The following is a 70,874-nucleotide window of genomic DNA, read 5'->3' on the forward strand; positions in this document are numbered from 1 at the left end:
CCTCTCTTCTGCTAACTAGTTCAACAACTGCTAGTACATGTAGCCAGTTAGCGCTTGTAAGCTGGAACAACAACAGCGCTAAAGATTTTGCTTAACAAGGCTGCACATGCAGTCCTTCTACTGTCCTTAGCCGGCGTACTAGCTAGACTGATTTGTGAGCTTATATTATTACCAAGCATCAAAGTGAAGACCAGTGTTAGCAGTTTAAGCTAGCTTCTTCACAGAGACAGAAAAAGTGTGAGCAGCTAGATAGTTGAATAAAAATGACTAAAGCATTGTTGTTAATATAGCTATGAGCCCAACCCTGTCTCCTAAAAAGTACGTTCCCACAGAACTAAACTGCATTCTCAATTACGTTTAGCTAGAAACGTATTTGCTCCCACGTTACGTTTGTTATGAACGTATCTTAAATACGTTTATTTTCTACATATCTTTGCCATTTATTGTCTTGCTTATAATAATGATAATAGTCATTTATAAATATCATTTAGTAAAAGTACTTATACTATACTGTAGGGGTGTAACGGTTCACAGAAGTCACGGTTCGGTTCATACCTCGGTTTGGGGGTCACTGTTCGGTACGTGTTTATTTGTAACAGTAGTGCAAGTTGTGGTATGAAAATAAGGAACTCTAACATTTGGAATCATTAACTGTATTACACAGTTAAAAACAAACCACAAACAGTACCACTCAGATGGCCATATTATCTATAATGGCTGATGTCAAACAAAAAGGTTAAATAAGCTGAACAACTAAAAAGAATGTCTTGAAAATATTAAAATAAATAATAAGAAAGTGTTTGAATCACAATCAATAAAAGGCAATACAGAACTGTATAACATCTCCTGATGTCAAAATATAAAATAAATACAATGATAAATATAAAACAAAATGTGTACCTTTAGGAGCAATGTCTAACATGTGTAATTAACTTGTGAGTGTGTGAGGCCATTATGCCTAAATAAAGGTACTCAAGCTTTACTCTATTTTCAAGTTGTTCTTCAGAAAGATGAGTTTGTCCACGTTGTCAGCAGTGAGGGCAGATCTGTTGGCGGTAACTATGTCACCTGCCGTCGAGGAAACCCTCTCGCTGGGGACTGAGACTGACTCGGATGTGACTGAGCATGTTTGACGTGTTACCACTAGCATACCGCACCGCTGTCGAACAACGCCGACACACCGTCCTCGTCCGATCCACAACTCGCACCCCATCATTGTTGTAGTCCACAGGGAACCCGACATGTTCCCACACAGCTGATTTAAAAGAAGCAGGTGGGTCTTCTAGCTCCTGTGTGTTGTGTGAACTCGCCGTAGCTACTAACTTTTCTTCTTCATGTATTGTGTTTGTTTTGTTGTGTTTTGTTCTTGTTCTTCATTTGTTATTTACGGGCGGCTGGCTTTTAGGAACCGCAACGGTACGGGACGAATACGGATACCATTACACCCCTACTATACTGTAAAAATGGTGAATAACAAACAAAAGTACTGCATTGAGAAAAGTTCTGGAACAGGAACATGTACTTAAAGTATTAGGAGTAAAAGTACTTCAAATTATTAAATCAAAATAATAAATGCAGCAAATCTTCACTTTTGAGAAGCTGAAACTTTTTTTTGACAAAAAGACAACGTCAACCCACTTATTTTTTCAGGTGCTTAAATAATGTTGGATGGCATTATTACACAAGTTCCTCCTAAGTGTTGTGAATAAAAAAATCTGAACTAAATGTCTAAAATAAATTGAATAAAGTAAAAATCACCTTATTTCCCTTTAATTTGTAGTGAAGTTGAAGCAAATAAAAAGAAAATACTCCAAAAAGAAATGTTTACTTAAGTACAGTACTTGAGTAAATGTACTTTGTTTAAGTATACAGCATTCACTGGTGTTCAGTACTTACCACCACTGAACACATCTAATTGTACTACACAAAATAGGGGTGCAACAACTAATCGACTTAATCGATTAAAATCGATTACCAAATTAGTTGCCTACTAATTCAGTCGTCGATTCGTTGGTGACGTCATCACGTGTGTTTTACGCGCCGTTAAGCTCCAACGTTATCGGTCTTTTTATCGGTACTGGAGACATTTAAAAAATATATGTCATGTATTGTTGCTACATAAGCATTATATCGCCAACTCCTTTCTAAAATGCAAAAAGACAAACAAATGCGTCTATGATATATTTTCGATCTTTCCAATCCAGAAGAGAGATCTCTCTCCCGTCTGTGTGCGAGGGGGCGGGGCGGTTTACACACACGCGGCTGCTCCATGCAGCCACACACTGCGGAGAGAACGCGCTCAGAGGTGTGGTTAAACTTTACAACTCGATGCTCGTTGCCTAAAGTGCAATAAGAGTTTAGCATGTCAGGGCGGTAACACGAGCAATTTGTCTAAACATTTAGCAAAAGTGCTCCACATCCAGACGGAGGAATGCACCGGGTTCAACTGTCTTTCTAGCAGCTCTGTAGCCCCGTCCACGAGCAACGTTTCCACGTCAGGTGTTATGTATGCTAGCAGCAACACACGAGTTAACTCAATTATATAAACATGGGGTAATTAGAGGTAACTGAGTTATTTATTTTGTTAAAGTTTCAGCTATTCTGTTTACAGTTCTGTCATCACATTATTTAATACGATTTGTTAAAACATTGTTGTTTCTTTTGATGTGAAATATTATTTATTTAATTTAAATAAAAAGCAATGTTAGTTTTGTTCAATATGTGTTTCGATAATTTAATAATATGTGTATTTTTGAATCAAGTATTCATCTTTATTGTCTTCATTGTTAGTTTCCACATGCCTAAAACAACCTCAAGCTAAATCTAAAAGTTGATGGCTAAATAAGAGCGTTTGAGAAATTGTGCAAGGCATAATAGTCCGAATAAGATAAGATGGACTTTTATTAATCCCTCGTGGGGAAATTGTTTCTCTGCATTTGACCCATCCTAGTGTTAGGAGCAGTGTGCTGCCATTTTGAACGGCGCCCGGGGAGCAGTCGATAGTGAATAGTCGATTAATCGTTTCATTAATCGATAGATTAATCGATTATCAAATTAGTCGTTCGTTGCAGCCCTAACACAAAATCATGGGAGCTAAGAATTACAAAATAAAATCGCCACTATCAGTAAAACGCCACTTTCCGAACAGGAAATGCATACAAATACAAAATAAAATCGTACTGACACTTATATACATATGTATATGTATGTATATATATATATACATACATATACATATGTATAATACAGCATTAATATATATATATATATATATATATATTAATGCTGTCAAAATTATCGCGTTAACAGCGGTAATTAATTTCTTTAATTAATTGCGTTAAAATATTTAATGCATTTAACGCATGTGAAGAATGGCCCGCCCCATACATCCCACCATTGCTGGGGTAGGCTACACCCATACCAAGAAATGGCTTAGCCCCAAATAATGTTCGCCAACTCGCGCCGAGAATTGCACAGACAGCAGTTAGTAAGATTGATTTCAGTAGCCACTTGTCTGGAAATACCGAAGACCAGAACGGTTTTGAAAACTTTTGTCACGTAGTGATCGTCTTCTCAATAGAACATCTTTGATAACGGCGTGGTGTTGTTGCAGGAAGTCCCGACGGAGATTACTTTTGCTGTAGTACAGGGCAGAGCCATATAATAGTAATGATATGGCTCTGGTACAGGGGTGCACATAACTGGTACGCAGGTTATGTGCGTAATCTGAAATGCGTACCGTCACTTGTGTCACAAAGCGCATTTGCTACCGACGTACTTGTGAAGCTTTTCCAGAAGGCGGTTAGATCACCGGACGACAGAGTCGGTCTCCGTGTGCACAGACAGGCTGCTGTTAACGTCGGTCTGTACAACGGAACTGAGCCAAAACTACGCCAACCGGCTGCGGAGGGAGACTCCCCCCTTCACTGGAGAACTGCGCTAAAACAGCTGATCACAACGTTCACACTCTGTGGTCACGAAGTACTCCACTAGCCCCCCCCCCCCCTCTGTCGACTTTCCTGAAGTACTCCCCGTTGATAGAAATCAACACGTAATGAATTAAGACCCCACGGTTTGATGATTGATAGGTGTGTGGGTTGTCTTTCATTTTGACACGCAGAAAAATGTTATAATAAACATAGATACTTTATGTTAAATGGATATATCCGCCCGCTTTCATTTATCTTTCCATTCCCACAACAATATACATAAATAAATGGCATATTTTGGACATAGTTCGAATGGTGATTAATCATGATTAATTAATTTTTAAATTGTGATTAATCTGATTAAAAATTGTAATCGTTTGACAGCCCTAATTTATATATATTAGGGCTGTCAGTCGATTAAAATATTTAATCGCGATTAATCGCATGATTGTCCATAGTTAATCGCGATTAATCGCAAATTTGTTATCTGTTCTAAATGTACCTTAGAGGAATATTTTTCAAGTTTGTAATACTCTTATCAACATATGAGTGGACAAATATGCTTTATGCTAATGTTTATTATCATTTGAACAATGAGAAATATTCTCATAAATATTAAACACAACAACCTCTGAACATTACAAATATTCGCCTCAATTCAACCTGGAACCTCTCATTCAGTAATACAATACTGTGTGTGTGTGTGTGTGTGTGTGTGTGTGTGTGTGTGTGTGTGTGTGTGTGTGTGTGTGTGTGTGTGTGTGTGTGTGTGTGTGTGTGTGTGTGTGTGTGTGTGTGTGTGTGTGTGTGTGTGTGTGTGTGTGTGTGTGTGTGTGTGTGTGTGTGTGTGTGTGTGTGTGTGTGTGTGTGTGTGTGTGTGTGTGTGTGTGTGTGTGTGTGTGTGTGTGTGTGTGTGTGTGTGTGTGTGTGTGTGTGTGTGTGTGTGTGTGTGTGTGTGTGTGTGTGTGTGTGTGTGTGTGTGTGTGTGTGTGTGTGTGTGTGTGTGTGTGTGTGTGTGTGAGTGAACGGGAGCTGCCTGGACGCTGCAATCCTGTTGGACTATCCGTGCTGAGTGTGCTGACTTCTCCTACAATGTCCCACTGTCTGCTTCCTGCATCAAGTCAAGTGCTCGGCGCAGTTGTGGCGAAATGTCGCTCCTCTGTTTTCATTTAAACAGCTCCTTATATCCGTTAGCGCAGCTAGCTAGCACCAGATGCTAACAACAACAATGCACGTAAGGTCTCTCTCTCGCTCGCTCGGGCCACATATACACATACACACACCCTCCCGGTCCTCCCGATTGCCAGTCGGTGCCTGCCGGTGAGCGTGGAAGTGTGGTCTGCCACAAGCGGGCGGCAGGAGCGGGGCTGTCAGCATCAGCTTGTAGATGGTATTTTAAACTCGATGCGCTCTGAAACTACGGGGCGGCCGAGGAAAAAAAATGCACATGCGTTAATCGCGTTAAAATAATTAGTGGCGTTAATTTTTTGCGTAATATATATATAAATAACGACATCTTGTTCCAGCCGGGAACCTCCACCCCGCTGCGGGACCCGTGGTGGGACCCCTGAGTCAGACGGTGCGTCTTGGTCACGCTTCATATCGGCCGGCCCGGGAAGGAAGAGACACGCAGAGTGGGGGAAGTCCCCCACCCCAACGCAGCACACCCTCCCGGCCATCAGAGTCGAACCCGCAGTTCGGAGGAACCGACCGCCAGAGCACCGGCACTAGGTCGGGCCGGTGGAGGCCCTCCGATGGTGGGTCGCGTTTGCCATTCAATCAGTGAGAGGAGAGGAGAAAAATGCAACAAAAATTGTCAAAATCTGTTAATATATGGATGAGTGGGGGGGGGGGGGGGGAAACGGCTGGACACAGGCCGTGGGGGGACACCAGAGACCGGGCCGATTCCCCGGTAGAAGGAACCGGGTGAAATAGCCAAAAAAAGAAAAATTAATAAAACCGGGGAAAAGTGAAAAAAATAGGCACTCGTGTGAGGCGGGCAGAGTCCCCTGTCAACTCCAGTTACATTCCTCCATGGTGTCATTTGAGCGAAAAATTGTTAAGTCAACTTTTACGAGAACCAGGCTGGGGGGTTCAAAAGGGCTTGACCAAGGCCGACCCAAAGTGCATGGTGAGCGGACTCATCACCTCCGTGATGAGTCTCCATTGTGATTTGAAAACTTCCATCAGACGAGTCCTTCGGGGGGCGGGAAAAAAACGTGTTGGTCAGAATCGTTACTTCCTCTACTGAGAGTGGAGGTGTCCTGACAGTGGAGCCTACACCAGAACTGTCCTGAGAGTGGAGGCCTGCAGGCAGACCCCTCTGCACACAAATGCACAAATCATAAGCTAAAAGGTCAAATCTGTGAAACATTTATTAACTTGTCTCCATGCTTTTCTAGGTTTGGACCGACTGGTTTCCATTATGGTCGGGGCTCACAGCATCCGTGACGTCATTGCCTTCCCCAAGTCGTTTCGGGGTCACGACCTGATGAGCTGCGCCCCTGACTTTGTTTCTGAGGAGGAGCTGAAGTCTTACCACATCTCTGTCAATTGGCCAGCAGAGCAAGAAGGAGGGGAAGAGGGGAAGTGAGGAGGTACAGAAGGAAGAGATGAAGAGACATCAGAAGACGAAGACCCTGCTAGATCTTTGTAACCCACAAAACAGAAGAAAGACATGAGAGGACAACGAGACAGAGATCAGCAGACATCCAGCAGGAAGTGTTGAGAGTGAAGCCTGTAAAGAGCTCGACCTGCAGATGTGAGGAGGAACTGAGAAAATGAGGAGGAACAGAGAAAATACTTTGGCTCCACTCTCTACTGTTATTTTGAAAGAGAAAAAGGGATTGGATTGGCCACAGGATAAATTACGAAACATACTGAGTCAACTGAGAATAAAATGTATTGCCAAGTCCCACCGACTGCAACAATTTATTTGAATAATCCATAAACGTATCAACAGAAAAAAAATTGTCAATTTTTGTTTTGCTTGAAAAGTAATTCTTTTGTGCAGAAAAGCCGAAAATCATTTTTTTGTTTTTTTTACTGATATGGTTCTGGAAAAGAAAACAATTTGAGATATCAGCCAACTTTTATGAATTGAGATGGACCTTTTTTTCTAGGTTTTGATATTTTATAGACATAATGATCAATCGCATATCATAATAACTAACAGTTGAGGTTGGACCAGACTGACTTGATGGTATACATATTGAACATTACATGTTACTTATTAGACACTTTTATGTGAAGTGTCTTGCCCGAGGACACTGCAACATTCTGACTGCAGTGGGTGTCGAGGTGGAATTGAACCGGTGCTTGACCGCGCATTTATCCACTAAGCCACAGCCGCCCATAGTTTTTTAAAGCGTCCAAAAAACATCCTCAGAATGTTGCAGGCAAAACGTTCCACCTTTGTAAGCATATCACATTAAAGGAACGTTTTATAAAAAACGTTGTCATCAAAGGCCTCAATAACATCCTGAATTTTTTTCCTGAATGTTGCTTTGAAAATGTTCCTCATTTGTTATCATGTAACATTGAGGGAACGTTTTATAAAGAACATCTTTAATGTGTTACCCAACAACGTCCAAAACAGATCCTTAGAATGTTGCAGGCAAAACGTTCCACCTGTGTTAACGTATCACATTAAAGGAACATTTTATAAAACACTTTCTGTCATCTCAGGCCTCAATAACATCCTCAAAACATCCTCTGAATTTTGCAGTTAAAAGGTTATGTCTTAGTTAACCTTTAACCTTACAGGAACATTATTTGAAATAATAAATATCCTAAAAAGGTTATTTGAACATCAGATTAAAAAGTTTCTTTAAAACATTATTAGAACCTGTAGGTAACATTAGCCAAAGTTGTGAGAACGTTCCCCGCTAGCTGGGTCATCACTCCACCGCTCCCATGTTTTATTTTGTGTTGCCATGTTCGTCTCTCTCCGTTGGTGCGCTGGGCTAATGCTAATAATGATGATGCGAGCAAAGAAAATGGCGGCTTCACAAAAACTTTTCAGAGTTTTACGGGGCAAGGTTTGCAATTCGCCCAGCCAATCAGAAATTGGAACCTTTTTCTCCCCAGGAAAGTCCCTGCTCTCTAGCAGGGACTAACGGCCCGTCTACACTACAGGCATAAAAAAATCTTGAAGCTGGGCGTGTCTGAAGCTTGGCGATTTTTTGCGAGCAACGCGACCAACAACCAATCACAGGAATCTCCAGCCCCCGACATACAAAGCAATAGAAATGTTGAAACGAAGTAAACTGGATATAAACTCCCCAAACAGGCGAAAACCTACCAGTTTCACCCACTGTCTCTGCCACCTCCCTCCATGCCTGGTTCCTCCGGTTTGTATCCCGGTAAATAGTTCTGGTCGGAAAGAACCGGGTGATTTGCTACCGTAATTTCTCGTTTGGAATATGAGGAAATGAACTGCGGTCTGGCTCTCCCAGCTTGCACGCGGTTTGATTGGCTAGCGCTTGTACTGGCGGGATTTCCATAAACGGGATTTGATTGGCTGATGCCAGCTTCGAAAGCATCGGGAGCATCAAAAGATGAACATTGCTCAACTTTTGATGCTCACGATGCTTGCAAAGCCATGCTCCACTCCCCACAATGCAGTTCGGCAAAGATTCAAAATCTTCTACATCAGCCCATTCACGTGAATGGGCGAAGCGTTGAAAGCATTTTTCGATGCCTGTAGTGTAGACGTAGTGTAGACGGGCCGTAAAAAGGGGTGAAAATGTCCGCAAAAAAAAGTTCTAGTTCCAGATCGTTTTGGTGTGAAGGCAAAATCCCAGGAACTATCGGAACTATCCCTGGGAAAAGTACTCCGGTGTGAAAGCGCCTATTAATGTAAAAAGTGTAAATAGTTGTATGTACATAATTGTACATAAAACAGCACTTCAGCAGCTTCAGGCCGAACAAACGTAGCAGCAGCCCCAAAGAATCCAACTGAGTTCAATAGCTGGATCATTCCTGTTCTTCTTCTGCAGATGAGTGAGATCTCATTGTTGTTGACTTGTATAACAATAAATGTTAGTTTACAAGAAGTAATTGATACCCTAACATTTAATTCATGCTAGCTGATAACAAATAAATCCTGGGATCTACAAAAGTGAATGTGTTTCATGCATCTGATTTGTATCCACTTCAGCTTTTTAAAACGTTAGGAATACAGAGCAGTTCTTATCATGTCATAACCATAGCCGTGGAGGCAGTGCTAACTAAAATATAATATTGGTGACAAAAAACACACAGAGCAATCAGTGCAATTGTTATATTCTAATTTCTCTGATATTGTAGGTGTTAATTATATATGTATTATATGTAAATAGTTTTATGTACATAATTGTGTTTATAATTGTACATAATTTAACTGTAACACTATGGTGTTTTCAATTGAAGGCACTTTATACAATAAAGTGGTCAGTGCTACAGTAACAGTAAGTGAATAATGGGGATTCATTTGTTTAGCTAAATATAGGGACCAGGGTAGAGTGCCCATTACTTGCATGAAAGGACACAGTACACAACGTTCAGATGACTTTGCCCAAAAGCAAACATTTAAGTTGCTTGAGTCAGACTCAGAAATATTAAACCACTTTTAAAATCAGACTCTCAACAGTCATAAGGAAATCCATAAAGATATGTCACTAAAGAAAAGACACGTTTATTTGAATGAAAAAGCTTTATTTCAATGGAAACAAAAAGTAGATTAATGAATAAATATCATGAATTATGTAGAACTTATTTATACAAATGCACACATATGGAATAGATACATATAATACAAAAGTCTGTGCCTTTACAAAGATAGCAGTGGCATTTAAAATGTCATTAGAGAAGAAGGAATTCTCACATCTGATTGAAAAAAAAAACACTACAGTAATGGGAATAAATCACAACAATTATATACTTTCAAAAAGAATAGTTGATATTGTGTTGTTATAGCATTATATCCTAATAAATATAGCACCTTTTTAAATGTCCAATTGAATGCATACATATTGTTAATGCTCATCAACAAGTATGAAGTCATTGTGATGCATAGAATGACATTTTCACTTTCACACTAAATATATGGAATACAAGCTCAATTAATAATGAGAGAAAACAGTAATGCTAGCAAGGTGCTCAATGCTCACTTATTAATACATTTGGTGAAAATAGACCTAGTATATTTATAACTAAACTGATTGATTGACAACAACATGAAGGTGTTCACATCACACTTTGACCACATGAGGGAGCTAATATCCTCATTGCCATTCTGTCAATATGTAAATGCTCCGTGGTTATGTAGGTCAGTGGGTCAAAGTGTCTTTTTTTTCTAAAGATTTGGGCCAATGTTGTCACTTACAATCGCACTTCGATAAGGCCGATCGCCAAAGGCAGTTAGCATCTAAGCAGAAGTGCAAAACAAGTTATGAGTTATTCATGCTTTTATATACATGTGACGTATATAAACAAATGTGTACACGACAGTATAAGGAGTTATAATCAATCAATCAATCATTTATTTATATAGCCCAATATCACAAATGTTACATTTGTCTCAGTGGTCTTCACAGTGTGTACAGAATATCAGTATGACAATACGACACCCTCTGTCCTTAGACCCTCTGTCCTTAGACCCTCTGTCCTTAGACCCTCTGTCCTCAGACCCTCTGTCCTTAGACCCTCTGTCCTCAGACCCTCTGTCCTCAGACCCTCTGTCCTCAGACCCTCTGTCCTTAGACCCTCTGTCCTTAGACCCTCACATCGTACAAGGAAAAACTTCCGGAGAAAACCCACAGTTTAAAGGGAACATGGGAGAAACCTCAGGGAGAGCAACAGAGGAGGGATCCCTCTCCCAGGACGGACAGACGTGCAATAGATGCCGTGTGTAAATTGAAAAGATAATACATTTGCAACATAGGTAGTCCAAATGTTTGGAAATGCATGTGTCTATAATAAGAAGATGAATCCACGAGGATGTCAACAATCCTGTGGGAGCCATCAGGGAAGTAGTATGGTGAGAGTCAGGCAGGACCACAGAGACTGGTTCTCGTGGTTCAGCACGACTCAAAGTGTGATATTGGGCTATATATATAAACATTGATTGATTGATTGATTGATTGATTGAAAGTCCAGGACTCAGATCTAGTACTCAGGATAGAGGATCCAGTACACACGACCACAGCAACAGGATTAGCCTCGACTCAGGATCCTGGCGTATATGTAGACACAAAAAAGAGATTTGGGGGAAGCTGGGTTAATCGGAACATGAGAGTACACAGCTACAAACAGACAGAAAGACGGAGTAAGGTGCCCCCCCCCCCCGTCCAAGCCTATAGCAGCTAAACTAACATGTATACGTGCATGCACTCCCTTAGGATAGGTTGAGGTGTAGCAAGTGTAGCAAGTAAGAAGTAAGAAGCAGAGGTGGAGAGGCACACGCAGGGAGAGAGGTCCCCACTGGAACCTTAATTGGAATTGGTGAGAGGTGAGGAGTAGGTCTGTGACTACGTTCCACACTCCCCGGCCGGAATAGGCCTCTCTCTGTTACCCTCTAATAGAACCTCGAGAGGTCATAGAGGGGAAAGGTTTTGGATAAAGTTTTAAATATAAGATCTAAGTTTTTAGGATTTAAGTGAAAGAGTAAGAACTAAAATGCATAGGTGAAGAGGCACAACGTATCTACGTCAATGCACTCTTATTAGATTATTTTATTTTATCACTATAAGCTTTATCAAAAAGGAAGGTCTTAAGCGCACTCTTAAAAACGGATAGGGTGTCTGCCGCCCGAACACAAACTGGAAGCTGATTCCACAAATGTGGAGCTTGATAAGAAAAGGCTCTGGCTCCCATTGTACTTTTAAAGACTCTAGGAACAACCAACAACCCTGCATTCTTGGAACGCAATGCCCTAGTAGGACAGTAGGGTATAATGAGTTCTTTAAGGTAAGATGGCGCCTGCCCATTAAGGGCTTTGTAGGCGAGAAGAAGCATTTTAAATTCTACCCTGTGTTCTATAGGGAGCCAGTGTAAGGCAGCCAGAACAGGAGTAATGTGATCCCTTTTCCTAGCTCTGGTTAGTACACGAGCCGTAGCATTTTGGATCAGCTGAAGCGACTTAACTGACTTCTTGGTATCCATCCATCCATATTCTCCCGCTTATCCGTGGTCGGGTCGCGGGGGTAGAAGTTCCAGCAGAGAGCCCCAAACTTTCCTTTCCCTGGTCACATCAACCAGCTCTGACTGGGGGATCTCAAGGCGCTCCCAGGCCAGTGAAGAGATATAATCCCTCCACCTGGTCCTAGGTCTACCCCTTGGTCTCTTCCCAGCTGGACGTGCCTGGAACACCTCCCTAGGGAGGTGCCCAGGTGGCATCCTAACTAGGTGCCCGAACCACCTCAACTGGCTCCTTTTGACGCGAAGGAGGAGCGGTTCAGCTCCGAGTCCCTCCCCGATGACCGAACTTCTCACCTTATCCCTAAGGGAGACACCAGCCACCCGGCGGAGAAAACCCATCTCGGCCGCTTGTATCCGCGATCTCGTTCTTTCGGTCATGACCCATCCTTCATGACCATAGGTGAGGGTAGGAACGAAAATGGCCCGGTAGACAGAGAGCTTTGCCTTCTGGCTCAGCTCCCTTTTCGTCACAACGGTGCGGTAAAGCGACTGCAGTACCGCTCCCGCTGCTCCGATTCTCCGGCCCATCTCACGCTCCATTGTTCCCTCACTCGAGAACAAGACCCCGAGATACTTGAACTCCTTCACTTGGGGTAAGGACTCATTCCCTACTTGGAGTGGACAGTCCATCGGTTTCCTGCTGAGAACCATGGCCTCAGATTTGGAGGTGCTTCTCCTCATCCCAGCCGCTTCACACTCGGTTGCGAACCGATTGAGTGAGTGCTGAAGGTCGCAGACCGATGAAGCCATCAGAACCACATCATCTGCAAAAAGCAGTGGTGCAATCCTTAGTCCACCGAACTGCAGACCCCCTCCCCCATGACTACGCCTCGAAATCCGATCCATGTATATTACAAACAGGATTGGTGACAAAGCGCAGCCCTGGCGGAGGCCAACCCTCACCGGAAATGGGTCCGACTTCCTGCCGAGGACCTGGACACAGCTCTCGCTTTGGGAGTACAGAGATTGGATGGCCCTGAGTAGAGACCCCCTCACCCCATACTCCCGCAGCACCTCCCACAGTAACTCCCTGGGAACTCGGTCATACGCCTTCTCCAAGTCTACAAAACACATGTAGACCGGATAAGCTTACTCCTAGGCCCCCTCCAGGATCCTTGCGAGAGTAAAAAGCTGATCCATCGTTCCACGACCAGGACGGAATCCGCATTGTTCCTCCTCAATCTGAGGTTCGACAATCGGCCTGACCCTCCTTTCGAGTACCTTGGAGTAAACTTTCCCGGGGAGGCTGAGTAGTGTGATGCCTCTGTAATTGGCACACACCCTCTGATCCCCCTTTTTGAAAAGGGGAACCACCACCCCGGTCTGCCACTCCTTCGGTACTGTTTCCGACTTCCACGCAACGTTGATGAGACGTGTCAACGATGACAGTCCCTCAACACCCAGAGCCTTCAGCATTTCTGGGCGGATCTCATCCACCCCCGGGGCTTTGCCACTGTGGAGTTGTTTGACGACCTCAGTGACCTCCCTACGGGAGATTGGTGTTGATCCCCCGTCATACTCCAGCTCTGCCTCTAACATAGAGGGCGGAGTTGTCGGGTTCAGGGTTAGGGTTAGACACTCCATCAGTTGAGGTCAACAACGTCCCATCCTTACTGTACACAGCTTGGATGGTTCCCTGCTTCCCCCTCCTGAGGTGTTGGACAGTTTTCCAGAACAACTTTGGTGCCGCCCGAAAGTCCTTCTCCATGTCTTCTCCGAACTTCTCCCACACCCGCTGCTTTGCCTCTGCCACGGCTGAGGCTTCTGCCCTTCGGGCCTCTCGGTACCTTGCAACTGCCTCGGGAGTCCCCCGGGATAACAAATCCCTGAAGGACTCCTTCTTCAGTCGGACGGCTTCCCTGACCACCGGTGTCCACCAGGAGGTTTGAGGGTTACCGCCCCTTGAGGCACCTAGGACCTTGAGACCACAGCTCCCCGCCGCGGCTTCGGCAATAGAGGCTTTGAACACCGACCACTCTGGTTCAATGTCCCCAACCTCCACAGGAATGCCCGAAAAGCTCCGCCGACACAATGTCTCTGGGAATACCATGAATACGGACAACATGAGTCCATAACGCCTGAGCAGTCTCTTTAGCTGACGGCAACTTTGGCATGGCAATACAATTGACCATCTTAGAGAATCTGTCCACTACAGTGAGGACAGTGGTGTTACCCTTGGATGGAGGAAGACCTGTGACAAAATCCAACGAAATGTCAGACCAGGGCCTGCTGGGAACGGGGAGAGACTGCAGCAGTCCCATCTGTGATTTTGATGATGTCTTGTTCCTGGCACAAACTATGCAGGCAGCCACATATTCGGAGACATCCTTAACCAAGGAAGGCCACCAAAACCTCTGTCGAACGACGAATACGGTCCGCTTGACCCCTGGATGACAAGTGAGCAGTAATATGTGAGACCAATGAATAACCTGCATGGATTCAGGCACGAATAGCCTGTCCAATGGACAGCCACTAGGTTTCGGCCCCTCACCATTGACACGTTTCACCTGATCTACTATAGGCCATGTCACCACCCCAACCACACGGGAGAGTGGAAGGATTGGCTCTGGATCCTTGGCCATGGGCTCTGGGTCATGGAGGCGTGAGAGGACATCAGGTTTGCCATTCTTGGACCCGGGTCTGAAAGACAATGTAAAGTCAAAATGGTTGAGAAGAAGTTGCCACTGGGCCTGGCGTGAGTTCAACCTCTTAGCTTTGCGGATGTATTGAAGGTTCTTGTGGTCGGTCCACACCAAGAACGGCTGTGGCGCCCCCTCAAGCCAGTGCCTCCACTCCTCCAGAGCCATCTTGACTGCCAACAGCTCTCGGTTTCCGACGTCGTAGTTTCTCTCTGCGGGAGATAGTTTGCGAGACAAAAAGGCACAAGGATGCATCTTATAATTGCCAGCCGCTCTCTGTGAGAGAATGGCCCCCACCCCATCATTGGAGGCATCCACCTCCACAACAAACTGTTGTTGAGGATCAGAAACAGTCAGTATGGGAGCTGTGGTAAACCTTCTTTTTAACTCATTAAAAGCCTCCTCGGCCCTGAGGGCCCACACAAAGCTAACCCCTGGTGAAGTCAGTGCATGAAGGGGAGCAGCAACAGAGCTAAAGTTCCTAATAAATCGTCTGTAGAAGTTAGCAAACCCCAAAAACCGCTGTACCTTCTTCCTATTGGTGGGGGTGGCCCAGTCTGCCACTGCACTGACCTTTTCAGGATCCATCAGGATTTGTCCAGGAGAAATGATGAACCCCAGGAATGAGACAGTTGATGCATGGAATTCACACTGCTCTGCTTTTACGAACAGGTGATTATCCAGTAGGCGCTGTAGTACTTGGTGGACATGTTGCACATGAGTCTCCTTATCAGGAGAGAAGATTAAAATGTCATCCAAATACACAAAGACAGACACGTTCAAAAACTCCCTGAGTACATCATTGACCAGCGCCTGGAAAACTGCTGTTAGTTAACCCGAAAGGCATTACGAGGTTCTCGTAATGTCCTGTTGGGGTATTAAATCCAGTTTTCCACTCACCCCCCTCCCTTATTCTCACCAGATGATAAGCGTTGCGTAAATCCAGTTTTGTGAACACTTTAGCGTCCTGAAATAGGTCAAAAGTAGAGTCAATGAGAGGGAGGGGGTATCTGTTTTTTACCGTGATGTCATTCAGTGGACTGTAATCAATGCAGGGACGGAGTGCAGCATCTGATATTTAAGAAGTGTTACATTTGAAAAAGGCAGAACGTCTTGTTGCAATTTCCAGATATTAAAATAGGTCCATTGAGTTCCTCTGGTAATTATCAAATAGTAGCAGTTAAGTGAATACTGTTCAAGCAATACCTATGTTTGTGTTTTATATTGAGTTATCTGTTTCATCCTTTCATAAATGTGAGGACCAAAATGGCGGTACACCAAGGGCTGGTAAGGGTTTTATTGCTGTGGGGGAGCTGGAACAAGACCCCACTGTGGTCTCTGGAATGTGATGGGGGGATGTGTGTATGTGTGGAGGCTGCAGAAACTGGAGACAGTGAGGGTCAGAGGTGTTTGTTTGAGATGACTGGAAAAGACGACCAGTTGTCCTTAAACTCCACCCCTTCCTGTATCATTTGGTATGAAAGCCTATCCAGCTTGCTGTTCTGTCTCTCTCTTCTCGCGTCGCTCGGACTGGAAGGTCGTGGCGGCCTGTGGGCAGGAGCCAGGAGTAGGCCAACTCCTGACATTATACATATGATACGATATGGTTGTGTATGGTAATGTATTTGATTGTATTGCATTGTATATTACCATTAAAGTGGATTATTGTTTAACGGTTAAGTGTATGCTCTGGATTTCCTTCATGTAAGATAACAGCTTGTTTAGGGACGCGAGGAGATTTGAGAAAGCGGACTAATTATCCATTCAAATCTCCTAACAAATGGTGATCTCGACGTGCCATATAAACAGAGCTGTGGAAGGATTCTGACGGCCAGACTGGGTCGGGAACAAACACTTTTAGACACCTCAGACAATCGCAGAGCCCTGCAGCTACAAATAAGGTAAACAAAACTGTAGGATTGTCTGTAGGCGTTTCAGAGTGTTTTTGAAGTTTAAATGGAATATACAATGCATGTTTTTACTATGTTAGGAAAGTTATATAAAACACGTGAACGTTGATCGCAAGGTAGACTGAGAGTCCTGCGTGACGAGATAGGAAGCGGTTTGGCGTGGATTTTAGGTAGTTTATTCCTAAGTGGCGTGGAAACGGTGCAGTTCGTGGGCTGTGAGGTGAAATTCCTGCACGACGAAACCTGGAAATTCGATTTTTCAGATCGAATCGCCGTTTAAAACTGAGGTTCAAATAGCAGACTGGGGGCCATAAGCTGAAGTGCCAGCGTTTGCTATTTGTTCAAGTAATTTGAAAGGCTGACGTAAACATAACGTTGATCGCAAGGTAGACAGAGAGTCCTGCGTGACGACATATGAAGCACGTTATCAAGCTAGACAAACTGTACGGGGAATAAATCTGTGTGATTTTTACCTGAATAACCTGTGTGGGCGATTGTCTGTGGTAATCAGACATTCGCTCAGAAGAGTGAAGCTCATTTGTGCTCTGCTGCTGCCATCTATTGGCTGAAAGGGGGGGAAGCACGTTAATTAAGTCAGATAAATAAAAGCGAAGTCAATATATTGCGTCAGAATAGTAAAGACGATTCTGAAATTCCAGGGAGTTATCGGGAGCAATGGGAACAGATTAAGAGATTGATTTTAAGTGGAATCAAAGAGGGGGATAAAGAAAAGGCTTGTATATTTAAATAAATAAGCTGTCTGTAGGTTGTCATTGTTGATTAGTAAAGACCTTGTTTTATGTTGGTAAATGTAATGGTACAAAAGACAGGGGTGCTTATGCCCGCTTCGGTTTTCAATGTCCGCCATCACGTTAAAACAGAGGATTGGTGGCATTTTCAGTTCATTGCTTGCTTCCACACGCCTTCCCCCTCCTTGTCTCTTTCACGACTATAGTTAATGCATTAGAACGATTGTCAATTTGCCGTGTTTCTAGAAATCGGACTCGCTGTTCCGGAACGGCCTTTCAAAATAAAAGCCAAAGGCCGCTGTTCGCCAGAGATGCCTTCACAATAAAACAGTAATTTGCTTAACAATATATTTAACTTATATTACGTCCTTAAATATTGATTTTAATTCATTACAGATCTAACCTGCTTGTAACACAACTTCAAGTGGTTAAAGGGGGTTTCCTGTCTGGCTCATTTGATTTAGAACTGAAGTAAGGGAGAATAGTGTTTTATGAGTCATTCCTCATGGTTTCTAAAGATAAATCATCAGTTTGTCTGGACTTTGATATAGAGATAGGATCATGGTGGAGAAGGAAGACCTTTTTTGGTTTCAAATTAAAGAAGAGTTTAAAGATGAAGTAAGCAGGACTTCAACTGGCCAAAAGAGATTTTAAAGTTTAATATTCTTGGTTAGCAAACAAGCCATCTGATTATTATGTCACACATGATAATCTTGTTATAGAAACTAGCTTAAAATATTGGAGAAAATATGAAGATGTTCTCTCGTAGTGTGTGGAATATGTGATGCTGGAAACATGTACGTTTTTCAATTTATAAGAGAAAATGGTTTCCTGAAAGAGTTGTTGGGTAAATATGTAGCAATGGATGAAACAATTTTTAGAGTGAGTTTTTGTAATATCATTAGCAGACATCAATTATGTTGTTTAGATGGCATTTAACAATGAAGACAGATAGTATGATTAGAAAGAGTCAGAGTGGAAAGGGTTGGATTTATTTAACCTCAGTGTGCTAGATTTTTTTTATAGGTAATGCGTCCCGAGACCTGGACTCCCCCTCTGAGTTAGAAAAGGCTACGATCCCGACCCTCCAAGCAGACAAAAGACCTAACCCAACAGGAGACTCCTCCTTCTCCATCGAACAGACAGAGAACCAGAGCTGAAACAACAACAACAAGACTGCAGCCAGAACTATCTCCACCTGTGGCATCCAGAACCAAACAGCATGCTGACAGGCAGAGATCTACGCTCATCAGTCCCTCAGACGGGACCATGAAGTTCCAAGCTGAGCCACGACATTTGGCACAAGAGCAAAAGTGTGGGACATGAGAGCAGAATCCGCCCTCCATAAAAACAGCAGGGAGACTGTAAAGGAGGAGATGAAATGCAAAGCAGTGCAAGCGGATGAAGTTACAGCTGATGGACTGAAGAGAACACAGAATCAGAGGAGTTGGCATGGTCGATTAGAAGTGAGGAGGCCGGGGTCACGGCTTGAGAAAACCAGAGGAGGAGAAAAGGAAAACGGGAATGAGTGAGTTTACACATAAACACACTTATTCACAAAACGCACATTTAAAGCATAAATACGTAAAGACAGAAAGATGTATTAAATTAAAAATAGCAGTAAACTATTAGAGTAAAATGAGAACACACTGAGGGTTAAAGGGGGCCACATGACAGAGTACAACCATATTCTTCAATCTTTTCATCATGTTAACAAAATATTCTTTGACATTTTTTATTCACATATCTGTATGGATAATGTTAAAGGGAGAGCTGGTGCCAAGCCAGATATCGTATTCCAATCTAAATAATTGATTTCACCATTGTAGCATAGTTATTACCATAGGAAATATGAAATGACTTCTGTTTTTAAATCCTTGATAAAGAAGGAAGTAATTGTTGCATGTTCGGACATCCAGGGTTCCACACACTGCTAAAGAGTTTAACATTGATTTTTAGGTGGACCAGAATTGAAGACGTGTGGTTGTTATACCATTGTTATCGTGAACAAAAGATAAATATAAATAAGTGAAGATAAGAAGATGTATTGACCATAAATTAGTCAATTGGTAAATAAAAATAGCGGAAAAGAGGAGAACTATTGAAGTGGAAAATCAGTCTAAAACACACTGATAGGAAAAGGGGGGGGGCATGTAGGAAGTATGCACTGGACTTTTTATTCGTGTGTGAATTTGGTAGTGTTTTAATTTGTTACAGTATTGATCAGTTCAAAGGGAGAGTTTTAGTAACAGCTCTATGAGATCAGATAAATATTTATTTATATAGGTCATGTTGAAGGGAAAGCTGGTTCTAAACAAAATATAGTATTTCAATTTGAGGTACTGGTTTCATGTTCAGACACCCAGAGTTCCACGCACTGTTAAAGAGGGTAACATTGTTCTTTAAGTGCACCAGAATTGAAGATAAATTGATAGAATGAGTTATGGAATACATAGCAGATCTTTACAGATCCTAGTAATGTGTTGACACAAGATAGTGATGTACACATGTTTCTGAAATAGATCTATTAGTCATTTTAATACTAATTAGGTGTAAATGAATTGCAGTAATAGTAATAGTACAATAAGGAAGTGACATTTTTTTGGCTAGACACTTTTCAGGGAATGTGGGAAACAGCAAGGAGGGGTTGGAGATATCTTGAACATTATAGTTGTAATTGTGAATTAATAAATGATGGCGCTCCATATATACGGATTTTTATAGACGAAGGATGCTGGCCTGTGCTGGAAGACGGAGTCTCTGCAGAGCACGACACATGGCCAAAAAGACTGAGACCAACTGACCGACAGGGTAACTTGGGAAGGCACTGTCAATGACTGACTCTGCGGTGAACCTGACCGAACCTGACTTTACAACCTGACAGTGTGAGTGTGAGTGAGTGTATGTCTGCATCTGATCAGTGCAACTGCATGATTTAAAACAATGACTAATCAAGCATGTTTTGGACTAACACATTATTTTTGTGTGATAATAATGTGTGAAATGAGAGGTTTCCTAACATTGCACAAAAGGGGAAAACGTTTCTAATCTTCTTGATGATATTTCACTCCCACAGGAGGTGGCGGTTTGAAGAATGTGAAACTCAAACTATGACATTTGGAATTCTGTTTCTTTTAGGACTGAATGATGGAGAGAAACACTCTCAAGTGTTTACTGTGGGAAATGATGGATGTACATTTGGGAAAAATGTTTGGTATTGTCTTATAATCCATTATGACCTGAAGGTTTTCTTCCCATACAGGTTTTTGTTTACACATGAGATAATGTGTAAAAAAGGGGGAGTGTAAACTTTACAATGTACATTTTTCATTTAGGGACTGAAAGGAACCGGCTGGCCCAACTCCATTGTTCAATCTGACCATTGATTGACAGTTTTAGAATTGACCTGCTCCATATCTGGGGATAACACACTGTTTGATGAATGTTGACATGTCTCTAATATTGATTGAGTTATAGCAGGTAACACAGATAAAGAATCAGTGGCCAAGGGGCTGCTGGGAGAGATGTAAGTCCAGAATGGAATACTGGAGAAGCTGACCGGTGAGTAATGTTTCAACAGACAACATCATGTAACTAGTCTGGTAAAGAAGTAAAAGCCATAGACTTTATTGTTTAGGTCATTATGGGGATATACATTTCATCTACATTTATAATAGAAAGACATTTGATGACAGTTTGTTGTAATTCTGTATTCATGTTTTCAGTGGGATAATATCTAAGCACTGACGGGTAGAAGCAGTATCACCAGGAAGCCATTCACTTTGTTAGTATTGTGATTTTGGTTGTTTTTGAATCCATAACATTAGTGTGTTTCTTTACCAGAAACATTAGCAGTTCAAATCATATTTAGATTTTTAATGGGATCTCAGGGATTTCATTTAAAAATAAATACAGATGCTTGTCAGAAATTCAGAGCTATTGAAATATGTTATTTAGTTTACCTAAAGATGTTGTGGTTCTTATTTAGTGGGCACAGTCCAAGTATTAAGATTCTGAAGCTGCACAATTAATTTAGAAAACCTGTGCACAGACGTCTGTTGTTTTAAGACACCCCACCAACAGGCTCCAAGTGGCCACGCACTGGTGGGTCAAACAGCCGAGGGCCCCAGAGCCCGGAGCGTAGGCTTGAGGGATTTGTATCAGATTTCTCCACACAGGTTGTGGATGCCAAAAGGGGGACCCGAGACGCAGGAGGCTGACTGTCAACCCCAGGCTCTCCGGCCCCGACCGAGTGACCCAGAGGACATCCAATGACGTCCGCCTACAAGGAAAGGGGGACAACTGGTACCACTAGAGCCAGTGTGCGGTCGGGAAAACACCTGCGAGGACCCAGGACGGATCTGGCTCTCGTCATGGAGGTCGACTCGGATGCTGTCATCAGCGGACTGGAGGAGAAGGACCTCGAGGACATCCATCCAGCAGTCGTCCCAGGAGGCATCATCATCGGACCGGGGAAGGACCTCGAGGACATCCAGGCAGCAGAGGAGTCTACTTCTCCCTGATCAGTTACACCCGTGAAGGGAAAGCCGCATCTCCCCCTTCCTATCAGCTGTCGTGTGGGCCATTCCTTTGGGGGGGGGGCGGGCAGGCGGGCTGATGATTCACCACCAGGAGACCGCTTCTTAGCACTCAGCTGCCCCCTCATGGTTCCTTCACTGCCATGGGAAGTGATGTTCGGTTCCTTCACGATTTCAAATACTTTGGATCTCAGTTTCTGATGATATTGGAGAGGAATGACAATAGTTATGTTTCAAGTGCCTTGTGTAAGTTGCACTCTTTTAGGAGAGTGCAAAAGGGGGATTGCAGCATCTGATATTTAAGAAGTGTGTTACATTTGAAAAAGGCAGAAAGTCTTGTTGCAATTTCCAGATATTAAAATAGGTCCATTGAGTTCCTCTGGTAATTATCAAATAGTAGCAGTTAAGTGAATACTGTTCAAGCAATACCTATGTTTGTGTTTTATATTGAGTTATCTGTTTCATCCTTTCATAAATGTGAGGACCAAAATGGCGGTAGACCAAGGGCTGGTAAGGGTTTTATTGCTGTGGGGGAGCTGGAACAAGACCCCACTGTGGTCTCTGGAATGTGATGGGGGGATGTGTGTATGTGTGGAGGCTGCAGAAACTGGAGACAGTGAGGGTCAGAGGTGTTTGTTTGAGATGACTGGAAAAGACGACCAGTTGTCCTTAAACTACACCCCTTCCTGTATCATTTGGTATGAAAGCCTATCCAGCTTGCTGTTCTGTCTCTCTCTTCTCGCGTCGCTCGGACTGGAAGGTCGTGGCGGCCTGTGGGCAGGAGCCAGGAGTAGGCCAACTCCTGACATTATACATATGATACGATATGGTTGTGTATGGTAATGTATTTGATTGTATTGCCTTGTATATTACCATTAAAGTGGATTATTGTTTAACGGTTAAGTGTATGCTCTGGATTTCCTTCATGTAAGATAACAGCTTGTTTAGGGACGCGAGGAGATTTGAGAAAGCGGACTAATTATCCATTCAAATCTCCTAACAGGAGCGAACCATCTTTCTTCTTCACAAAGAAGAAGCCCGCTCCGGCAGGAGAGGAAGACGGTCGGACGAGTCCTGCCTTCATGGACCCCTTTTCTGGAGCTGACAAGGAGTACAGACGGCCCTTGGGAATCGTGGATCCTGGCAACAAGTCATAGCACAATCATAAGGCCGATGGGGTTGTAGTGCACTCGCCCTAGCTTTACTAAAGACTTCCTTTAGATCATGATAACATGTGGGGACTTTTGATAAATCAGGGTAATCAGAAAAATTGTCAGAAAGAGGTTTGTTGTGACAGTCCGCTTTAGAAGTGGAGATCTTCCTCAGCACCAACTTACTCTGATCGTGTACACACTTCTGTTTACACAACATTCCCCAATCTTGTACTTTTCCTGACTGCCAATTGATGACAGGATTGTGCAAAAGTAACCAAGGGTAACCTAAAATGATCGGGTGTTGAGCTGATTTAAACACATGAAAAACTATGTTCTCAACATGAGTGTCATTCTTAAAGGTGTGGTGCAATGAGTCACTGTGAATAATAGGCGCCCATCTAACGCGTACGCTTTTAACGGCGAAGGTAATGGCGTCAACGTCAGATTTAGCCTAAGAGTTATCTCTTTATCCAAAAAACTCTCATCGGCTCCAGAATCTACAAGTTCAATAACCTGATTACCTTCACATAGCATAACTTGAGTTAATGTGCCTGGAGGGAAGTAAAAAAAGTCAGATTGGCTCACCAGTGCCTTTCACCGGCGAGCCTGTTCTTTTACTGGACACATGGCTTGTTGATTACCCTGTTGACCGCAGTAGAAACATCTTGCCTCCACTAGGCGGCGACGTTGTTCCTCCGGTGAGATTCTGGCCCTGCCAACCTGCATTGGCAGGGCCAGATGTTCTCAGGACAGGATGAACAACAGGTGAGAACCCCCTGGTTCCGCTGGACGAAACGGCAGTCTTCTTTCTTTCTCTATCCCTCTCACAGATATGATTGTCAATCGTAATAGCAGCCGCTACCATAGCTTCTAAGTCTGTGGGAGGATCCATAAGCAATAAATGATCCTTAATTTTCTCTGATAGTCCGTTCCTAAATATGTCCCTTAACGCTGAATAATTCCAATCGCAATCAATAGCCAATAGGAACTCAATTGCATAATCCGCCACTCGGCGTTGATTTTGCTGAATGTATCTCAAATTCTGTGCGCTCTCTACAGCTGGTGTGTGATCTGCAAACACTCTTTTAAACGAGTGGATGAACTGAGAGACAGAGTTGCAAGTTGCAGAATTGTTCTCCCACTCCGCCGTAGCCCATGCAGCCGCTTGGCCGGACAGATGAGAAATGAGAAATGCGAAATGCGATCTGAGCATAATCAGAGCTATATATGTAGGGCATTAACTTAAAGTGTAGATCGCACTGAGACAGAAAGGATCTACAGTCATTGGAATCTGCGGAAAACTTATCTGGAGGGGCCAAGCGAGGCAACGGGACAGCATGAGATCCAGGAAGCGGCGCCGCTGTAGTAGGAGGGGCTGCCAGCTGTTGAGGGTGAGCCGCAGCATCAGGTAATGCCTCCGCCATGTCGCTGATTTGGGTGTTGACAGAGGCTTGGTGTCCATGTTGCTGCTCCACCAGGTCCCTCACTGCCTGGTGTATGACAGAGAACTTCACACTTTTTTGGCTGGTGAGCTACTTTTGAAATGACCAGCTCACCGAAGTCTACCAACCTAAAATAAAATCCCAAATTGCAAGGGTTGCTGAATAACACATTTTATTTATAGATGGGATAATAGGCCTGCAACAAACGACTAATTTGATAATCGATTAATCTATCGATTAATGAAACGATTAATCGACTATTCGGATTATTACATGCCTTGCACAATTTCTCAAACGCTCTTATTTAGCCATCAACTTTTAGATTTAGCTTGAGGTTGTTTTAGGCATGTGGAAACTAACAATGAAGACAATAAAGATGAATACTTGATTCAAAAATACATATATTATTAGTAGTTATGTTCATACCGCTTTCGTCACATTAGTATGCATGAAAAGTGACATATGACACGCCCCCAATTATGCTAATGAGCTAAGCCCCGCCCCCCATTGTTCGCGATCCTTTGATGTGAGTGGGTACAATTATGTTAATGAGCTAAGTCCCGCCTCCCTTTTGTTCGAGATCCTTTGATATGAGGGATGAGGTGTTATAATGGGTAGATGTGAAAAGCCCCCCTGTATAGTGCCTTTGTTGTCTAATCCTTTGATGTGTTGATTAAGGCAGTCTCTTTGAAGTTATATTGTCTGGGCCCCTGCCCCCTCACACCCCTTTGTAGTCTTTTGATGCGAGGTGTTATAACAGGTAGGTGTGAAAAAAGCCTATGATGTTAATCTAGGTGTTGATTAAGGCAGTCTCTTTGAAGTTATGCGTGAGACTGTCTGGCCCCTGTCCCCTCAGAGTTGTATAATCTAATTAGCCTTTGATGTTTGCCCTTTGATGTGAGGGTGGAGGTGTTATAACAGGCAGGTGTGATTTCACACCGGTGTGTTATAAGCCTCTGATGTTAATCTAGGTGTCTCTTTAAAGTTATGCGTAAGACTGTCTAGCCCCCGCCCCCTCACAGCCCAGGCCTCTCCCCCTTTCTCCACCCCTTCCTTTGGCTATGAGGCCATCAGATAGTGGGGGGTGGAATTAGGTTAAAATAGAAATACGCTCAAACTAAATAAAAAGACAGTCATTTCCACTCACCAAGTCACCTTTCAAAAAAGATATGGGTTTAATCAGCGAGACGCCTGTGACAACTTACCGCCATCCGTCCGGAGCGCCAGTCAAGAAACGAATGCAGCATCTGTGCGGGGTTCAGACGCCTCCAGCCGAAGATCTGTGCACAAACTTATCTCGTGCCCTCTTTTGGTCATGTGAGCGCGTTCATGTGTGCTGGAGGAGGGGCTCTGTGAGGAAGTGGCAGATTTTCCCCCGGTTGTGTACTTTTCAAATACGTAAAGAGGGAAATAATAAAATATCCTATTGCCCCCATGATCTTTGTCTTTTTTAGAATTACTTCACACAACTATAAGGAAACCCAATATGAAGTTATGTGAGGTTGTATGGGTGTCATATTATAATTTGCTGTATGCAACAAAAAAAGGTTTGACTTCAAAAGACTCTCACTTTTACAGAGGGCTCCTCATGTTTCTTTTTAAGTTTTTGTGAAACTGTTAACTACAAGGAAGTATCTGTTTTGCAAAGAGGGTATTCATATTCATTTAAAAAGATCTTATTTAGGTTTTTAATAGTGATACCTAAGGATATTCTCTTTAGTTGTATGGATTGTGAACTAATGTGTAATTACTTTATTAACTATAAGAAAGTCTCTCTGAAGAGGGAAATAATAATTTAAAATATCCTATTGCCCCCATGATCTTGTCTTTTTTATAATTACTTCACACAACTATAAGGAAACCCAATATGAAGTTATGTGAGGTTGTATGGGGGTAATATTAGATTTTGCTGTATGCAACAAAACAATTGCACAGGATCATTCTAAGAAGAGTGAGAGGGCTAATGAGCCAGCACCATACCTCCTCTATGCATTTTCTTGACCTGTATCTGATCTTGAAAAACTCTGTTTAACTATTTTTATTTTATAATATCATGTAATTATTAAATGTTTGTACTATATTATGTGGATAGTATATTATTAGATACTTAAAAATGTTATGTTTTTTCTGTTTACAGTAGAGACCCTGTGTGCTGAAATCTACTCAAACAGAGTACTTCATGGTAGTGGTCAGCTTTTAAACACAAAAGTGTATCTTTCAGTAACTTTCTGAGAGAATTTAAGCATAAATCTGTCAAATGTTCAAAACAGCCTTGTTTCACTGAAATAGCCTCAAAATCACAAACTGCCATTAAGAGTCAGAATCCTAACGAAATCTACTCAAACAGAGTTCTTCATGGTAGTAGTCAGCTTTTAAGAGCTGCCGACATAAACGGGTGCGGTGCTTCCCTGAGCGTCAAATACCGCCGCCGATGGGAATACATTGCAATCAGTTGAAAGCTCTTTGAGTCCGTTTATGAAGCTGAAGGAGCCTCGGCGCGTCACAACTGCACGCCACGGGACCCTGACCAAGCGAGTCACGGCTCGCCACTGATCCATTATTAATTACAATACAAAAATTTATCAAATATCAAATGTATCTGATATGGGCCATACTGTCAAATGAACACCCTTACATTTTGTAATTAAAGTATATTTTTATACCAATACTTTTGTCGCTTTACTTGAGTACAATTTTAAATGCAGGACTTAAATGTGTTTACAATGTAGTATTGCTACTTTTACTAAAGATCTGAATACTTCTTAAACCTCAGCCTGTGTGTGGTATCTCTGTGCAGAAGCTACACAGGGAGTCGTATGTAGCCTTTGTGAAAGACCTGACCTCTGACCCCCAGAGAGGTCTCACAAAGGAGGAAAAGGTACACTTGCTTTAAATTAGGAATCAAAGATATTTAGCTATGTTCATAAATGATGATAGCTGTGTGTAATAAATAATACCTTACACATAACTACCGATACACATTTATATTTTGAAACCAAATGCTTTCTTCACTAGAAATACATCGCCATGGTAGTTTTTACACATCATTTTAAGACAACGTTTATATTAATACACAATTGTTATCAATCATTATCAGAATCGGTTTTATTACCAAGGAGGAATACGGGGGGGTTTGTTTTAGTGTGAATGGTGCATACAAAGACACATAAAGAAGAATATGTTTTTCAAAGAAAGGAGAAAAGAATAGTACTATTATAAAAAAACATTTTAACGAATAGAAAATAGACAATATTTACACAAAATATGAATATACTGCAAGAGTGCATATTTACAACACTGCATGAGTCACACTTCCAGTTAAAGGCTAATTTCTTATTTAAAATATTGGATAGCTTAAATTCTCTAAAATATTCCTGCAAATGAGAAAACAGTGACTTCATAAAATAAGAATAACGATTTGAAGAAATATTTTTCTTAAGTATTTTCTGCCATTTCATGATCTCTCCTGTACATGTGTGCACATGAACACGTGCGTGCTCTGCCAAGTCAGACTGGATTCAGAGTGTGCAAGAGAGTCAGACTTTATTGCCCAAATGAGAGAGCGACAGGACGCTGTGCTGCGCACCACGCGGGAGCCTCCACAAAGCAGGAACAGACGTCTCATAGTAGAGTTGGGGCTTTCAGATGTAATTATGTTGTCCATACATTCAGAGGATGCTGTCCTTGGATGTACACAGAACAATATCTTTTGCCGTCTCAGTGTGGTTTATCAATTGTGTAAATTATGAAAGATGTATGCATTCACTTGAGCAAAACATGTCCCGCTTTCCTGTTTCACAAGACCATTTTCTCAGAATTATGAGGACATTTACATGAAAAAATCTCTGCTTTTATTCTCTAAATAAATTCAAAAACTCTCAGAAACGACTTCATTCATAAAAAGTCTGTCGTTGTATTTCTGAATTTCCAAGACAGTGAAAATGACCGAGCTTCTTTTCTTGGAAGCAGACATAGCGTCTGTTCAGGCTTGCTGAATGTTGCCGTTTCCCCTGACTTTCTTCATACTCACCACGTAGCCAGCCTGCACGCATGTTTGGATCTTATTTGATTATATACATGAAGCATGGTGTTCATCTGATCCCGGAGTAACACTGATTTACATTGTTTTTGGAATTCTGAAAATGTCTTTATTCAGAAAATATCATATATATAAAGCTTGAGATCAGTTGCATGCTCTTTCTCTTCAGTGGATCATCTTCTGTGTGTCTGCAGCCGGCCGCGGTGCCTGAATGCAGCAGACTGAGCCCTCCCTGCAGGGTCAGCGTCCCAATACATGTCTGGAAAATGTCCCATTGGTTTCCGTCCATTATTTTATGGAAATGGAAATGATATTCAAAATTAAAGGTAGATGATATCTGCCTGCCCTCACGATCTTGTATAACATTTAGTATTAGTACAGTTACAGAGAGAGGTCGTATATCCGGATTAAAGAGGATCATTTTTCACTTTTTACATTCATGATATGATAAACCAAAGTATTATTAATGAACGAGTTGTTAAAATCAGGTTCCACTGAGATTTGAACTCGGATTGCAGGATTCAGAGTCCTGGGTGCGTGCTAACCGTGCTAACCATTACACCATGAACCACTATAAGAAGACCGCGCTGCGTTCAATTAAATCTGTGTCTGTGGGAAATAAAACAATTATGCCACTGTTTCTAAAAACATTTACGATACTGAAAAAAATAGAGCTGTTTGAAGAGAAACAGTGTAGTGCACAACTACAAAGGCCATTGTGATACCATTGAAAAAAATTACTAACTTAACGTTGCAGTTCTGATACCGGTGAATTCTGTGTAAAATAGCGTTGACACTAAAGATCTGAAAGATTGTGGAACTGTGAAGTTCACCATAAGGAAACATGAACTGAAAGCACTTTCACCAGAAACTGAATCATAGATTAGTCCCTATCCTTAGAAATAGCTTGTATAAGAGTCTCTCCACTGCTTACATACAATAAACATGTTATATTTGACATAAATGCAATATTAGTATTTATTTTCTGATTAGTGTCCGTCATGTCTGAACAAAACAGAGACCTTCATTAGTCATATTATTTCTTATTAACAGAGGTGGGAAGAAGTGAAGTACAAATACTTTTATATAAATAAATACTGTACTTAAATCGTTTTTTTATATCAGTTAACTACACACTTTTCTGACAACTTTTACTTTCACAATTTTAATACATGTACATTTTCAGCACCGCTTTAGTTTTAATCTGCATCTGGTGGCGGGCTCATTATTATTTAGTCATTGCTCGCCTATTTCAACCTTATGTCATACAGAAAACATGGTCGGTGTATGTATGAATCACACCCTGATTCTTTGTAAGTGTTTTAGTGTCAGGGTGATAACATTTATTATTGAACACGAAATGTTGAATAATCACAGAAAGGGTCAGGATTTTTTTATTTTACCACCCTCTTAAAAATCTGAAAAAATAGCCTGCTGTCGTTTTTCTGAATTAACAACATTCCTCGAAACAATCTCCTTCAGCACAGTTACAGCTGGTTCTCAGAGTGACACACATGTACACACCCTTACGCCACACAACATCCTGGTTCATGGCAGACAAATAAACAAGTATCTGTTACAACAGCTGTAGTTTGAATACATTGATTTAGATTAGGTGTTATAGTAATTTCACTTCCAAACTGAAGCCGTTGCATGCTGCCGTGTGAGAAAAGAGATGCAGAGTGCACACAGCTCCTTCAGGATCAGGACATAGCACCCATGTCACTGTAATGCCATGTACATTGCGATTGCAGCATACCTTTCCATAATAACCAATCCTGTTGAGTCCTAGGCAGCAGTTCAGACCAAAAGGCACTCTTCATTACCCTCAGAACATGAAGGCCCCACCTCCTGAAGGTGTAGCAGCTCTGGCTTTCAAACTGAAACATATGTTGTCATGACTCCTTCCAAATTAGGCATCTCACCGGCTGCCAGCTTCTCCTCTTCATCATCTGTTATCTTCATCAACATTTCACTCTTCAATACGGTGGCCCTAAAGGTACATGTGAAATGTTTTGACATTAAGGGCCACCGTACTTAACCATACATTTCTATATCTATACCAGGTTATCAAATATGTACTAAGGCTGCTGAGACAAACGGAAGGTTTCACCAAAACAAATGCAAGGACATGAGTCTTTCACTCCAAAGTGTATGACAGGTACCAGGGTGTTGATTCTGCATCAAGGAATCACTTTTAGACGACAGTTTGCTAACCCAGACAAGGACATACACAGCCGGCTCAGGCTCTTGGTGACGCTGAAACACAAGTGCTTTCCTCCTGAACGCAGTCATAATGTCCTGAATGAGGCTGTACATGTTGGGACTTGTTTTTGTACATTAGACACGGAGAACTGCAACTCATGACAAGTATTTACAGGAAGCTGAGAAAGGGAAAGAATGTAGTTTTTCTGGATGATTGCTCAAGGTTGAATGATAGTTGTTTGTTTTAAGGTGTGGTTATAGGAGGTGCTTATCCTTATTTAACGTGCAGCAGATGGCAGTCGATGCACCCCCACAATGGGAAATAGAAACAAGGGACCAAATACATGTAGTGTAGTGGAAGGGGGCGGACAGCCCACCACAATAATAAATGTGCGTTAATGTGGATGTTTATTATTGTAGCCATTATCGTTGCCCTCTTCAAAAGCACAAGAACACTTTGACAGAAAGACTTTTCTTACCTCGCAGAGCTTTGGTGTTTTAAATGGTTATTTCCCATTATCCCAGGTCACACAATAACACAATCGATCAAGGCAACAACATCTGTTTTCCCTGGTAAGACACCTTGATGTTATCATAGGCCCCATTTACACGGAAACGAAAATGAACCGAATTAGATATCAAAAAAGTCTTCTGTTCACACGCAATCGGCTCAATAAACGTGTCCGTTCACACGAGACCGCTCGAGACGCTGTAGTACATATGCCGGGCCTGTAAGTGGCGCTGTACCTCTGGCACAAAATACACCAAAAGCAGCGAAGAAGACTTCCCGAGCATGGCTGCCCTTCTGTTTATTCTCCGGGGTGGATTTAGCAGCAGAGGTGGGGAGAGGCAGGGCTCTGGCTGTTTCTCTTTTTCTCCCTCCCCGAGGCAAGTGTGTGCTTCTCCTGTAAATCTCTCCGGTAGTCCACCAGCAGATGAAAAACACCCACTTCTCCGCCTCTTCCAAGGGACGAGGGAACTGTGCGGCAGAGTTTCCGTTAGAATTGTTTTCCGCCGGTCAACATGTCCGTTATAGTTTAAATCTTCCGGACAAAATTAGAAAAGTGCTGGTCAAAGGTCTTATTTGTTATTTATTGAGCTTTAAAACAAATTAATAACGACTCTATATAATAATATAAGAATACACGGAGCCTCTCTTTTCCTCCCCCTCTCCTGCGTGTCTCCGTCAGCAGCAGCTGATCTCTGTCCGATTAGACTTCACTCGCGTTTATGTCCATATCGATCAAATCTAGCTGGAGGCTCCTGCTGGGTGCACTGTCCTGCGAGATACCGGGACCTGGCTCGAAACACTCGGTTGTTGTTGGCGAAACACATCAGCAATGTGACACGGGGGTGAGCAGGAGAGGTGGGGAGAGGCGGGGCTATGGCGTATAGGGCGTACACACGGAGCCGTTTGACCCCCCAGAGCGTTCGGTCCGCAGATCTACCCACCTTGGGACCCGTTATCGTTTGAGGGGTCCATTTCCGAGGTTCCGTTAACGGCCTCGTGTAAAAGAACCGTCTATACCAGGGGTGCCCAACCAGTCGATCGCGGGGAGATTCCCAGTCGATCGCGAGATGTGTCTAAAAAAAGAACAACAATATTCTGTTTTATCGTTAATGTCCTATAACATAATCTTCCTGTGCCAGAATAATGCACTTTAACGCATCAAAGCTTTGTGATTGGCCAGTGTGACCCCATGTGTCGGGGCGTGGCTGGTGGGCAGTGGGCACTATTTCGCTGACGTTGTCCGTGGCAACAGGAGTGACAGTCTGCACACACACAAGACCGCAATTATGGCAGAAGCAAAAGAGCCCAAAATATCTAATTTTCACTCCGAGTGGGAGGATGATTATTTTGTTATCTATTCCAATTCAAAGTCCATCTGTCTCATCTGCAATGCGAGCGTGGCTTTATCGAAGAAGGGTAATTTAGGAGCGGCATTTCAAAACAGTGCACAAACGCTACGAGACGGAATTCCCTCCTAATTCTGCCCTACGCTCCAAAAGGGGAGGGGCCTGAGAGGACAGCTAAATGCACAGCAGTCCATTTTCACCAGGCCCAACAACAAGAGCAAGGCTGCTCCAGAGCATCTTATCGTGTCACGTTCTTGCGAAACACATGAAGTCTTTCAAAGACGGCGAAGTTGTGAAAGAAGCTTTCCTGGAGGCTGCGACGCGCTTTTGGGGGACAGTAAAAATAACAGAAGCATTTCAACAGGTTTTTGATATAATAAAAACTCAAGTTAGATACCGTTATTAATCTGCTGTAAGTTTTAGTTTGTTTGAACTTATTCATTATAATTATTGTACAAAATGGTATAAGAATGCAAACATTAAGATCTGTTCCGTTTAAATTGATTATAGTCTATCATCAATATACTCTACTAAAATGCAACAAAAAAGGTTTTGATTCTATTAATTTTGTCTCTTTTATTGCACTTTGGCAGCAGATTCCTGAGTAGCTTCAGATCTCAGTTGTCTTATTAGTAAGCCTAATTTATACTTTTGTAGCAACACTATTTTTATATAATGTCAAAGAAAGAGCTCAGAGTCTTTTCTTTTTCCCTGTCTCATATGTGGCAGCACTGTTCAGTGTTTCTTGAAAACATTACCCACTGTAGTGACGTGTGAATAAACTCCAACTCTGTATCAACAACACTGTTGTGTAACTTCAGTTAAATACTTGTATGTGTGTAGATTAGAAAGAGGTAAGATAAAGGATCTGCAGTATTGTATGAAGTATTCATCGTACAAAGGCCAGTTGTATACAAGTAGAAGTGTGTATTTACCTGGTAGTAGGCTGTCAGTAACTACGCCTCTCTATTTGGACTGGTAGATCTCGGCAGACTGGCAACTTTAGAAGTAGCTCTCGGTTCAAAGAAGGTTGGGCACCCCTGGGCTATACAATAGAAAAAAGTAGCAGATACAACCCGAACCGTCTCCATGTAAACGGGGCCATAGTGTGCTTGCAATTGCAATTGTGTATTGTGTAACCAATCAAAAATGACATCAAAACTGACTTAATGAGACAAAATGCTGTCAAAAGATGGTGGGATGAAAAATATTCCTTATTTCCCCTTTTAGCATTTCTTTAGTAACTTTGAGAATTTGCTGCAGTCGACAATTGTTGTAAGGATTAATTTAGGAAATGTAAGATGTTAACTTTCTTTGTACTTTCTCAGACAAACAATTAAAAGAATGGTGGTTATTCTCAGTACACAGTACTCTGCTCACTGAAGGGGATATCTCTATTACTGATCTTTTATTCTGTTTTCATCTAAATGAGGGTCAAATATATCTTTGAAGCAAAGGTAAATCTGTTTAGAAACACACAACACGGAGGTTTGAGAGAGCTGGGCTGATTGTTGTGGTGTGACAGTGCTGGTGAAGGGGTAACATACACCTTGAGCTTGTTGTTTCACAGCTGACGGTGCTTTCACGGACACCCTGCCTGTCTGGGATAAATGCTGTTCCTTAAGGCCCGTGTCCACAAAGCGCCTTTTTCTGAACGCCAGAATGAATAGAACCAATACAAAAGTACTAGAAAAAGGTGCCATGTGGACACGGGCTATTACTCATGTGTGTTCACTGGAATCTCATGTGATGAAGGTAGGACTGGCCCTGATGAACAATGTCTGTCTCCGAAGTTCTGTTGGAATGTGTGCGAGCGTTGTCTTCAAAGCGGAAGGGCCTCCAGTGGTCACTGAGTGTGTGTTCTCCAAGCCGGGAGTGTGCATGTTCAGAGCCATTGCAGTGTCAGGCCGTGTTCGCTCTACAGTCTTGCTCAGTTACTCCTATCCTCTTATTGGCAGATGTGTTGTGTCCCACGATGATGAGATCTCATGGTTCGAGTCACATTTGCAGCTAATTCATTGTCTGTCTGTGTGTGTGTGTGTGTGTGTGTGTGTGTGTGTGTGTGTGTGTGTGTGTGTGTGTGTGTGTGTGTGTGTGTGTGTGTGTGTGTGTGTGTGTGTGTGTGTGTGTGTGTGTGTGTGACGTGACGTTCGAACGATCCCATTCCTTTGAACGGCTCTTTGGTACGAACGAAGGGAACCGAGTCCTACTTGGTGAGAGCCGTTCTTTGTATCGTTGGTTCTCTGCCTGCCATAAACCCACTGGCCTTTAAAAGGAACTTGCCTTCCTGAATGCACATTAGCCCGAGATGATGGCATAACGCATGCTGCTTGAGCAGTAGTGTGGCTGCCTGAGAGATGTAGCAAGTTATACATTTTCTGTGAGTAAAAGTAGATTTCTGGCAATACAGGCAATCATTATCCTGGTGATTATTTCGCAGATAAACATATTAGCCCCGCCCCTTAAAAAAAACGACTATTGAACGGCTCTCGGAAAGGAACGAAGCCATAAGATCCGGCTCCCTTCAAAGAGCCGTAATTCCCATCACACGGTGTGTGTGTGTCTCAGTGCTTCTCAGGGTCCCACTCTGGAAGTTTCTCCACTAAGGCCTTATGGTCCACACCCACACTGGCCACCAGGCCTCCTTTGTTGAGCGCTGTGCCGCTGTAGTCGATGTCCTCTCCCTTTAGCGTGGTCATGTGGCCTCCTGCAGTCATGGTGATTACATGTCATCAGTACAATGCACAACCCATAGTAAACATGCCTTGCAGAGTTCATCATGCTATTAAAAAGAGTTCAATACAAAAGGGCCTTATAGTCTGTGAACCGGGAAATGTTGAGTACCCCAAGGTTTCATGATATAAATGTACAGTACGTCCCCAGCACATAGAAACTGCCGGATGATAACTTGCATATGTTGGGCAATTTGCACATATAGCATAAAGTACGCTAATTAGAATTAAATATCATTATAGCAATTTAAGACAATAGTTACAAAATGGCTTGTCCGATATGGTTTTGGGGGTTATTGAGGATGCTAAATCAATTTCTGACAGTCTCAGGATCTAAAATAGCAGTTTCAACCAGAAAGTGGACATATGTGTACCGTCAGTGGGCTGATGTTGACTACCATGAGTATGTGTTGTGACCTTTTGATGTATAGGAGCACAAGATGAAAATGATTACCTCTACTGTGGGTAGTCCCCTAAAACTGCAAAACCGACCAAAAATGAATCAAAATCAGCCCACAGAGTACACATATGGCCACTTTCTGGTAAAAGCTGCCATTATGGATCCTGAAAATGTCAGAAATGCATTCAGAATCCTCAATAACCCCCAAAACCATTCCAACACTGTCAAAATCAAGCCATTTTGTAAATGATTGTCTGCATGAGCTATAATGCTAATTAACGCAACTTAAGCTAAATGTGCAAATTGTCAAACATATGCAAGTTAGCATCCTGCAGAATATAATACAAATAATAGCGGTTACATTACCTAGAGCGCTCAGTAGTGCTGCACCGGCGCAGATGTCCCATTTCTTAATAAAGGTTACGTGGATGTAAACGTCTGCCTGGTCCATGGGAATGGTTTCACTCGAAGGCATCTCTAAAAGTGACAGGACCTTATATCCTGAGGGAGAGAGAGACAAGCTCCAATATCATTCTGTATCACACTAACGTACGCTGATATAAAGTCCTACACATAAATCTCTTTACTGTCCATTACAGAGCGAGGGCTGCTCTCCCTAAGTCAAGTCAGTTAGAGGAAGCTAACTCCTGCCCTCTGCTGCCTCAATGCACTCCGAAGCATCTTAAACTGTCACCTGGTTTAGTGTTATTATTAATATCATCCCATTGTGCCATTATCTCCAGTTGTAATCACAATGTGCACCATCGTCCTTTTAATGCGCCGTTATTGGTAACTGTATTCTATGTGACGTCTATTTTGGTGTCAGTTATTCCAAATGTGTGGATATGTACGCCTTTAGAACAAAGAAAGCTGGTGTGAAAATAAAAGAAAAAAAAGAAGTATGGCACATAAAAGATCACAAATGGATACAATTATTTGAACAGTTAATAAAAAAATGTTAATAAAAAAATAGGAGTACCAAAGCGATAAAGGAAGTGAAGAGAGGGAAACAGTGTCGTGACATATTTGACTAAATGGCCCATGCTAGTTCTTTGGCAGAGAAAATGTACAGCTTTTAACAGTTGAGCTTCAACAATAAAAACGTTATAAAAGTCTTAAAGCTCACCCATTATGCTATATTTAAGCAATAGCTCACGACAGGCCGTGGTATATGCTCATTATATCACAGCTAAGGGGCGTGGTTCGGCCCGACGCGAAGCGGAGGGTCGACAACCCCCTTAGCACTTAGCTGCAGGCAGTTTGCTTTTCAGCCCAACTGTATACTGTTTTTCTCAGGCGCGGAGGGATACTGACTTGTTGTGAAAAGTAACTTACAATTCTACCTGTGGTATACGCTCAGTATATCATGGCTAAGAACCAATCAGATTGCTTGATTTGACTTGTCCGTTTTATAATTGAACAATATATTATAGGGCAGTGTTGTAGTCAAGTCACCAATTCACAAGTCCAAGTCACTCTCGAGTCACCACTCTTCGAGTCCGAGTCCGAGTCACCAAGGGAGAGTCGTAGTCGAGTCCAAGTCTGAGTCACCGAAGGAGTGTCTGAGTCGAGTCCAAGTCATCATTACCTGTGTTCGAGTCCAAGTCACCCAAGGAGTGTCCGAGTCGAGTCTGAGTCACCTAAGGGAGAGTCGTAGTCGAGTCCGAGTCATCATTACCTGTGTTCGAGTCCGAGTCCAAGTCACCTAAGGGAGAGTCATAGTCGAGTCCGAGTCATCATTACCTGTGTTCGAGTCCGAGTCCAAGTCACCTAAGGGAGAGTCATAGTCGAGTCCGAGTCATCATTACCTGTGTTCGAGTCCGAGTCCAAGTCACCTAAGGGAGAGTCGTAGTCGAGTCCGAGTCATCATTACCTGTGTTCGAGTCCGAGTCCAAGTCACCTAAGGGAGAGTCGTAGTCGAGTCCGAGTCATCATTACCTGTGTTCGAGTCCGAGTTCAAGTCACCTAAGGGAGAGTCATAGTCGAGTCCGAGTCATCATTACCTGTGTTCGAGTCCGAGTCAAAGTCACCTAAGGAAGAGTCATAGTCGAGTCCGAGTCATCATTACCTGTGTTCGAGTCCGAGTCCAAGTCACCTAAGGGAGAGTCATAGTCGAGTCCGAGTCATCATTACCTGTGTTCGAGTCCAAGTCACCCAAGGAGTGTCCGAGTCGAGTCCGAGTCACCTAAGGGAGAGTCGTAGTCGAGTCCGAGTCATCATTACCTGTGTTCGAGTCCGAGTCCAAGTCACCTAAGGGAGAGTCGTAGTCGAGTCCGAGTCATCATTACCTGTGTTCGAGTCCGAGTCCAAGTCACCTAAGGGAGAGTCGTAGTCGAGTCCGAGTCATCATTACCTGTGTTCGAGTCCGAGTCCAAGTCACCTAAGAAGAGTCCGAGTCAAGTCCGAGTCACAAGTCTTCATGTATTAATCTTCGTGGATAAATGTGTTGAAATGTAGCTGCTCCTCTACATTGCTTTTATCCTGTCATGTTATACTAATCTGTCTATTGAACTGCTGTGAAGCGAGTTTGGCTACTATTCTTGTAATAGGTGCTATACAGATATAAACTTATTACTAATATTATTATTATTATTATCAGATATAAATAAACTATATTGAAAATGAGTTACCTTTTAGAGAAGTGATTATATTTGTATGCCAATATTTTCGTTTTGCACTTTTATTTTGATAGTAATAAGATCGGGACTCTTATTTTGAAGGAATTTTTACCGGTTAAATCGGTTTACTGATAAAGATTGAGCCCCAGAAAGCACATGGCTACTTAGCATGCACAATGATGTCATTCTGCATGCTAAGTAGCCATGTGCTTTCGTGTTATCAGCTGAATCTTTATTTATTGATTAGATCACGTTACTCTGAGGATACTGTTCAAGACAGCCTATATGTCTGAACTCGATCCTTAGAGTAATGTGTTACGGAGCCTTCTCTTCAATATTGTTTCCACATAACGAGCATTTTGCTCTTTTCCAATGTGGAAGCAGAATGTGTGAAAGCATACAGCACGATGCGGGGTGTGTCTGTAGACATCTCTAGACTGGAATAGTGGGGCCCAGTTAATGCTGCGTACCTGGACTCACATTCAGGTTCAGGTCCGGACTCAAGTCCAGAGGTTCAGGTTCAGGTCCGGACCTGAACCCATGGCTTGTGTCAAGTTGTGTGAGTAACTAAAGTTAACTTACTGTGAGCTAATTATCAATTGAAAATTAACTCATAATCAACTAAAATTCAAACTCGTCAGGTTTATTGTGCTCCCTTCCAACTTGTGTCCACATTTCTCTACAAAGTACAAATGTAAAAAAAAAGACTTTTTGCCACTTAGTCTACAAATGACTTATGACAGCAACTACAGTGAACTACTACAAAGTTCAAACATGTATTTCATTTACCAAACTAAAGTAACCAAACAGTCCATGAGCTGACTGAGCCTAAATCCCTAAAACATTGCTGAAAGGTAGAGTGTAGAGTAGACTATACGCATTACACTGTTACACACCTACTATACAGTATAGGCTACACTGTAGTGACTACAGTCAGAGTGTACTGTACTGTCTGTACACCATGTCTTTTCTACAACTCTACATGTGTACATTATACAGTACATACTACATACATAGTGATGTACATACAGAAATTAAAATCAATGTTGATATGGCGTAATTTTGAATTAAATACACTATTTAATTTAAATCAGTTTTATTCTGAAAAAAACGGAAGTTCACACTTAACACTTTTATTCTGAAAGTTCTTCACTTCCGGTTATCATTAGCATGTGGCGAAATGCTACGTTTTCAAACGGTGAATCGAAGGTGAAATGACATGTGATGTTGTACACTGAGCACACTGGGATTAGCACTCATTTATTGACGCTGAATAAGGTTTATCAGGGAATGTTTAAATAACCACAGACACCAGAATATACGTAAGTGCTAGTTTTTTTGCGAGTCCAAGTACCGGTTCCCGACGTTCCGGTTTTAACCGGACTTGAACCGAAACTTTTTACAAGTCCAGTACCGGTTCGGCGTACCGGTACGCAGCACTAGGCCCAGTACGTGAACTCTCCTCGCAGGTGCACATGCCAGGATAGAGGACATCAGACTCCAGAGAAAATTAGCTTGAGTCCAAGTCCAAGTCGGAGCGTCAATGTACAAGTCGAGTCCGAGTCCAAGTCAGCGTGTGCGAGAATTCACGAGTCCAAGTCCAAGTCACGTCAATCAATGCGTGAGTCCGAGTCGAGTCACAAGTCCAGAAAATCGGCACTCGAGTCCGAGTCCAGGTCTCGAGTACTCCATCTCTGTTATAGGGCCATATCTATAATTCAGCCCTGGGGCCCGTTTCATACCGGGGCTCGGTACCCACCCCTAGTCTGCAATGTTCAAAACAACAGATAAAGCCAGAAATCTAGGTGTAGTCATGGACTCTGACCTGAGTTTCAACAGTCACATTAAAACAGTTACTAAATCAGCCTACTATCACCTAAAGAATATATCTAGGATTAAAAGACTAATGTCACAGCAGGATTTGGAAAAACTTGTCCATGCCTTTATCTTCAGTAGACTCAACTACTGCAATGCAGGGTTTCCGCTAGGATTTTTTCTCGCCGGTCAAATGTCCGGGCAGAATTTATTTTACCGGACAAATTTGAAACTTGCCGGTCATATTTCAATAATAATAATAATAGTTGTGTAGCAGAGTTTCTGTTAGCAGGTAATTACCGGACTATGAGCAGATATGCTTCGGTTTAAAACTCAGTTCATGGGGCTCATTTTTATATTGCTTCAGTTTATAATCGTAACAGATCGAAAAATTCAGATTCATTTTTCAATAAATGATTCCACAAACAACATGATTATTACATTCAAACAAACTACTTGTAGTAGATAACGTACATTATTCAGAAGTTTACATCAACTTTGAATAATAACACGGGAGAAACGGATCCTCTCTCTCTCCCTCTCCCTCTCTCTCTCTCCTGACAGCACGTCAGTTTCTCATGCAGCTCCTGCAGCCCGCTAAACAGAGGGCGGGGCTTCAGGTGATCCTGCAGAGCTGCGTGTCTCGGTCAGACTCAGCAGCTGATCTGATCTCTCTCTCGCGTCCGGTTAAACTTCACTCGCGTTTATGTCCATATGGATCAGATCCAGCTCTCCTGATCGGCCTTCATAGAGAGCACCGATCAAACTATTAAGAGTGAATATCGGCCGATAATGACTGGCGGCCGATCGATCGGAGCCTCCCTAATTATTACCAGACATTTTGACCGTCAGGTTTTGAATTTACCGGTTTTTTATAAATGTTACCAGCTAAAAACCGGTAATTACCGGCTAACGGAAACCCTGCTGCAATGGTGTCTTCACAGGTCTCACTAAAACATCTATTAGGAAGCTGCAGCTGATTCAGAACGCCGCTGCTCGAGTCCTCACTAACACTAAGAAAGTGGATCACATCACTCCTGTTCTGAAGTCTTTACACTGGCTTCCTGTGTGTCAAAGAATAGATTTAAAATACTGCTGCTGGTTTATGAAGCACTGAATGGTTTAGGCCCAAAATACATTTCTGACCTCCTGCTAAATGATGAACCATCCAGATCTCTCAGGTCTTCAGGGACTGGTCAGCTTCCTGTCCCCAGAGTCAGAACTAAACATGGTAATGCAGCGTTCAGTTATTATGCTCCAAACATCTGGAACAAACTCCCAGAAACCTGCAGGTCCGCTGCAACTCTGACTACTTTTAAATCCAGACCAAAGACTTTTGTCGCTGCTTTTAATTGATATATTCACATCTTAAACTGCACTGTAACTTGTATTATCTTTGCTTTTAAATGAGTGTTTCTAGATATCATTTTATAATGTTTATTAATGCTCTTACTGTAATGTCTTTCATTTTTGTAAAGCACTTTTAATTGCCTTGTGTTGAAAGGTGCTACATGAATAAACTTGTCTTGCCTTAATCTTGATTATTACGGCTTCCAGCTAATGAAAACCCAAAATTCAGTATCTGTCAAACTTAGAATAACATAAGACCAATGAAAACACTTTTTGCAGAAGGCCGACATTTCTGTAGTAAAAATCTGTTTTTGTATTGGTCTTATGTAATATTCTAATTGTTTGAGATGCACCTGTAAATGTAAAATAATCCTGTACAAACTCACCAGCGCCTCCTGCTTCTATGATTGTTGTGGAATTTCCAAAAGCATCCTGAACAAAACTCTTCACTTTCCCGGAGTGGGAACGGGAGACAATGGCCTTGGGGGTGCTGACACTGTAGGAGGACCGGGCTCTCATATTTGACCCCTGACCTACAAACGCCCATGCTGAGGGGCAGAGGACAGGCAGGCAAAGGGAGAGAGAGGGAGAAGGAACTCAATACAGATCATTTTGTGAGGCACATTCCAGGTTTACTCCTTCACAAGTGTTTAATACACACCAGTGGAGTTGTGGAGGAACACACTTACCAGTGAAGCCGGTGAATGGCACGTGTATGACCCCAATGACTGGTTTACCATCTACAGCCACACACACCATGGTGGTCACAAACTTCACCAGATTCTCTATGGAGAGAGAGATCAGCAGATAGAGAGGAGGGAGATGGAATAGAGAGTAGACAACCAGAGGACAGAGACAGGGGAACATTTTGTAATTTAACAGGCTGAGTGAGGACCTACTGTCAGTAGATGACCAAGTAAACTCTACTGGCCCCCCCAGTAACAGGATGAATGTTGTAGAGAGCTCTATGGCATGTTCAGACGACTTTCCATACATAGGGGAAAAACAAAAATACCGAAGACGCCGAGTTCTTGGAGCCAACAACCAAAATAAAAATGAAATTTTTTTCCTAATATACTTGTTTTGTAGTGGAAGGTGTTTTGTTTGGGGATGATAAGTTTGTTGGGATCATGGCACTGTGGGATAGGTTTTACCCACACCAAGCATAACGGAGTCGGTGCCGTCGGATGCCCGGTGAAAGTAAATCAAAACCAAAGATAACTTTAGAAGTTTGTCCAGGTCCCAGATCAGAGTCTTTTCAAATATTTTTCCATCGCTGTCCGTCTTGTCACCGCAATCTCTCCCATGCATCACTAACAAGTTCATTAATGTGCTACCTACTGCCACCCACTGGCATGGAAGAGTATTACATTACTGAGCCAGCCACTACACTGCAGGCACAGATGCTCAGAAATGACACATTATTTGCAGCAACTAACTTTTTGGTACCAATTAAGTGAAATTGGAGAATTTCCCCAAGCACACTGGTGGAAAATCACTGCCTAACACAAACAAGTGCTTTCCAATATGTCTGCTTAAATGATCATGAAGATGAGTTCATGTCTTTGAGTTTAAATGTACCTGTGTATTCCTGTGTAGCGTCCAGAGGATCGATCCACACGGTGACGCTCTCCGCAAGAACGTCCCTACCTCCCTCTACTTTTTCCAGTATGTCGGCTGGAATCTTCCGGCTCCAGGCTGCAGACTTATCCAGTGTGTTGTCATGTTCCTCACTGTTCACCTGAAAATGAAAACACACACGAGTCCTTTAGGGCTCAGGAATTAGATGGTCCTCCTCCAATCAGAAGGTCTGTGGTTTGACCCCCCTCATGTAGTGTCGAGATGTCCTCGGGCTGGATACTTTACCCAAAATGGCTGCTGATCAGAATAACTGTATTAGTCCCACAGAGGGGAACTAATACTAAAGGCCAACAGTGTGTGTGTGTGTGTGTGCGTGCGTAAAGAAAGAAAGAAAGATGTTGTTGTTTGTGATTAGTGTGAATGCTGTGCAACAGCATTCCACTATTCTTCTTCTTCTTCTTCTTCTTCTTCTTCTTCTTCTTCTTCTTCTTCTTCTTCTTCTTCTTCTTCTTCTTCTTCTTCTTCTTCTTCTTCTTCTTCTTCTTCTTCTTCTGTTCTTCTTCTTCTTCTTCTTCTTCTTCTTCTTCTTCTTCTTCTTCTTCTTCTTCTTCTTCTTCTTCTTCTTCTTCTTCTTCTTCTTCTTCTTCTTCTTCTTCTTCTTCTTCTTCTTCTTCTTCTTCTACCCAATATTTTGCCGTTGAATAACTTCCGTCTACTTTCAGCTACAGAAACCATTCAAATATCGAAATATTCAGCCTTTTCAGCACATGATGGGAAACTTTCAACTTTTTCAAAATATTCAGCTTTTTAAACTCTTTTTTTAACATGTACCTCAATGGGAGGAACCTTCAAATCCTCTTTTACCTACACCGTGCACCAAATGCTACTCCTTCCACATACTTTCAGCTAGAGACTTCATTCCAACTTTAAAATGCTCACAAGTATTGCATGCTTGAATTGTAGGAAAATCTCTCTTAGGTTGAAAAATAAAAAAAAATGTAAGCAAAGAACTTCAAGAAAATGCCTCTTGAGGGCATGAAGTGACAAAACTTTCAACATGTCTCCATTAAGGCCCATTGTAAATTCAGCCTCATCTTTCATCACAGCACCAACTGCACACCTTTAGTTAATCTGCTAAAAAAAGCCACATTATTGACCCGAAAGTACACAAAGAGCAGACTGAGAGTCATTGACATGCTTCACGCGTTGACATTTTACCGATAGCAGCTACCCTTTTTAAACTATAGTTAGAAATGTAAGAGGTTTATTTCTCATTCAGAACAACGGAAAGGCTCTCCTTTCACTGCACATCTCCATGGTAACTTTTGATCTCTGGGCTCACACAGGTGTTTGATAACGTTGTCACCATGGTAACCTTTGATCTCTGGGCTCACACAGGTGTTTGATAACGTCGTCACCTCAAACACAAACACACAGACTGAAGTTTAACCAGTTAAGCCCCATGCCCCCGGTACCAGGGGCAAAACGCAACATCTTGCAAGAAACAGCGTCTGAGGGCTTCTTAAAAAAGGGAGGCAATCCTCATGACACGCATTTTTAGATAATTATCATCCGATAAAACAGACCAGTCTCTGCCAGTCTTTTTTTTATTTATTTTTTTATCCGATGACGTTATCAGTGATTTTAAGCTGATTAATTACCAAAATAACATCAACCCTGTGGGCGGCGCCATTTTGACGAGTCACATGACTTATTTTACCGGAAGTGACGTGAACTATGCGTTTGGTGTCGAGGACAAATTGACGTATGTGCTTTGTTCATGTTGTTTACTCTAGTTACTCTCACAATTCTATTGAAATATGCCTCATTGTATCGCGAAACATTGCTAAGAAGAAAGGGCTGTACCCGTCAAATGTACCCACCTTTCATTTATTGGTTCAACCAAAGAGGTGCGTTTCACATCCTTCATGGCAACCAGTGCTGTTCTCAATACAGCTTTTTCTAACACCACAGTGTCGAATTCCCTGTGTAAACATATGCAATCCAAGTCGTCTGTGAACAGTTTATTTTCAAGCTCTTCAAGCTCATGACAACATATGTTCATAAGAGGATTGTCCATGGCTACACACCGATCGCAAGTACACCATTCATGTACAGTTCTCCCTACTCGCCCCCCGAAATCAATTGCACGAGTAAAGGGATTGTCTCCAGCAAGATCACCATGCTGTTCATCCTCATCGTCACTGTCCCTGGATTCCTGACGGTTCTGGCCACTTGGCTGTATGGCTGAATTCCCCCATCCAATCTCTCCACATTGCTCAAAACTTCTTCCTCGGCTGACGAGTCCGAACTCAAATACTCCTCCATGTTTTCGTCTAATGAGCTGTTCGTGTGTTTACAAAGTGAACGCATAGATGACGTCACAACCTAGTTTTTAGGATTATGTGACTACTGAAAATGGCCAAAATGGCAGCTGCCTGACCGAATATACAGGTTTTGATAAAAAAGAGCTATAATATCATTATTTACCGGGGAATATCGCTGATTTCTTCAGGGTATGGTTTAAACATAATGTTTCACTAAATACTGACGTTTTTATTAACTATCTAATGACTGGAGCCTTCCTTTAACATTTAATAAACTATGAATGTGTCATATCCACTTACGGGAAGAAACTCAGCTATCAGACAATATTAACCATTTTTAGCTAAAGGATACACAAGGGTAATAACAAAGGCTCTGAATTAGCCCTGTGCTAACGCACTTAGCACAGAACTCATGGTAAAATACCCTTATTACTTATAGGATCTGCACAAACAAGATATCGATTAGCAAGCTATATATAAGTATCATCACTGAGCAACCAGAATTTGCGGCATGGGAAACAAAAACCAGACATCACACCACGTAGCTTTAGGTAGCAAAAACGGGACATTGTCTTACCTTTTGCTGTTTCTGATAAAAAGTTGTGTTCAATGTAATGCCGTCAAAATTATCGCGTTAACGGCGGTAATTAATTTTTTGAATTAATTGCGTTAAAATATTTAACGCATTTAACGCATGTGCAGAATGGCCCGCCCCATACATCCCACCAGTGGCAGCGCCAGGGTATGGCTGGGGTAGGCTACACCCATACCAAGAAATGGCTTAGCCCCACCATGAAAAAGTATGTTAAAGTAAGCAAAATAAAGTCTGCCAACTCGCGGAGTAAATTGCACAGACAGCAGTTAGTAAGATTGATTTCAGTAGCCACGGTTTTGAAAACTTTTGTCACGTAGTGATCGTCTTCTCAATGGAACATCTTTGATAATGTCTTCTGGCCAATCAGAATCAAGATAACAGCGTGGTGTTGTTGCAGGAAGTCCCGACGGAGAATACTTTACTTGACGTACTTGTGAAGCTCTTCTAGAAGGCAGTTAGATCACCGGACGACAGAGTCGGTCTCCGTGTGCACAGACAGGGCTGCTGTTAACGTCGGTCTGTACAACGGAATTGTGCCAAAACTACGCCAGCCGGCTGCGGAGGGAGACTCCCCCCTTCACTGGAGAACTGCGCTAAAACAGCTGATCACAACGTTCACACTCTGTGGTCACGAAGTACTCCACTAGCCCCCCCCCCCCCTCTGTCGACTTTCCTGAAGTACTCCACTAGCTGCCCCCCCCCTCTGTCGACTTTCCTGAAGTACTCCCCCGTTGATAGAAATCAACACGTAATGAATTAAGACCCCACGGTTTGATGATTGATAGGTGTGTGGGTTGTCTTTCATTTTGACACGCAGAAAAATGTTATAATAAACATAGATACTGTGTTAAATGGATATATCCGCCTTCTTTCATTTATCTTTCCATTCCCAACAATATACATAAATAAATGGCATATTTTGGACATAGTTCGAATGGTGATTAATCATGATTAATTAATTTTTAAGCTGTGATTAATCTGATTACAAATTTTAATCGTTTGACAGCCCTAGTTCAATGGCATTACAACGATAAAAACACTGCTGAAGGTTGATCCATAGGTTAATCCAATGTGTCTGTGTCACTTTGAAATTATTACTGATAATCCATCTTCATATTTATGAATTTTCAAAGCCTTTTTAATTTATTTTCTCTTCTTTATACACAATCATTCACTACTACTTACATTTAATATGTAACTCCTTCAGCCTACTTTCAGCTACAGAAACCATTCAACTATTAAATTATTCAGCTATTTCTGGACATTGAGGCTATACATTTAGTTGTTTATACCTTATAAAACATTTTCTTTTAAATATTAAGCTTATTCACTATTTTTCCTACTCTTCCAGTTTAACATTTCACTTACTTGGTTTTTGTAGCTAAAAGCAGCTACAGAGACCATTCAACTAATAACATATTCAGCTTTTTCTGCATTTTCAGCTAAATTCAGCAACAAATGTACACAGTTTACAGCATTCGCACACCTTTTCAGCAGGAAATGTATTTTCTAGTTTTATTTGACTTTTGCCTCTTTGTTTTGATTTGTATGACAATTCTAAAGGCCTATTTCCTTTGTTGAATATTTGTGGAAAGCCTTTTATTTTATGATGATTACACACAAGTGGCACATCATCGACATATTGGAAGGCAAACAAGTCACTCACCGTGACTTCGGGGAAGGTGTTGCTTATAAGGTTGAACATCTTCCTATGAGACTGCAGGTCGCCTGTAGTCAGAAGCTCAGTGGCTCCCTCCTTCGTCTTGCCCTTTGACTTCTCGTTCAGGCTATTTTCATCACGCACCTTCTTCACCTGTGGAGGAAAAAAAGAACAACTCTCATGCTAATACACTGAAAAAACTGAAGTATTGACTTTAATTAAATGTATTAGGTCAACAAATGGCACATAACTGTATCAGGTTAGTTGACAGCAAATATATTAAGTTGAAGCTAATTTTTTATTTAAAGTTAGGTTTATTGCTTTCAACTAACCAAAAACAGTTATGTGAAATCTGTTGACATAATACATTTAATTGAAGTCGGTGTACGGCATGAAGGCTCGGATGTAGAGTCATTGGTTCAGATGACTGCATGTGAAACTTCAGCAGCGCAGTGGATAACTGGATCAGTCAGGAGCTGCCACTGTGGTGCAATAACTCTTATATGCAATATGGACCTGGTTAACATTATTATTAGTTCGACAATTTTAACAGTGGAACCAGAATCTGAGTAACTCTGCAATATATAATTGAAGCACTGTTATCTAGCTTCTACCACACTGTATTCAGCTGACTGTTAGTCATTTATTTGATAAATACTGCTGCTGCTACTTTTCTAACTGAATGTGCAGTTTTGTAAATGTTTATAATTTGTTCTCACAAATGTGTTCTTTGTAAATTGTAATTTCTCTTTTAAATATGATGTGCATGCCCTTTATCTAGTAGCGTTGTATTTTTTGTCTCCATCTATACTTTTGCTGTAACGATATAAATGTCCCCTCTGTGGAACAAATAAAAGTATTCTAAATCTGCTCTATGAAGGAAGTAGATAGTCCAATAATATTAAGTTAAACCTAATATTTGTTGTAGTCAACATGTCAAGATGTCCTTGGGCAAGATACTTAACCGAAAATCAAAAGTCAACACTATGATCAAACAAATGAAACAGGCTCAGCGAGCTTCTCATTCTGAATAACTTAATGGTTCTCGGTTAAATATGTATTCTATGGAAAGAACTTAACTTCTGTTTATTGAGCTGTGAAAGTGTTTTTACCTCTGTGCCACCGAGCAGCGCAGCCTCCACTGAGACAGCCAGCAAGTCCCTCAGGTCCACCGTCCTCCGCTGCCTGCAGACACCAGGGACAGAGCGCTTGATGTTAGAACAACACTAACGGAACTTTCACCTTTCTTCACACACAACCTGATTAAATGTTGTCATCCATTTAAGCTCATGGAAGGTGAATGAGTTGTGTGACATTGTACCTGGTCTTTTCAAATGAAGCCTATATTTTGTGCTAATTCACTAGCTTATAAAAACGTGACAATGACAAAGTGTTCGCCCTTAAACTACTCAAAGACATACAGTATAATGGTGCTGCGTTCAGATCAGCAGAAGGGGAGATCTGATTAAAATTGAACCTTGCAGAAGTCCTGCAACTAACTATTGTTTTCATGAACCTGTTCATTATGTTGTAGATTTCTTGTTTAGCCTATAAAGCAGGGGTGGGGAACCTTTTTCCTCTCAAGGGCCATTTCAATGTTTACAATATCCTCAGAGGGCCGTACAAGTTATTGACCTCTGCTTAAAAAAACTAAAATCACAGCCCATTCATTTCATTCTGTGCAAAGAAAAAGCAACCTCTTAATCCAGATATCTCACCATGACTCGCATATGCATGCACGTGCACGGTGTGGCGTGACCACCAAAACAGAAAGATATGGACACAAGATGTGTACAAAATGTATTTAGTTTCCTATCCATGATTTAAGTGTGGGGGGGGGAAGCATCAATCTGGTGCACTTTGAGAGCAACATTAGGAGATCTATGGATACATCTCTCAACACCCAGATGAAACGGAACTGGAAGCAGATTTATTTTTCTTTATGAATATTTGACAAATCACTCTCCTTTCAAACTGTATTCTTGTTTATTAATAACAACTTTTTTTTACTGTCATATAGTATTTTATACCTGTTTACTTTATTCTCTTATTTTTTTATAACTATAATGATCATATAAAGATGTGCCTTTACCTCACTGGTTGTAGAAAAAGCTTCTTATATTCGTTAGCATAGCTAGCTAACCAGATGCTAATAACAACAACGTTATTGACTGTATGATCAGTGTGACAGATGAGCAGATCGCCACTGGGCTTTCAACTAAAGACACAGACACGCAGAAACTGTGGCATGTGTACCCTCCGTATGGGTACTGCAATTTCTGAAGTGCTCGAGTGGCGTTCTGGTGCTCTCCGTCAGAACTGCACCCCTGTCAGGCGAGACATATACCACGTGATGACACGTTAGGCTCGTGTTGTGTTCAAGGACCCTGACCTTCGCCAGGAAAAACAGGTACTCGCTTGTTTATTTTTTTTGCGGTCTAGATTTCTTACATTTTTTTCTTTTTTGCGTGTGTTTATAAATTACCTCGAGGGCCGTACCAAATTGTCTTGCGGGCCGTATACGGCCCGGAGGTTCCCCACCCCTGCTATAAAGGATCATAAAATAGTAAAGGTACTACAGGTCTGCAGTGTTTCCCCTAGGATGAGTCATAGCAGCGGTGCTAAGGCCCGCGGGCCCAGCTAAATGTGAGCGTGGAGTGCATGGAATTTGTTAGTGTGTGCTTGTGCGAAGTGCGCCCCCCCAATTTGTTTCTATGTGTCTGCCAGCACAAGAAAGGCTCTTGAGGCTCTACAGGTGTATTTTGCTAAATCACCTTTATTGAACATACAGTAACACAAATACTACACATCCACAAACAATCAAAATAACATGTATGCTATTTAATTATTTTAACCTGCTTTATTTGGGGGTGGGCCTCACATTCTCTAGGGGGGTCCGGGGGCATGCACCCCTGAGAAGATGTTTTTTTAAATGTTGAAGTTAAATGCATCAATCTGGTGCACTTTGAGCACAACATGAATTTATGGATACAGCTCTCAGCACTCAGATGAAAGGAGCTGTATACTTTTCAATAATCCAAACATCTTTAGAATATGATCACAACCAATAACAAATCATTTAAACTGGTTTATTCTTATCTTATGTTACCTAGTTAGCATTCTTTCTTTTTATGTATGCATATTTTACTAATCACTCTCCTTTTAAACTGTTTTTAATTTGTTACTGTCCTATAGTACACATTGGAATGATGTCTTACTTTCTTTTTTAAAACTATATGAAATAGATAAAGGTGTGCTCTCTAGCTCTCTCTGTCTCGCTCGCTCACAGAGGCTGTGTGCTCCTCCATGGCGATGACGCGAGCACCACGTATTATTATTTTAATGTATTTTAATGCTGTGCCGCTGCTGAATGTATATAGGGGAAACACTGGTCTGAGATCATATCTGTAAATGTCTTGTCCGTCCAGATATTCACTTATATATCTAATATCCATTTTCTTTTATATTGAAGCATTTTATGGAGCTAATTTATTCCATCATTCTGGGAAAGCAGGTGGAGTTGCGTTTTAGTTTTAGTTTAGTGATGTATGCTAGAAACAAAGAGGAATAAGAACATCTCCAAATTTTCTAGGCTGAAAACAACAGTTTCTCACATTTTTGTATCCAACATTAATCGATCATCAAAATGATCCCATTATATTCTTGTTGATAGATAGCTCTACTATTCTTTAAAGTCTACTTTCAGGCTTCAGTAATCAATACATCAGACACATGTCCGCCTGTCTAAAACGTACTATTGTTCACGACCTAGTAAGCAGCTTCTTATCAGAACACTCGCATGTAGTAACAGCTCATACAAGACACGGCACACTGATCAATAGTCGAGCAACACACTTATCGATATTCTCCCTGTTCATCAACACTTAGACCGTGGCTGCTGCAAGTATTGTACTTACGTATCATTTTGACATATTCTTACTTTATCTGGGTATTTTCATTTGATATTATTTTATACTTGTACTCTACTACATGTCAGAGTCAAATATTGTAGTTTTGACTGCACTACATTTATTTAACACTCCTCGTTACATATACATTACACATACAGAAACACATGATATGCATTGCTGATGTGATTTAATGCAGTACTGTACTGATAATCTACACACTGTTTCTAGTATCTAAACTGGACCACATTGACCAAGTACAACACTTAAATGCTGTTACGTGTGTAAAAACAGGATTATATTTAAAACCATAAACATATAATACTGTGAAAGATCCATTGATCCTTTGATACTTGGGTGCATTAAGCTGACAATACTTCTGCACTTTATAATATTATTCTGAAATGGGACATTGTGCAGAATGAGTACTTTGATTTGACGCCAATACTTTTGTACTTTTACTTAATTAACAAAACTAGCCTCTCTTGCTAAATCTGGCATATTTACATCATGGACTTTAGTGCTCATGTTAATTATTTGCATTGTCCATTCTTAAATAAATAAAGACAAATACAACATTTGGATATCCGGATTGTTTCTTGTTATGGAGTATTTTAAGACCATCATATTTGTACTTTTATTTAAGTAAAGGATCTAAGTACTCCTACCACCACTGGAAATGGGAAGAGAGTCTCACCTGAAAGCAGCGATGTGGTTGGAGATGACCCCGGCATACAGGTGGTAGATGACCCCGACTCCCAGCAGGCAGAACAGCCCCAAACCCAGGGGTGACAGCCGGATTCCCATCGGAGACATTGTCCGAGTAAAATATCCTACAAGTTATATTTGAACAAAATAAATAAAAAAACAAAGCCGGGGGCACGGGCCTGGCTAAACAACAGACTCGAGATAAAGCGTTAAACTAGCTGACGTGGCTGTCATACAGCAGGTCACTGGCCACTTCACCTTGCGGATTAATACCGACATGTAACGTTAGCAAACAGCTGAGAGGCGGCGGACAACAGTCAAAGAACAAACGGACTATTCTGGACGAGTTGGCTGGCCGTTTATCATCGTCCGACGTGTCACTGACGAACATGTACCGAATAACTTGCTGTTCCCTCGGTTTGTCGCGACATTCCGTTAGTTGGAGAGCTTTCCTTTACTCTCGCCGTTAACTTGAAGAGAGCCAGGGGTTCAGTGGTGTCGAAGGCAGAGAGGAACAATCACACCTCTGTTCAGACATTTTGCTCTCCAGAGTTACAAGCGTGACGTCACCGCGGAGAGGTCACTGCTCACTTCTCTTCCGGGTTATCCCTGGGTTGCGGTCGAATAGTCCAAAAATCAGCTCCTAACGTCTATCCCTGTCGTGTATCCTCTCTTTTCCTCTCTCCCTCCCTCTCTCTCCTGACAGCCCGTCAGTTTCTCACGCAGCTCGCTAAACTGTGGGCGGGGCTTCAGGTGATTATGCAGCAGCTGATCTGATCTCTCTCTCGCGTCCGGTTACACTTCACTCGATCATATCCAGCTCTCCTGATCAATAGAGATGGGTCTGGCTGCAGACCGCAGCAAGGAGGCGTTTCCTATAGGGGCGTTTCCTAACTTTTTTTATCCAGCTGCTTTTATAAATCCTCGCAGAAGAAGTCATTGTTCTAGTGATGGGAATTCCGGCTCTTCTTGCTGAGCCGGATCATTTGGCTCACCAAGAAGAGCCGGCTCTTTCGGCTCCCAAAGGGCTCTTCAGTTTACCACATATTATACCTTTTAATTAAATCAAATGTAGCCCTGTTTTGACTAATGATTTATATGTGTACACATATATCACTTAAATTATTCAAGACATCCTTTGTACTAAAGTATTCAAAAGTAAAAATTACATGTTTAATATAAATTATTTGCTGTGGCCAATTGTTTTCATTGCATTTACAGACCCGTGTAACTCTCTGATACCACCCAATGAATGCATTGACTTGCTTGGAGAACCACGCTACACAAAACAGATGGCAACACCTACAACAACTATTTAAAAAAAGGGGCTACTGTATCAACCTATATAAAGTATATACATATAGTTTTTCTCCCTGCAGGAGAGGGTAGCGTGCTTTGAGATCAACTGCTAGGCTGCAGCGGGGAGAAGAGGGGGACAAAAAGTAGGAAGAGAAGTAGGCTAATGGGTCAGAAACCCCCCTTTTTACGCAGCGGTCCAGACATAGACATCATCGCTACGGCGACATATATTCAGTTGCCAGTTACTTTTGGCATTAGGGCAGGGATATCTTTCAAGGTTTGACATAATGAATTGTGCTACTTTTAAAGCAAGCAACGGTGTTTTCAAATCTGTAATCAAAAAGCTCCTCAAAAACACTATAGAAGCAGTTCCTGCCGTTGTTACGTTAGCAAATTTCACCTGTTTCTTTCAGAATAAGAATAAAAGTATAAAACGAGGTGAACATCACTACAAGTCTGGACACGTTGAGAGCTGTACATACACGAAAGGGGAGTTAGTCGGTTCTGTAAGAGCAGCGGGACCGGCTTTACAAGATGTTGGTGAGTAATATGAGTGCAATGTGTAACGTTAATGTCAGCTAGCTAACATTAGCTAACAAGGTACACTAACGTGTTTTGTTTCAGGAACTAGTTTTCTCCTTAAGAACTTCGTGGTCTCTGTGTATGCTGTGGATAACATTAGTGTTCACAAGAACAAGGTAAACTCCCGTGTTTTGTTTTAGTTGCTCTTCAGATTGAAGCGGCCAGTTTTATATCGACTATACTGTATGTGTGATCTCCTTTTACATCTCGTTGTGTCATTTGAGTTTATTTGCTTTGTGTAGATTCAAGGGTTTTGGTTATCTTGTCAATTTGTTTGGTTATCCAGGCACAGCTGTGTGTGACTCCCTCTGGTACACTGGTATGTGTTTTCCTAATGTAGAGAGCATTGATTCATTAATAAATTACACACTGAGTCTAGATCCTGACCAAATCCTTTTTTATTGTTGATCAAATGTTTTTCAAAAATGTATTCATACACATTTAGAAAAATACAATGTACAATCACAACCAGTACAACACACATTACAACAAATACAGAAAAAACAAACAATAACAACAATCAGACAAGAGGACAAAACTATGGAAAAATAACCCCTCCCACCCCCAGATTCGGACCATCCTTGTATTATTGCTCATTCAATCTATTATAGCATGCTAACAAATGGTACTTACTTTATTTGTACAGATCTGCATGGGAGGCGATGGCGCGATGCAGAGCGCTGTCTGTGATTGTGCACGGGGGATGTACAAATGCAGCCACGCTGCAGCATTGGCAATATGTGCCATGTGGCAGATCAGCTCCACAGATGTTGAGTGCCAGTGGAGGAAGCCTGGCACTTCCAAAGTAGTCCAGCCGGTGTCTCAACTTTACCAACAGTGAGAGGAGACATACAACCCACTAGCCAGAGACATCGCCACTCAGGATGTAGACTGGTTCAGGTCTGCACAGTGTGGCATGGCATGGCTTTTGTCACCTGAGCCAGAGCCGCGGCCTCAACATCAGGCCATTGTCACCGTGCCGGAGCTGGTGAAGGGGCATGGGGGTCGGGGGTTTGAGGCAATTCTTGCCTCAATGCGACTGAGCAGAGACCAGCAAGCTGCCATCCAGACAGCCACCGGAGGACAGCGGACAAATCCTCAGTGGCAGTTACACAGGCGGGGCAGGTTGACAGCCAGCAAGTTTGGTGCTGTGCTGCGGTCGGGACTTTCATCCACTCCATGCGGGTGCTCGGGGGGTACAACTTGGACGGAGTCATGGCTGTCATTGTCATGGCTGTCAACTGGGGGGTTGTAAACGAGGCCGAAGGGGTGAAGGCTTTTGTGCAGGCCTATCAGGAGACAGTGTTCGAGTCTGGTCTCTTTGTGAGTGAGTCGGTGTTTTGGGAGCATCCCCCGATGGACTTGTGCAGCCATCTGCCCTGCTGGAGGTGAAGTGTCCACCATCATTATATAGGATATATATATATATATATATATTTGTATACATATCTGTAAATTGTATAATTTTATTTGATTTAAGTCTTTTTGATCTCTCTGTCTATAAACACAAACTGAGTAAGATTGACAATAAAGTTGACTTTGAAAAATATATATATTCTTTATGAAAATAGTTGACTGTTGGCGAAATGAATCCAAATGAAACGTTGGACTGAACTACAACTACGCCTTTAAATCTCTACGGACTGTTTTTCAGTGGGATGGCAAGTTCCTATCTTTAAACATGTATTAGTTTTTTCTCAGAACAGATTTGATTTTCTGAAGTTAATTTAACTTTGGCGACCATGTAAGGTCATTATTAAAAAGGTACAATCAATTTGTTTGGGGTTGACTAAAATAATGATAAACATTTCATTTGGATAATTTACTGACAGAATAAGAAACTCAATAATGCTCTACTCACCTGTTCCTTTTTATAAAGTGAAACAGTTGAAACAATAGATTTTAGTAAACTTAAAAACAACCTTCTCCAAAAGCTATCAAGGAATATACCGAATACTTATTTTAGAACTTTATTACATATTTTTATATAAATAGTTTGAGTGATCCATAATTGACAGAAGCTTGTGTTTACACTGACCTGTCACTCATATATTAATGTCTTTGTAACTTCAGTAAACCACTACCTCACTCATTTCTTTCATTCATCACGGTTCAGTAAACTAAGTGACACATAAACCAGTTTAATAATTATAATAACGTAGGATTGCAACTCTTTGAAACTGTAGGTGGCTCTTAAAAGAGCCGTTGTGTTTGGGTGTGCTGGTCTCAGGTCAGTCTAAGCCCTCTCTCCGCGGATGCGGCGCGCCAGCTGGATGTCCTTGGGCATGATGGTGACCCTCTTTGCTTGGTTCATCTTACTGGGGGGCAGCTACATGGATGTCGGTGCAGTCCACAGTCATTGTGCAGTTGAAGGCAGAATGAATTTATTATTGACTCAGAATGAAGCACAACTTCATGTCATACAACACATTGACTTTATTTGTAATTGTGTACAAAAATAAAGCATTGATTAGCAAGCAGGACCTGCAGGAACAGAGCATGGTGATGGATGGAGCTGGGAAGAGAGAAGAATATTAAAAATTCAATTTCAAAACAAGTTGCCGCTCCTACAGTTTTCTAGTATGTAAAGATGATTTCACTTGACCTATGCACAATATCACACTCAATACATGTGTGTCTCTGGGGGGTGCATTGTGCCTTTGATGTATATAAATAATATACCATAACCAAATACTATTACGTACAGTGGAAGTCAGGTTGCCAGAGCAGGTCAGTGTGCATGTTCCTCAGGGTCTCAGAAGTTACAGGTGAGGGAAAGGAAATAAAAGAGAAAAAGGTCAGTAACAACACTTTAAAGTAACACAACAGTAACACTTTGAATAATTATCTCTTCTAATAATTTTCTCTCAGTAATCACTCAACTACTGTCTTTCCAACAAACAGATTGACTCACCCTTACTGTCATCACAATGAAACACGTCCAGAAGAATGTCATGCAAAGCTCCCTGCCTGCCTTCGACTCTCCCTGACTGCTTCCTTAGCACCTGGTGGATGGCGCAGTAGGCTACTCTTCAAATGTTTCACGAAATACTTACCATCATGACTACTCTTACTGTTTAAAATGTTGGTTTTGTAGGAGCAGACACAGTAGTGGTGGCTTAAAGCCCAGCTCTGCTCCGCGCCGTCCGTTAGATGAGCCTGGTCAGATTAATAAAAGAAGGAGTTCAAAACACCGGCATAAAAGTTATAACAATAATCTGATTTTAATGGTAAAAAGACACAATACGAAAATACAGAGTGCCCTGTAACAGAGCACTCCGGGCTCCCCGCTCCACTGCCGTGCGATACAGGTATCGGGACCAGCCAGTCAGCAACAGGGGGCCTTTGGCATGAATAAACAACAGTATATATGGACCTTTTTGGGGCGGAGAGTCACTGCTTATCTTCCACTGGATTCTACTCCTTTAATTTCCCAGGGAAGGTTTCACACTAACTATTCTTTCTCAAACAACCAGTGTGTGTGTGTGTGTGTGTGTGTGTGTGTGTGTGTGTGTGTGTGTGTGTGTGTGTGTGTGTGTGTGTGTGTGTGTGTGTGTGTTGATATCTTGGTCAGGGAGTGTATTGTGTGTGTGTGTCAGGGTGTCTGGGAAAGTGTATGTAAGAAGGTTTATATATATAGGATTACTTTAAAACAGTCCCAAATAATACATGTTCACTTCAATACAGTTCAAGATAATACCTGTTTACTTTAATACAGTTTAGAACAATATCTGTTTTCTTTAGTTTACTTCATGTAATAAAATAATAACTTCATGGTAAGGCTACTAAAAGTGACAAGGCTAAGTAATGTAATGCTAACTAACGTGCTCACTACTCGTCGCTACTAGCTAGGTAGCTAACTTGACTGTGTTCCATGCACAACATGTATATTACCTGATATGTCTGGTCCAACGACTCCTGGTCCTTTCATCAGACGGGAATTGATAGAACGAGCAAGTGGTATGATCACTTATGTGATTACAACCTGGTACAAAGCACACAGGCATCTTGTAAAAGTGAATTTATTTTTTAGCAATCTCTTATTTATTGGAGGGAATAAATCAGTTATGAGATCTTCTTCTTCTTCTTCGCTTTAATTACGAGTCGCAACCACTTGGAGCATTATCGCCTGTGACATCACTTACGCGAGCCAGAATGGGATTTGTAGTCTTTGTAGTCGCGTATTTTTCATAGTCTTATATTTCAACAGTTTTACGACAAAATGTGACTTTTTTGACATGGAACTTATTGTTTAAGATTGACAAACATCATATGTGTAGTTCGTGGCACAATTCAAACGGGATCAAAAGATACGTTTTCTCTCTCCATTGAATTCAATGTACATTTTTCGCTTCCGGGGTCCCATGGGCCGGAAGTAGATGGGCGTGACTTCGCCTCTCTATAGAGAGCACAGCCACAGATCAAACTATTAAGAGTGAATATCGGCCGACAAATGATCGGCGGCCAATCGATCGGAGCATCCATAATTACATTTTGACCGGCAGGTTTTGAATTTACCGGTTTTTATAAAATGTTACTGCTAAAAACCGGTAATTACCGGATAACGGAAACCCTGCGATGTATATGTTTTAGCCAACCCAGTCTCATAAAAAAACGTGTAATAACTACGTTGGTCCACAACGTAGGACGTAGTATTTCTACGAAAACGCCTCTGAAATTGTAAAATGCCTACGTTTTTTTTCCCTATTCATTCCAATGGCTGGCGTCGATGTCACGTGATCTTCACATTTCTCCCTGCAGAAAAAAAAACATGGCCGACATTCGTTTTATTCTCGGTGGAAAATGCCTATTTTAAAGTTAGTTTAGGCGATTAAAATGCCCTTTGATGTCATTTGATGCGAGAAATATGAGTTGTTATTTCAGATTATGTGTGCAGTGGATGTACATGATCTTTAGTTTGCTAGTTATTACGAAGATTACTTCAAGAAATTGTGTCTATACAACGTTATGTTGGGTAAAATGGTGTTATCTTTATTGCTACCCCCTTCCCCGTCAATGTATAGTGTTGGTCCACAGTGCAAACGTATTAGTTTAACAAAATCCGCATCTAAAATTGTGGCATAGTGTGGTGCCGAGAGATGGGAGTCGGAGGCGGGGTATCAAAGGTACAAGCTAGACTTTTATTTAGCATCTCAAAACACATGTAAACAGCTTCATGACCGGGAAGCGAAGACCGGCGGAGACAGGAATTATGAAGCTGTTTTGATTTAAATGTGTGTCTTTGTTATATGCTGTAAGTACTTTATGTAATTGTGATGAACTGTTAAATGTTTATTTTTGATAATACATTTTTTTTTTTTTAAGTGCGTTGGTGTTCAGATCAGGGGAGCACAGGTTCAAACCCCACTGCAGTCAGCATGTCGTTGTGTCCCTGAGACACTTCACCCTGTGGGGAATGCCCATAGTATTGAGTATGTAAGTCGCTTTGTATAAGAGCGTCTAACAAGTGACATGTAATGTAATGTAATCTATATTTTACTTTACCTCCTCCCCATCCACCGACACTCACACTTTAACCTGTTAACCAGTTAAACCCCACGGCCCGCGGACGGGGGCAAAATGCAACATCTTGCAAGAAACAGCGTCTGAGGGCTTCTTAACATTTAATAAACTATGAATGTGTCATATCCACTTAACGGGAAGAAACTCAGCTATCAGACAATATTAACCATGTTTAGTTAAACAAAACATAAGGGTAATAAAAAAGGCTCTGAATTAGCCCTGACGCAATTAGCACATAACTCAAGGTAAAATACCCTTATTACTTATCAAATCTGCTCAAACAAGATATCAATTAGCAAGCTGAGATTCCACAGATCCCAGACATATAAGTATCATCACTGAGCGATCAGAACTCGCGGCATGGGAAGCAAACACAGACATCACACAACGTAGCTTTAGGTAGCAAAAACGGGTCATTGTCTTACCTTTTGCTGTTTCTGATAAAAAGTCGTGTTCAATGGCATTACAACGATAAAAACACTGCTGAAGATTGATCCGTAGGTTAATTTAATGTGTCTGTGTCACTTTGAAATTATTACTGATAATCCATCTTCATATTTATATCGATAACGGAGATTTCATATTAGCTGCTACGAGAGTGTATGACAGCTTCCGGTTGGGCCGGTTGGGCATTCTGGCTACGCATCACTCATTCACCAATGGGTAATGTTTAGATGGACTTTAGGAACTTCCCCTCGATTCTATTGGCTCTAACGGTTCAAAAGAGGTGTCAATCATCAAAATCGACCAAGATATCGAAAATGCACCAGAAGTGTTTTTTTTTCTTTCTTCTAAACCTCTCTAAAAAGGTCAAATGTCACTTGTTTTGCATCAATCTTGATACAGGGTACTTATTTTATTATACTTTGGATTCCTAAAGCTTTTAGTCTACCATCCCATCATTCAAGGGTGGTTTTCATTATAAGTAATGATTTATTTTTGGACGGACACTATCATTTATAATGTTCAATCTGAATTTACTTTCAAATTTAAAATAATCTATATTGATTCTGACTTTTCTACATCCAACTCACAGGTGTATCATTGCTTTGAGAAAAAGTGAAGTGAAGTTATAGTCATTTGTTCTGGGAATGTCATTTTCGAGCCTGAGACCTGAAAAACAGGCTCAGGGCTTAACTGGCAAGCCTGTTCAGAACCTGGGATTGGTGATTGTGTCTATTTATGTTATAGTCATAGCAACATCTTATGAGCACAATAAGCATATCATGTAATAATAAGAATGTATGCAGGCCCGGACTGGCCATCGGGAGGACCGGGAGGTTTCCCGATGGCCTGGCCTGTTAAGTGGCCTGCTGGCCTGGCGATTTTCCTTTTTTTTAATGTATTGTGAACGCAACGCTGCGCAAATGTGGGTCTGCCTCACACAGGGTGCTGTCTGTCCACACATGATGTGGCCTGCCGACAGGGCTGTCCCTCCCTACAGGCTGATCACACACACTGCGTGGGGCCTCACCTCGCGGAGGGGGCCTCACCTCGCGGAGGGGGTCTCACCTCGCGGAGGGGGCCTCACCTCGCGGAGGGAGCCTCATCTCGCGGAGGGAGTCTCATCTTGTGGAGGGAGCCTCATCTTGCGGAGGGAGCCGCAAATACGGCGCACCTATGCGCTTATGCGGCGCATAGTGTGGCGCGGCACGGTTGCGAGGCTCAAACTGTTTGGTCACCATTTATGTAAACCCATATTTCCATTTGAGGGGGGAGTGATTAGTAAAATATGCATGAATAAAAAGAAAGAAGGTAAGATACACTTGTAAAACTTGTTGAGAGCTAAAACTAGTCTTTGCTGCTGCCTCAAAGAGGAGCAGGGAGGAGAGGAGGGAGACAGGGGAGGCTGATTCAGGAGTACAGACACACTCACAACTATAAATGAACCAAAAATAAATAAATAAACAACTTTCAGTGTTTTTCATATGTTATTGGTTATGGCCATGATTTTATGATTATTGAAATGTATACAGTTCTGTTTCATATAGGTGTTCCAGGTGTAGTCTCTTTATTTTCCCCTCAAAATGCACCAGGTTGATGCATTAAACTCCAACATTTTAAAAATAAATCTTACTGGGGGGCATGCCCCCAGACGCCCCTAGAGGATTTGAGGTCCACCCCCACTTAAAATATGTTCACATGGATAGGTTCCCAAAAACATTTGCATATTTTTTAAAATAGTAACCCCTGTCCATATGTTTATTATTGGGTAGATTTAAACTATAGAGCTATCACTATGGGCAGCTACGCTGTAAATATTTACAAATAAATCCAGCAGAATGGCAACTGGTAGTGGCCTGGCTGGGTGTATAATTCCCGGCCTGACTTATTGTCCCAGTCCGGCCCTGAATGTATGTAATGTTATATCAAAATAGACTCCACACAACCTCGTCTTTTTGGCACCTAAATATGTCCCTCTGGTTCAGAGGCCGTGTTCAGTGAATGCAACAGAGGCAAGACACCAGACCAATCAGAGAGAGAGAGAGAGAGAGAGAGAGAGAGAGAGAGAGAGAGAGAGAGAGAGAGAGAGAGAGAGAGAGAGAGAGAGAGAGAGAGAGAGAGAGAGAGACGGTGCGTACAAAGGCACAGCTCTCGGCACGCTGGTGCTGCACTTCTCAGAGGCGGAGTTACACGTCCCGCTGCCTCCTGATGCTGCAGCCATTTCATGAAGTGAAGGAGGTTTTCCTTCTATAAAACAGCTGCGGGCAGCAGATACCGTGAGAGTCCCGGACATGAATTCATAGATCAAGGCAGACTGGTTTACAGACTCTCCTTTTTTGAAAATCCGGTGCTTAAACAAATAGCTCCTCACCCCTGGCCGACATGTCCTTAAAATTAAGTTAGAGTTTGAAATACAGTGGGGCAAAAAAGTATTTAGTCAGCCACCAATTGTGCAAGTTCTCCTGCTTAAAAAGATGAGAGAGGCCTGTAATGTTCATCCTAGGAACACTTCAACTATGAGAGACAGAATGGGGGGAAAGAATCCAGGAAATCACATTGTAGGATTTTTAATGAATTCATTGGTAAATTCCTCGGTAAAATAAGTATTTGGTCACCAACAAACAAACAAGATTTCTGGCTCTCACAGACCTGTAACTTCTTCTTTAAGAGCCTCCTCTGTCCTCCACTTGTTAACTGTATTAATGGAACCTGTTTGAACTCGTTATCAGTATAAAAGACACCTGTCCACAACCTCAAACAGTCACACTCCAAACTCCACTATGGCCAAGACCAAAGAGTTGTCAAAGGACACCAGAAACAAAATTGTAGACCTGCACCAGGCTGGGAAGACTGAATCTGCAATAGGTAAGCAGCTTGGTGTGAAGAAATCAACTGTGGGAGCAATTATTAGAAAATGGAAGACATACAAGACCACTGATAATCTCCCTCGATCTGGGCCTCCACGCAAGATCTCACCCCGTGGGGTCAAAATGATCACAAGAAGAGACGGTTAGCAAAGATCCCAGAACCACACGGGGGGACCGAGTCCATGACCTGCAGAGAGCTGGGACCAAAGTAACAAAGGCTACCATCAGTAACACACTACGCCGCCAGGGACTCAAATCCTGCAGTGCCAGACGTGTCCCCCTGCTTAAAGCCCCTGTCACACTGTCCCAAAATTGACACCCGATGGACACACGAATATGGAATTGTGAATTTCGCACGAAGATGGCCCCGAACCACACGAAGGCAACATTTACATTACATTTAAGACATACAACCGCAATGAAAGTACCAAAAACAATTATGTTAAAGTACTATGATACTGTACTGATATCTTCAGACTTTGTTCTTTACTTTATCCGTCTTTATATGTAGAAAATATTACGTTTTCTCCGTAATGTTGTTTCCATAACAACAAAAACTTCCTGTCAACTGTCCTTCAAAATAATATATTATATCCTTTTTAGTTTCACAGAACACAAGTTGGGTTATTTACATAATATGTTTACATGATTTTGTTGTGCAATAAAACAACCCGATGGACACACGATAAAGGAAATGTTCAAATTCGGCTCTGATCGTAGCAACATCGGGCCATTCGTGAGGGCATCTTAAGCCTTCGTATGATCGCTGGTGGAGTTTCTCAGGCTCCGGCAGCAACTTCGTGAGCGGTGGCAAAATCTTTGGCATGCCAAAAAATTGCCGAAGGACCTTGCGAAGGTTCATTTTCGTGTTGAATTCGTGTGTCCATGTTGCCCTTCGTAAGGCCATCGTGAGGGCATCTTGTTATCATCGGTGCCATCGGGCATTCGCCCCGATCAGAGTGAGGGCGAATGCACCGATGATAACACGAAGATGACACGTTCAACAAGATGCCCTCACGAGAGCCTTACGAAGTTGCCGCTCACGAAGTTGCTGCCGGAGCCTGAGAAACTCCACCGGCGGTCATACGATGGCTTAGATGCCCTCACGAATGGCCCGATGTTGCTACGATCACAGCCGAATTTGAACATTTCCTTTATCGTGTGTCCATCGGGTGTCAATTTCGGGACAGTGTGACAGGGGCTTAAGCCAGTACATGTCCAGGCCCGTCTGAAGTCTGCTAGAGAGCATTTAGATGATCCAGAAGAGGAATGGGAGAATGTCATATGGTCAGATGAAACCAAAATAGAAATTTTGGTAAAAACTCAACTAGACGTGTTTGGAGGAGAAAGAATGCTGAGTTGCATTCAAAGAACACCATACATTTTGTCCACCGAGATAATACAGGCACCTTACCCTCAAGAGATCCTCACGTGCTATGAGAATCTCCCATAATCCATTGCCGTAACAAAGCTAATGCAGGCACACGTTTGTGACACCAGATGGCGCAATTGTGTATGTGCGTGTGGGGAGTCTTGCAGTAGAAAATTCGACTGTAGCACCGCCACTGTGGGCTAAGCCCCGAATGTTTCCAGGTCCAGGCGACGCCCCTGGTTTTTCGGACTGCTAAGTTGGGATGGCGGAGAAATGCTCTCCGCAGACCCATTCTCACAGCGTTATAAACCTTTGTCATACTCAATATCAAGCCACACTTATTGTTTTTACTTCGGCTGTGAGTGTCTGTGTGTGCTCAGGATGAGTTTTGCTTGTTCTCGCTGCATTTGTTTCGCCGACACGGAAGCCCTGTCTGCTCCTCACAGCAGCTCCTCACGAGCAGCTGCATGTCGCTTGACCAATCAGAGCACGCTGGACTCACAGGGGGGGGGGGGTCCAACAAGCCGTTTAGGACAGAGAGTGAATACACATACTTTACAGAGATGCTGTGAGAAACCAATGTGAGAAACCAAGACCTTTTTTAATAGGTTCAGCTATCTGCCCACTGCTGCTGTCTCCTCCACCTCCACTTCACACCTCTCCTTCACCATTCAGCCTGGCTTCAGCATCCCCCCTCTGCTGCCCTTGCCTCTGATGTGGTGGTTGGTCATATAGGAGCCCCACTGAGACTGTGCTGTCTCCTTTCCTGTTCACCTTGTACACCTCTGACTTTCAATACCACTCAGTCATGCCACCTGCAGAAGTTTTGGGATGACTCTGCAGTGGTAGGGTGTATAAGGGATGGACGGGAGGAGGAGTACAGAGCATGGTGGGTGATTTTGTAGAGTGGACTGGAAGAAATCATCTGCTTCTGAATGTGGCCAAGACCAGAGAGATGGTCATTGATTTCAGGAGGAAGAGGACGTCTCCTCAGCCCCTGTGCATTCTGGGAGACGGTGTGGCTGCTGTTGTGGAGGACTACAAATACCTGGGAGTGCACTTAGACAATGGGCTGAACTGGAGGATCAACACTGACGCTGTGTACAAGAAGGGGATGAACAGACTCTATTTTCTGAGGAAGCTGAGATCCTTCCACGTGTGCAGCAAGATGCTGGAGATCTTCTAGTCTGTTGTGGCCAGTGCACTCTTCTTTGCTGCGGTCTGCTGGGGGGGGGGGGGGCATCAGAGCCGGTGACACCAGCAGGATCAATAAAGTGATCAGGAAAGCTGGGTCTGTCATCGGCATCAAGCTGGACCCCTTTGAAGCTGTGGTGGAGAGGAGGACACTGAACAGGCTGTTGTCCATGATGGATAACCCACCCATCCTCTCCACCTGCAGCTGGACAGTCAACGGAGCTCCTTCTCCAACAGACTGCTGCAGCTCCGCTGTCACAAGGACCACTACAGGAACACATTCCTGCCCACTGCCATAACTCTGTACAATAAATCACCTCTGGCTGGAAGAGAACTCTCTGCTCCGTAGTTTCTCTCGGAATAAAACCACGTTGTACATTTCACATTTATATAATCTTTTCTATATTTAAATATTCCATCGGTCATATATTTATGTATATATGTATGTATACATAATACCTTGTTAATTCAACATGTATATTTGCTACTTTCTTGTTTATTTCTTTGAATTTATATTGTACGATGCCATGTCTTTTTTATGCTGCTACAACGCAAACATTTCCCAAATTGGGATCAATAAAGTATTATCTTATCTTATCTTAAACTCAAGAGCATTGGGTCAACTGTAGCAGCCTTTTGCACGATATAAACACACAAATAAATAATAAATCACAGCTGAAGGGCATTAATATCAAAACACACAACCATTCCCTAAAACAAAAGTAAGAGTCCTGTTAACAGTCATATTGTCATGATGTCACCTACAGTAACCCCTAATGAGGATACTTCAGGTCAGGGTCAAGTGTTATTTGCCTTCCCAGGCCTTTGTTTTCCGTCAGCAGCCCAGAAAGCTTTAACTCACACTGACAGAAATGTTCCTGTGTAAAAAGTGACTAGTTAAATAACTGTGCTGTGTTAAACTGCAAGCTTCTGATATACAGATAAACAAAGGTTTCTCCCTCATTCCTTAATGCAAAATGCACTTTGTGATGTCTTTTATACTTTTGTGTCCCTGGTGCGTCGGGGAACTCACGCAGCGTCAGAAAATAAAACCCTCTCTCTTTTCCTCCGTACCCAAATCTTTTAAAAACAGGAGTACAACGAGCGGATACAGATTCCATCCGAACTGACGTCAAATCGTCAGCGGACCCACAGAGAGTTGCTATCAGAAACAATGCCTGACGTGTTTTGGACGTAATCTCGTCTTTGTCTACATTAGCAAGCCTCGCTAACACTCAGAGCTAACCTGTACTGGAGAGCACACGTGTTTAAAAAGCAGGAAATAAAGAAAGGAACTCACCTTGTGATAAACCTGCAAGAGAAAAAGCATTTGAGCTCCATACTGTTTCAGAAATAATCCTTGATGTGGTTTAGAACAGGATGGCGTTTTATCACAGCAGAATTTAACTTTATCTCCGGTAGAATTCTGATCAGGCATTAGCTCCGCCTCCTCTTCTTTCTTTTTTCAAGCTAAGGACCCAAGATCCGCGTTTCTCTAACAGGGCTGCAAAAGAGGGGTTTGAGTAGTATGAGGTATGGATGTAATGGGTGAACTGTTTGGTATTTTAAACAAAAAAAAAATTCACAGACATGTTTTGTATAGGTATGGCCCTACAATATATGTTTCAAATATAGCATGATAGGTCCACTTTAAATGTACATATTTGGTTGTATTGGTTTGTATATCACCATAGGTATACATCTAAAATAGTTGACATGTTTTAAGGACAATGGCACAACATGCTATTTGTTAACCCATGGTGAAAGAGGCTGATATCTTCTTTATATTTTTGTATTTTTCATAGAAATACATCAATATTTTTTTTTTTATAAAAAACGAAACACTGAATGTCAAAAATTGTTTACAAAAACAATGATTAATCATTTTTGATTATTATAACTCAAGAGAAAATCATGCTTTCAATCATAATCCTTATTTCATAATGAGGCATTTCTACTCTTTTTCATCGAGCCTCAATAGACAGGGATGAGTCATCCTACAGACTTGGTGCAGTCAGAACAGCTTAGAGTTCGACCTCCCTAAAACTACTTATTTATATTTTAACTTATGTGAACCTTTGCACAATAATACAAAATGGCACATCGCTTTAACTTTAAATCAGGTATACTATTTTCCCAGTCAATTGTCTTGTCAAATGTTATTGTAATCCAACCTAATTTACGGATCAATGCGGCCAAGAGCTAGCAATCAGAAATCACTTTTATTTTGAACCCAGCTGGTCCATTACTTGTAACAGTGCATTGACCTAGCTACGTTTTTGGTAAAGCAGTTGTAAACAAGATGGCGTGAGGACGCCTCTTTTGTTTTACCAATGCATAGCACACCCACACAGGGCCTGTCGGACCTGAACATCCTGCACATCTGGTTACTTCACTGGAAAAGGAACCGAGGGCAAAGAAAGCAGAGCCTCCATGAAGACAGAGAAGTTGTAAACCTAAAAAAAGCGTATTCTATCGATTTGTGTTGAATTATTTTGTGATGAGTTATATTGTGTTATATTGTATTGTATTATATTGTATTATGTTATATTGTGTTGTGTTATATCGTGTTGTATTGTATTGTGTTGTGCTGTATTGTATTGTGTTGTATTGTGTTATATTGTGTTATATTGTATTGTGTTATATTGTGTTATATTGTATTGTGTTATATTGTGTTATATTGTATTGTGTTGTGTTATATCGTGTTGTATTGTATTGTGTTGTATTGTGTTATATTGTGTTGTGTTGTATTGTGTTGTGTTGTGTTGTATTGTGTTGTATTGTGTTATATTGTGTTATATTGTATTGTATTGTGTTGTATTGTGTTATATTGTGTTGTATTGTGTTGTATTGTATTGTGTTATATTGTATTGTATTGTGTTGTATTGTGTTATATTGTGTTGTATTGTGTTGTATTGTGTTGTGTTATATTGTATTGTATTGTGTTGTATTGTGTTGTGTTATATTGTATTGTATTGTGTTGTGTTATATTGTATTGTGTTGTATTGTGTTGTATTGTGTTATATTGTGTTGTATTGTGTTGTATTGTGTTGTGTTATATTGTATTGTATTGTATTATGTTGTGTTATATTGTGTTGTATTGTGTTGTGTTATATTGTGTTGTATTGTGTTGTATTGTATTGTGTTGTGTTGTGTTGTATTGTGTTGTATTGTGTTATATTGTGTTGTGTTGTATTGTGTTGTGTTGTGTTGTATTGTGTTGTACTCTTCATTAATAGATGAGAATAAGAATAATGCAAGATTTCTTTTCAGCACTGTAGCCAGGCTGACAGAGAGCCACAGCTCGATTGAGCCTTCTATTCCCATAGCACTCAGTAGTAATGATTTTATGTGCTTTTTTAACGATAAAATTGTTACTCTTAGAAACAAAATTAATGACCTCTTGCCTTCGACCAGTATAGTGTTATCAACAGCTCCCGGAATCGTAAGTTCTAATATTACACTAGATAGTAAACTAGAATGCTTTTCAGCCATTAACCTTGAACAATTACATTCAATGATTCTCTCTTCTAAACCATCCACGTGCATGTTAGACCCAATTCCAACTAAGCTGTTGAAGGAAGTTTTTCCATTAATTAGCACTTCTTTATTAAATATTATGAATATGTCTTTATTATCAGGCTATGTTCCACAATCATTCAAAGTAGCAGTGATACAACCGCTTCTTAAAAAGCACAACCTGGATCCAGAGGTTTTAGCCAACTATAGACCTATTTCTAATCTTCCGTTCCTCTCAAAAATTATTGAGAAAGCGGTCGCAAAACAGTTGTGTGATTACTTAAAAAACAATGATTTATTTGAAGATTTTCAGTCTGGCTTTAGAACACATCATAGCACAGAGACAGCTCTGGTTAAAGTCACAAATGATATTCTAATAGCCTCAGACAAGGGACTTGTCTCTATTCTTGTTTTGCTCGATCTCAGTGCTGCATTTGATACTATCGACCATGATATCCTATTGCAAAGACTAGAGCACTTAGTTGGCATACAGGGAACTGCTTTAGGCTGGTTTAGGTCCTATCTATCTGAACGCTCTCAGTTTGTACGTGTTAACGATGAATCTTCCACGCAAACCAAAGTTAGCCATGGAGTGCCACAGGGCTCAGTGCTCGGACCTATTTTGTTCACATTATATATGCTTCCGTTAGGCAATATTATAAGGAATCATTCTGTAAACTTTCATTGTTATGCGGATGATACTCAACTATATGTATCAATCAAGCCTGATGAAATTAATCATCTAAATAAAATTCAAGACTGCCTTAAGGACTTAAAAACGTGGATGACCTTAAACTTTTTGATGTTAAACACGACCAAAACTGAAGTTATTGTACTTGGCCCGAAGAATCTACGAAACAAATTATCTAAAGACATACTAACTATGGATGGCATTAATTTGGCCTCCAGTGAGACTGTAAGGAATCTTGGTGTTATATTTGATCAGGATTTATCCTTTAACGCCCACATAAAATCAATTTCAAGGACCGCCTACTTCCATCTACGTAACATTGCAAAAATCAGGCATATCTTGCCTCAAAACGATGCAGAGAAACTAGTCCATGCATTTGTTACTTCTAGGCTGGATTATTGTAACTCTCTATTATCAGGGAGTACTAAGAAGTCAATCAAGTCGCTTCAGCTGATTCAAAATGCTGCGGCTCGTGTACTAACCAGAGTTAGGAAAAGGGACCACATTACTCCTGTTCTGGCTGCCTTACACTGGCTCCCTATAGAACACAGGATAGAATTTAAAATTCTTCTTCTCGCCTACAAAGCCCTTAATGGGCAGGCGCCATCTTACCTTAAAGAACTCATTATACCCTACTGTCCTACTAGGGCATTGCGTTCCAAGAATGCAGGGTTGTTGGTTGTTCCTAGAATCTTTAAAAGTACAATGGGAGCCAGAGCCTTTTCTTATCAAGCTCCACATTTGTGGAATCAGCTTCCAGTTTGTGTTCGGGCTGCAGACACCCTATCCGTTTTTAAGAGTGTGCTTAAGACCTTCCTTTTTGATAAAGCTTATAGTTAGGGCTGATTAGATTCAGCCCCTAGTTTTGCTGATATAGGCTTAGTTTGTCGGGGGACATCTTACTTCTTCCTTCTCTCTGTCTATACCCGTGTACACTCATGTTCCGATTAACCCAGCTTCCCCAAATGTCTTTCTTTTTGGTGTCTATATACGCTGGGATCCGGAGTCATGGATGATCCTGCGGTCCTGTGTCCTGGATCGCGAGC

General features: G+C 41.8%; 2 protein-coding genes across 4 annotated transcripts in view; one reads left to right on the top strand and one right to left on the bottom strand.

Moving 5' to 3' along the window:
* dars2 (aspartyl-tRNA synthetase 2, mitochondrial) overlaps nucleotides 1-9,056 on the top strand; it is a 42,074-nt gene extending 33,018 nt beyond the window's left edge. For all 3 annotated transcript variants that reach the window (XM_034104042.2, XM_034104039.2, XM_034104040.2), the window contains one exon: nucleotides 6,332-9,056. In XM_034104042.2, coding sequence (XP_033959933.1) covers nucleotides 6,332-6,522 — 191 coding nt within the window. In that variant the 3' untranslated portion in view covers nucleotides 6,523-9,056. The remainder of the gene's footprint in view (nucleotides 1-6,331) is intronic.
* Nucleotides 9,057-29,959: 20,903 nt separating this feature from the next.
* bpnt2 (3'(2'), 5'-bisphosphate nucleotidase 2) lies at nucleotides 29,960-53,178 on the bottom strand. Its single transcript, XM_034104745.2, has 8 exons — nucleotides 52,327-53,178; nucleotides 48,834-48,906; nucleotides 47,728-47,874; nucleotides 43,140-43,299; nucleotides 42,248-42,343; nucleotides 41,945-42,106; nucleotides 36,142-36,276; nucleotides 29,960-35,350 (listed from the first exon to the last, which is right to left on the bottom strand). The coding sequence occupies exons 1-8, from the start codon at nucleotides 52,443-52,445 to the stop codon at nucleotides 35,208-35,210; spliced, it is 1,035 nt and encodes a 344-aa protein (XP_033960636.1). The 5' UTR covers nucleotides 52,446-53,178; the 3' UTR covers nucleotides 29,960-35,207.
* Between the last annotated feature and the right edge of the window lie 17,696 nt (nucleotides 53,179-70,874).

This window comes from Pseudochaenichthys georgianus, chromosome 17 (genome assembly GCF_902827115.2).
Source record: "Pseudochaenichthys georgianus chromosome 17, fPseGeo1.2, whole genome shotgun sequence".
NCBI lineage: Eukaryota > Metazoa > Chordata > Actinopteri > Perciformes > Channichthyidae > Pseudochaenichthys > Pseudochaenichthys georgianus.

Coding starts and splice junctions, on each gene's coding strand:
- bpnt2 (XM_034104745.2), bottom strand. CDS start 52,445: ATGTCTCCGATGGGAATCCGGCTGTCACCCCTGGGTTTGGGGCTGTTC. Junction 48,907..52,326: donor AACCACATCGCTGCTTTCAG/GTGAGACTCTCT, acceptor TGGTGTCTGCAG/GCAGCGGAGGACGGTGGACC. Junction 42,107..42,247: donor GCCATTCACCGGCTTCACTG/GTAAGTGTGTTC, acceptor TCTGCCCCTCAG/CATGGGCGTTTGTAGGTCAG.